Consider the following 70,149-nt stretch of genomic DNA (forward strand, 5'->3'; position numbering starts at 1 on the left):
CCCAGACCTTGTTTCCAGGGAAACCAATGAAGATGGCTTCTGGAGTCACCTTGAAAGGCAAAGAAGAGGGAGACTCTGAGGTCTCCAAGGTCCTTTTAAAACTCACCTCTGTGTCACTTGGCTTTGCTTAAAACCCTTTCATGGCTGGTTCCCCAGAATAATGTCCAAAATTCCCTATCTGCTTATGTGGCCCTCCTGATCTTGGGTCCTGCTGACCTCTTGAGCTTCAGATCCTGCCCCTCTCTCATCTGCTCTCAACCAAGTGCTGCCTGAAACTTCCCACACGCCTTCTAATCTAATTCCTCTGCTTGGGAAGTCTTTGCACCCTGGTTGGATTGTTAAACTCCTATTCTACCTTCAAAACCCATCTCTGGGAACACTTCCGGATTATCCCTCTTTCTTAGGACAGTTATTTTATCCCTTATAGTCTGTGACATAGTCCCTTTTGCATAGAATACTAGGTTCCCTTTGATCTGGCTTGAGGGTTGGGGCTAGATCTTCCACTGTTTTCTTCTGAGTTCCTAGGCTGAACCCTGATATTCAGTAGGCACTCAATATGTATTTATTCAATGGAGAAGAGACCCCCAAAGATAGCTGGCATCAAAAATAGAGAGAGGGAGGGGGGATGCTGTTGCTTAGCAACAGGCAGCCCATGGTTACATGGAGGTCTCATCCCTTCCAACCTCTAGCCAGCTACTGCATCCTGTATCCCGGCCATAGCCGCACCTTCCCCAAAGACTTCAGTCCTGGGTGCTCCTTGAACAGAAGGTGGGCCTGCACTCCCTTGACACCAGCACAGTTGGGGATGGGAGAGTTTGATGTGAGTACCTAAGAGAGTCATCCTTTTTCTCACAGACGGGCTGTGGAGGCAAAACTGATTTGTCAAATAAACCCAGTTTCTCTGGCATCCTGGTACTGCTTTCTACCTCCCTGCATCCAAACACAGAAGAAATGATAATGTTACTAATGGTAATAAGAGGCTACCTTCTAATGAATGCCCGCCATCTGCCACCCTCTGTACCACTTTTAAAACATTGTCTCCAATCCTTATGCTCCATATGTACTGGCGATGAGTCCCCCTCCCAACAGGGGAAACTGAGGCTCAGAGGAGAAAAGTACTTTGTCCAAGGTCACACAGATCAGCAGCAGTGAAGCCAAGATCTGAATTTGGGTGTGCAATGCCAAGGCCCACATACATTCTGCCACTAACTCAGGAGAGAGAGGTGACCGCAGAAGCAGGTTGCCCTCCAGGCGTCCTGGGGGACTTTGCCTGCAAGAGAGACCAGGTCCACTCTGATGCTTGTGAGTTTCCAGCTCTAAAGGGCATGGAGGTTAGTGAGGAGAGGGCTGAGGATAAAATAATGTGTGTGTGCACACACACACACTAATTTGAGAATGGTACTAATCATAATCACAATAATATTAATGATGATCACAATGGCAATAGTGATAAAAGTAGTCAATATTTCTTGGCACTTACTGCGTTTTCTGCGCTGTGCTGATCACTTTACCTGAACAAGTACAGACAGATAGAGCAGGTAGTGGTTAAGAGCCAGGCCTCAGGGTAGGGCAGATGGATTTGGAATCCCAGCTCTGCCACTCTTTTGACTTTGGGAAAGCCATTTGATTAGTCTCAGGCTCCATGGCCTCATCTGTAAAATGGGTTCAGAATCCTAACTTCGAGGAGTTGCTACAAAGGATGAAATGGGACCCTGGATGAAAAAGCCCCGGGCCCCACACACACGGAGCCACCAGTAGCCTGCAGCCAGTGTGCAGACGTGTCCCCTGTGGAGGTGTGTGTGTCTGTGACTGTGAGTGTGTGTGTCTGTATTGGTTTGGGGGCCTGTTTGGTTTTGGCGAGGGTGACGGTTGTGTGTCTACTGCAGAAAGGGTGTTGAGGGTCGATTGCTTTGTGTTCTCGTGGAGTGGGGGTGCTCACTAGTTTAGGACTGGAGTTCCTGGGAGCCATTCCGAGCAGCTCCCTACTTGTCAGCAGCAGAGAGCATTCGCCTTCAGATCTGGGGCCCGCCGTCCAGCTGTCTGTCCTCCTTTCCTTGCCCCGGAGGCTCCCTCTGACCCAGTGCCCCTCCTCCAGGGAAAGACTGAAAGAAGAGGAAGAGGAGGGAAAGAGCCCGAGGAGGCTGGATCCTGCCGCTCCTGTTGCTTGGGGCTGTGTGCCGCCAGCGGGCGGGGACTTGGAATTCGTCTGGGCGCTAGGGGGCAGTGTGTCTGTTCCAAAGAAGCCGCCGGGCCGGTGCAGGCGGAGCGTACACACAGACCCGCGCAGGGGCGCCCACACCGCGGAGGCGTACCCACCAGCACATCCATGGGCACAGATGGGCACAGAAAGGGGCACAGGCTCTCACACTAGTGGGGAAAACAAGACCTACATGAGCAGAGATACAGGCACACAGGTGCAAGGCCCACAGCCATGGGCACACACACACACAGGTATACAAACACAGAAGCGTCCACAGAGAGAAGCAAACGGCTGGCGGACAGACAGGGCCACTCACAGAGCCACAGCAACGCGGGCACACACAGAGGTGGGCACAGACACGCTCGGAAGCCGGGCATCCGCACCTGGGCGGAGACACGAACGCAGGCACATGCCTGCACACCCGCACAACATTCTTCAGTGTTAGGGAAAGGTGACCCAGACACACATCCTGAACAGAAACACAGCCGGGCCCAAACACACCCTGCTTTCAGACACTCACACACCTTGTAGACTTAACTCTTGGAAACAGCCCCAGAAAAATACTCCCACACCACCGCCCCCTCCTCCCTGGAACGCACAGAATTATTCCACAGGAAACCTGCCCAGGTGTTCAGGGGACCCCCGCCCAGCCCCGTGTGAAGTCATGCCTCAGCAGAGAGCACAGTCCAAGCAGGGTCTCCCCAGAGTGCAGGTCTGCGGGCCATTCTTCCCACTGCCCGCCCTGCCCACCCAGGGCTCCAGACAGGCCCCGACTGTCTATATTCCCTCCAGACACCCTGAGACGCAAGGGTCCTCACAAGGGGGCCCAGGAGCCACCGCTCTGGACCAAGTATGTGGCCAGGTGTCATGGGTTTTGCACAGGTCTTTACCGATGCAGGGTCCTCTTTCTGGCAGCCATTCCTTCTTCCGGTCCCCTTCCTTGCTCAGGAGGCCCTTCCCCTGATCTGGCCTGGGGCCCCAGGGTGAGGATTGCGGGGGTGGTCCCTGGAGGCCCACCCAGGCCCTCTATTTCTTTGTGCCGAAATCAGCCAAGCCTCAGTCTTTTCTCCGGCCCTCACTTTCCTGTCACTTTGCTAAGTAATAATTTCCATGTCCAATTCCATTTCTTTTCTAGTTCTGAAACCTCTAAGCTATCAGCAAGAGGATAGTTCACATGAAAACTAATTACACAAAATCAATATTTAATCACAGACCAACAACCTGATCCTGCAGAAAAATCCTTTTAAAACTCCACCGCCCTGTACAAATACTTCTTCCTGGATGCTTATTTATGGACCCCATTTTTTGGTGGGGGTAATTTTCATTTTTAATTTCAAAAAGAAAAAAATATATATCTGTAGACATACACCACAAGGAAGTCCCACGAAGGGCCTGGGATCTGAGCTGGCTTATGCTCTCCGACTTCTAAGTTGCACGTTTTTATCATTTGCTTTTATTTTTTATTCTTATTGGGTGGTGGGGGGAGGGTGTTATTTTCTTCCAGAGTCTCTGAAGACCCTGCTTCCTGACTCCCCTTGCCCTAAATTGAGCCCATTTTCTTGGCATTTTCAGTTCTGGAACACCCAGACTTCCCACCAGTAACTCCGGGGAGCAATGAATCTGCTCAGCTCCTCCTGGTAACTTTTTAACTCCCTGCCTGCGACGGTGGAGTGCTTAATCTGAGGTTTTTAAATAAAAAGGGCTCAGGGGTTGGTTTTATTATAACGTTTATTTCATTTCAAATTTCATGCGCAATTTAGCAAACGCTAGACAGACTTGGGCGATAAACACTTTCTTTTGTGGGGGGAAAAGGCATTTTTATACACCATGCTTAATTTTATTTAGATTTAATAGCGATATCAGGGGCACTTCAAAGAAGTTCCTTTTCCCCCCACTTCTCCTAAGAATGCTGGCCTGCTAGCAAAATCACCTCGTGCTATTTTATGGCAAGGAAAATTGAAGGCCTTCTCCCCTTTCCTCCCTTACAAACGCTTTAGGGAGGAAAATACACACACACACACACACACACACACACACACACACACACGCAGAATAAACACTTCCTCTACCCTCCATCGCCTCTAACTCCCAACTTCTAATTGCAAGATAGATTGCAGCCTCAGTGGGGATCAGGAAGATCTAAACATTTTAACTAAGATTATTGGGATAAATATTTCATAAAGAGCAGGGCAGATATTAAATTACTCCCATTGATTTTAGTATCACAACCCAATTCCGTTCCTTGGCCTCTTCAGTTTAATTGATCTCTTAAGGAGGCCAACCTCGCGCCGGAAGAGGGCCTGGGCCTTGACCAGAGTGCCTGAACTAGGGTGCGCTGGCTGGCCAGGGTGGCCCTCGGCGCGTTGGTCTTCTCGGGGGCTCCTAGCTGCTTCGCCGCTCTGGCGCTGAGCTCATCCGAAACGCGCCCCCATAAAGTGGCAGAGTGGTTATGGAAGCCGGTCACTGAGAACCGGGAACCCTGGACAGCGAGGATAGGGAACAATTGTGCGCGCCCTATGAGGGAGGAGCGAGTCAAGCACCCCTATCTCTCAAGGAGATCTCTAACTTCGGGGTTCCCTGTCTGTTTTCACCTCCAGGAACTTCCAAGGGCCGGTTAACTTGGGTGCCACAAGTAATCAGACAGCGGTGGAGAGCCGAAGGTTCGCTCCAGTGCTGAAGTGCAGTCGACACCAAGCGACTTTCCGCGGTGAGTCCAGGATCTTTGCCTGGCGACCCCATTGTCTGAGCGCCCCGCACCGCTAACCGCCGGCCTCCCCGCCCCCTAGCCACCCCGCAGGTCTCGCTTCAGTTGGGGGTGGGGAGTTGGGAACTGTGGTGAATGGGAAGCGGGGTGAACAAAGCCAAGCTCCCGCCATTCTCCGCCTGCGCCCTTTCTAGCCGGGTGCGCGGGGAGGCCAGGGCGCGCCCGCAGCGCGCTGGCACCGGACCCCGAGGTTAACCGGTGCGGGGGACCCCAGAGCAGGCGAAGTGAGGGTTCGTGGCGGGGGCCTCAGCAGTCAGCACCCAGGACCACCTTAAGAGCGAGCCCCGCCCCGGGCCCGGAGCTCGGGCTGCGCTGATTGGTGCAAATGTAATGGCTGAAATTGATTGCTGAAATGCAAAACTTGTTGCTGCTTCTCCCGGCTCTAGGCGAGAGGCAGACACAGAGAGGGGAGCCGAGACCCTCGGAACGCCCCAAGCAGGGCCCCCCCGCCAGCCGGGAGAGGGGTGCGCGGACCCCCCAGAGCTGCCCCCGCCCCCTCCCATTCCAGGCTCCGAAAGCGCACCCGGAACGCCTTAGCCTGCTAGCCCAGCGTGGCCCCCCAACCCGCATACGCCCCCCTCCCCGGGTCCGAGGGCGACTTGCGAAGCACCTCGGCGCGGAGGCAGGGAACCCTAGCCTTGGAGCGCCCCAACTCCTCGTCTGCTGCCCGCCCGCGCCTGGAACGGGGCTCGGAGATCCCCGCGAACTCAGAGACCGAACAGCAGAGGACAGAAGCGGCAGGCAGCGGACGTGGCCGCGAAGCGGCGCGCCGGGGTGCAGCGCACCCGCCGCGGAATAGGGGAGCCGTGCCTTCCACCAACCCTCGGTTTCAACCTCGGGCGCCCGCCGCTCCTCCTCAGCCCCGCTGAGCTCCCGGCTCGGGGGCGGGCACCAGTGATGCCGAGCGGAGCTTCCAGTCCTCCGACCCGCTGAAGAAGCAGTAGCCGCTTGCTGGGGCCGACGGGGACTGTGCGAGCCGATCGTGCTTGGCTGAGGCTCCGGCTGCGGAGCGCGGGGACTTCGGGGGGAGGGGGGGAGGGACCGATCGGTCTGTGCCCCGGCGCCAGCCACGGCTTTGAAGGGTCTCCCTGCCTGGCCCCTTAGCAGCTCCGCCACGGACTCCGGGAGGCTTCAGGCAGCGTCCAGGGGCTCCCCATCCAACCCGATCGGACTTAAGAAGGTGATTGCTCTGCTTTCCCTCCCTCCTTCCCGCCTCCTTCCCCCCACTTAACTTTTTGTCTTCAGTCACCCGCAGCTCCGTCCCCTCCCCGCAAACCCACCCGCGGCTGTGCCAACCGCCCGGGGCATGGGCCCCCCAACACGGCTCCTGGAGGCCCCACGGCGCCGCAAGATGTGAGAGGCCCGCGTCGGGCAGAACGAGAGATTCGGGAGAGGAGCTGATAGCCCCAAGCCTTCACAAGCCAGGCGAGGTGGCGGTGCGCGCTGCGCCCCGGCGGTGCTGAGCGTCCGGGAGCGCCCAAGCCAGGGCCGGAACGAGTAGCTGGCCGGAGGCGCGCCGCGGAGAGCAGGCTGTCATGCCCTATTGATCCCCCCGCCCCCCGCCAAGTATGTTTGGGCTGGACCAATTCGAGCCCCAGATCAACAGCAGGAACGCTGGCCAGGGCGAGAGGAACTTTAACGAGGCCGGACTAAGCATGAACGCCCACTTTAAGGCCCCGGCTTTCCACGCGGGGGGACCCCCTGGCCCCGTGGACCCTGCCATGAGCGGGCTGGGCGAACCCCCGATCTTGGGCATGAACATGGAGCCTTACGGCTTTCACGCGCGCAGCCACTCGGAGTTGCACGCGGGGGGGCTGCAGGCGCAGCCGGTGCACGGATTCTTTGGAGGCCAACAGCCGCACCACGGCCACCCGGGAGGCCACCACCCCCACCAGCATCACCCCCACTTTGGGGGCAACTTTGGCGGGCCGGATCCAGGGGCCTCGTGCCTGCACGGGGGTCGCCTGCTCGGCTACGGCGGCGCGGCCGGCGGCTTGGGCAGCCAGCCGCCCTTCACCGAGGGTTACGATCATATGGCTGAGAGCCAGGGGCCGGAGAGCTTCGGCCCGCAGCGACCCGGGAACCTGCCGGACTTCCACAGTTCGGGCGCCTCGGGCCATGCCGTGCCTGCCCCATGCTTGCCGCTGGACCAGAGCCCTAACCGAGCCGCCTCTTTCCATGGCCTGCCCGCCTCCGGTGGCTCCGATTCCCATAGTCTGGAGCCCCGGAGGGTGGCGAATCAAGGAGCCGTCGACTCGCTGGAATACAATTACCCGGGCGAGCCGCCCTCGGGACATTTCGACATGTTTTCCCCCTCTGATTCCGAGGGGCAGCTGCCTCATTATGCAGCGGGTCGTCAGGTTCCCGGGGGCTCTTTCCCGGGTGCCTCGGCCATGCCCAGAGCTGCAGGCATGGTGGGCTTGTCGAAAATGCACGCCCAGCAACAGCAACAACAACAGCAGCAGCAGCAGCAGCAACAGCAACAGCAGCAGCACGGCGTGTTCTTCGAGAGGTTCGGCGGGACCCGCAAGATGCCCGTGGGGCTGGAGCCTGGAGTCGGCTCCAGGCACCCGTTGATGCAGCCTCCCCAGCAGGCCCCGCCGCCCCCGCAGCAGCCGCCCCCGCAGCAGGCCCCGCCGCCCCCGCAGCAGCCGCCCCCGCAGCAGCCGCCGCCACCGCCTGGGCTTCTAGTCCGACAAAATTCGTGTCCGCCCGCGCTCCCGCGTCCCCAGCAGGGCGAGGCGGGCACGCCCAGCGGCGGCCTGCAGGACGGGGGGCCCATGCTGCCCAACCAACACGCGCAATTCGAGTACCCCATCCACCGGCTGGAGAACCGCAGCATGCACCCTTATTCCGAGCCTGTATTCAACATGCAGCAGGCGCCCAACCAGCGGCTGCAGCATTTCGACGCACCCCCCTACATGAACGTGGCCAAGAGGCCGCGCTTTGACTTCCCGGGCAGCGCGGGAGTGGATCGCTGCGCTTCGTGGAACGGCAGCATGCACAATGGCGCTCTGGACAACCACCTCTCGCCCTCTGCCTATTCCGGCCTGCCCGGCGAGTTCACGCCGCCTGTGCCCGACAGCTTCCCCTCGGGGCCACCTCTGCAGCATCCGGCCCCGGACCACCCGTCCCTACAGCAGCAGCAGCAGCAGCAGCAGCAGCAACAGCAGCAACGCCAAAACGCGGCCCTCATGATCAAGCAGATGGCGTCGCGGAATCAGCAGCAGCGGCTGCGCCAGCCCAACCTGGCTCAGCTAGGCCACCCCGGGGACGTGGGCCAGGGTGGCCTGGTACACAGCGGCCCAGTGGGCGGCTTGGGCCAGCCGAACTTTGAGCGCGATAGCGGCGGCGCGGGCGCCGGGCGCCTGGGCACGTTCGAGCCGCAGGCGCAGCACTTGGCGCAGGAGAGCGCGTGGTTCCCAGGTCCGCATCCGCCGCCCGGAGACCTGCTGCCCCGCAGGATGGGAGGTTCAGGCTTGCCCTCCGACTGCGGCCCGCACGACCCAGGACTGGCACCGCCCCCTCCGCCCGGTGGCTCGGGGGTGCTGTTCCGGGGCTCTCTGCAGGAGCCGCTGAGGATGCCCGGAGAGGGCCACGTGCCCGGGCTGCCCTCCCCTGGCCTGCAGTTCGGGGGCAGCCTGGCCAGCCTGGGCCAGCTGCAGTCGCCCGGGGCTGGGGTGGGGCTGCCCAGCGCTCCCTCCGAGCGCCGGCCCCAGCCACCTGATTTCACGGCGCCCGCGCTCGGGGGCCAGCCTGGCTTCCCGTTCGGCGCAGCAAACCGGCAGGCCACGCCGCACAGCGGCCCAGGCGTGAACTCGCCCCCGAGCGCGGGCGGGGGCGGTGGCAGCACTGGCGGTGGCGGCGGCGCCGGCGGCGGGGGCGCATACCCGCCGCAGCCTGACTTCCAGCCCAGCCAGCGCACCTCGGCCAGTAAGCTGGGCGCACTCTCGCTGGGCTCCTTCAACAAGCCCAGCTCCAAGGACAACCTGTTCGGCCAGAGCTGCCTGGCTGCGCTCTCCACAGCCTGCCAGAACATGATCGCCAGCCTCGGGGCCCCCAACCTCAACGTGACCTTCAACAAGAAGAACCCGCCCGAGGGCAAGAGGAAACTGAGCCAGAACGAGACCGACGGCGCGGCCGTGGCGGGCAACCCGGGCTCGGATTACTTTCCAGGAGGGACTGCTCCTGGGGCTCCAGGGCCCGGAGGCCCGTCGGGGACCAGTAGCAGCGGCTCTAAAGCCTCTGGGCCGCCCAATCCGCCCGCCCAGGGGGATGGCACTAGCCTCTCCCCCAACTACACCCTGGAATCGACGTCGGGGAACGACGGCAAGCCGGTCCCCGGGGGCGGTGGCCGGGGACGGGGGCGCAGAAAAAGGGACAGTGGTCACGTGAGCCCCGGGACCTTCTTCGACAAGTACTCAGCGGCTTCGGCGCCGGACAGCGGGGGCGCGCCTGGTGTGAGCCCAGGGCAACAGCAGGCGCCGGGCGCAGCCGTCGGGGGAAACTCGGGAGAGGTGCGCGGGGCGCCTACGCCTCACGAGAAAGCGCTCACGTCGCCGTCGTGGGGGAAGGGGGCCGAGCTGCTCCTGGGGGACCAGCCAGACCTCATGGCGTCCCTGGACGGTGGGGCCAAGTCGGACAGTAGTTCCCCGCACGTGGGCGAGTTCGCCTCCGACGAGGTGAGCACGAGTTACGCCAACGAGGACGAGGTGTCTTCCAGCTCCGACAACCCCCCAGCCCTGGCCAAAGCGAGTAGGAGCCCTCTGGTGACAGGCTCGCCCAAACTCCCTCCCCGTGGGGTGGGCACCGGGGAACACGGACCGAAGGCACCCCCGCCCCCGCTTGGCCTGGGCATCTTGTCTACCTCTACCTCGACCCCTGACAGCTACGGCGGAGGGGGCACGGGCCATCCCGGCACGCCGGGCCTGGAGCAGGTTCGGACCCCGACGAGCAGCGGCGGTGCTCCGCCACCTGACGAGATCCACCCCCTGGAGATCCTCCAGGCACAGATCCAGCTGCAGAGGCAGCAGTTCAGCATCTCTGAGGACCAGCCCCTGGGGCTCAAGGGTGGCAAGAAGGGTGAGTGTGCCGTCGGGGCCTCGGGCGCGCAGAATGGCGACAGCGAGCTGGGCAGCTGCTGCTCCGAGGCGGTCAAGAGCGCCATGAGCACCATTGATCTGGACTCGCTGATGGCAGAGCACAGCGCCACCTGGTACATGCCGGCTGACAAGGCTTTGGTGGACGGCACAGAGGAGGACAAGACGCTGGCGCCCTGGGAGAAGGCCAAACCCCAGAATCCCAACAGCAAGGAAGGTATATGCGCTCGTTCCCGGTTCCTTTCTCACCTGGCGGATGCGCGCCCCACCCCCATCGCTGGCCTTCGCGTCTGCCTTGAAGGCTCCAGGAAAGGGGAGGGTCCCTCGAGGTCGGCAGGGCACAGGGCCTTCCTGACGCCCAGCTCAGAGCTGGTACCCTTCCTTTGGTCACCCCAGGGGCTCCGTGGGCAGACCCCCTACCCTCCCCCTAGGTGCTGCCAGGTAGATCCTAGTTTCACAGCTGTAGTAGTAACAACTTAAAAGTGGCACCCATTGGGGGATTATTGTAGAGCATCCCCTGTCAAGTTGTAGCTGAGTTTCTGGGTGCCCTGAGGACTAGGCCTCTTCCCTTTCACACTCAGACCCCTCCTCACCCCTCAGCGTTCAGGCCTGTTTCACTTTTCAGGAGTTTCCGAGCGTCCTCCCGCCCCGCTCCAGCCTCCACTTCCTGGCAGGACACCTGGGAAGCTGTGTTAAGGCCTCCCCATCTTTTCCTAGTCAGCCAGCCTGCAACTTGAGCTCCCTCGCGTGTGCCAGCATCTTTGGGGGAAAAAGTTACCAGTTCTGGTGTCCGCAGCATCATTCAGAGGCAACGCCTAATTTGACATTCGTTCCTAATGAATAGCTGTTTTGTCTCTTCTTAACGATTAGAGTTTCATTGAAAAACTGGAGACCTGTCAGGGTTGTAGGAGGCAGGCAGCCTTTTCAGAGTGCACCTCCTTGACATTTGGTTGGGGCGGGGGAGTGGTGGGCGGGAGTCAGGGTGGGGTCTACTTGGCAGAGACCAGACCAGTCGACCAGGGCATCATTTGTGCATGGGGATATGGATATATATTCGTAAGACACAAAGGACCCGAGTTTGTCAATATCTCGCCTGGCTTTGGTGACAGATGTCGGCTCCCAGTTCTCCTTTGCATTCTAAGCACTCCCTCCCTGTTGGGCCTGGAGGCCTTTAAGGTGGGTGGGGTGGGGGTTAGTAAAATGGACCACCATTGCCATTAAAGTAATAATAGTTTTTTTTTTAAACCTAAAGGTGACCTGGGCTGTAGTAGATATCTGTTTTATTTTTTTATGGGGCCTTTTTAGATAGCATCATTTTCTACCCACCCCATTCCTACCTTTTGCTTTTAAACCTCCCTGAATCCTCTTGGTCTCACCAGGCTATTACCTTGGAGTCTGTAGCTGGCGATTTAATTGTGTCTTTAAAAAAAATATGTCCACTGATCCTTGCGTTCTCTTAGGGTGGTTCTCCTCTGCCTTCAGTTTCTACCTTCAGTTTCAGCCCACATCCTGCATCCTGCCGTCTTTTGACCCAGGGTTTAAGGTGCCGGTTGGTTTTAGGACCAGGGGATGGGGACAGAGGGAGAGGGGGAGGGGACGTGCGGCAGGAGTTGGGTGGCTCAGAACTCCGGGCTTTCACCGCCCGTCCCCGGGTAGCTTTCCCGCTTGGGTTTTCTAATTCATGAATGCGGCCTTGCTGCTTTTCTCTTTGTTCGCCTACTGCCCAGCCTGGGACGCCGCTCTCTCATTTGAAGCTGGGTGTTTAGCATGCACAGCAGACGCTGCGACCAGCATCAGCATTCTCCAAGCTTCTCCCAGGCAAGGCCATAAATTGGTTAGTTTGGGACCCTCCGCTGCTTCTCCCTGGCCCCCGCCTTTTTAAAAATGGAGTTGGACTCAGCAGCCTGGTCGCTTTGCCTCCCTTCTCTTTTATTTTCTTGTACACAACATCTTGGTCCTGCCGATCGATAGCTGGTTAGCACAAATGCCAGCCCCTGTCACTTCTACCTGGCTTGGCCTGGCTGCCCCTCCCCCTCCCCCTTCTCCCTTCCCTCCCCCGCACCCATAATTAAGACCACATTGGCCAAAATGGTGTGAGAAGAGTCAAAAAGAAAAAAAAAAAACCCGATTTAGAGAATTAATAAAGAAAAACCAATAGCCCTTGGCCTGAAAGTCTTTTGAAGGGCCTTAGGTGCAGAAGAATTGGGTGGTTGTAATGAGATTTTTTTTTTTCAAGGTGTTGCACTGTTCTCTTCTCAGCCCGACTAATCTTCCTTTGCAGAAAAAAAAAATGCAGACTGAGAATGAAGAAATGTCATTAAAGAAATGTTTTGTTTTGTTTGTTTCATTATCACCGTCAGGCGAAGGAAAATATTTTTTTGGAAACAGATGCTAGTCAGTTTCGGGGTTGATTTCCCCCTGTGCGCTAAACACAACCCTCCCCTGCACACAGGAGATGGGAAACTTCCTCCAGGGACCCGCTGCGGGGCTGGCTGCCTTAGAAGCCTCGGCAGGGACACCCACTTGACCTCCTTTGTCTTCCACTCTGTGATGTAGGAAGGACAGTTTCCTAGATAAAGCCCCGAATTGAGGTCAGTCACAGCTTCTGCAGCCTTGGGACTGCTAGTTAAGGCTTTGTAAGATGTCTGCATCTGATTCCTGCTCCCTTACTGGTAGTAAATAAGGACGATTAAACTTTTCATTATGATAACACCCCACAGCTCCATCTGCACGTTGTATAAATAGGTACACAGAGCCTTCAACGGGCCCCCCGGTGCCCTGGTTGAAAATCAGAATGAAGTGTACCCCTTCAAAACAGAGTAGAAAGAGAGGGAAAAAAAAAAAAAAGAATTGAAAGGAAAGCATCCTGCTTTTCTGTAAACACAAGCCCAGGGTCCCACCAGCCATGAAGCAGCTTTGAATGTACCTTCTCTAAGTTCCAACCCCAGCAAAGCACTGTCTTTCACCACCCGCCCCCATCCCCCCCAACCTCAGGCAAAGCCCATTCTTTGTAATGATATTTTATTTTGTCACGCCATAAAACACGCCAGTACTAATGTGATTAAATATTAACACCGTTTCTGAAATTTCTTCCCTCCGATGACAAAATACTAGTCGGTCTTTAACAAAAATGATCCTGCTCAGATTGGAGAGGACGTGCCCACATTGTCTTGTGGGGTTTAGATGTCCTTCGGAGGGGAGGGAACTTGACTGGCAAGTTACACTTCTCACAAAGTCTAGGCCAGAATCACATGTGGTGATGATCTTTTTTTAAAAAAAAAAAACAAACAGGCAAGTGAGCCTCTGCAAATTATGCTTCCTCTGACTTCTTAATCAACCCGCCAAACAACTTTTATATCATGAGACTGTAGGTTTCCTTGTGAGATTCTGTTTGCACAGAGTTGGGGTGGCGGAAGGGTGAGGTTGTGCAAAGAGGGGGAAAAAGAAAAACCAGCCTGAGTTTGGGCCTATTCAGACATCTATTAAATCAGTGAGGATTACCTGAATTTGAAATTAGTTTGCAAAATCATCCACCCATCTTTGTAATAGGTGTCTGGCTATGGAGGAATTTCAAAACCCAGAGAGAAAGAGAAATCTTAATAGATTGTAGATAAAGGATATTAAGCTTAAAAAAGTATGTCCCCCCGCCCCTGCCCACGGGTCCCTCATAGGCTTCAAAACTTGAATTAACTCTATTCCCTAATAAGTTTACCCTTGCCAAACTTCCATTCTGTTGGCTGTTCTCTATCATGAAATCCAGAGATGTCTAGAAACACTCTTTCACACACGTGGAAACGGGAGGGGTCTCTGTCTATGCTCTGCATGCAATCCGGCCCTTTTTGGAAGTACGATATTTTTACAGTGATGCGGGAGAAATTTTTGGAATTTCATGCTTCTCTCAGTGTTCAGTCAGAGCTCAGTAAGGCGGTGCTAAGTAGTACTAGGCAGGCAGGATTTGAACGCTGAATTTCCTTAGTCGTGGGGGCAGGCAAGGGGGAAGACTCCTAGTGCTGTTTTTTTTTTTTTTTCCCTAAGTCATTTTCCCCACTCCTCACACTATGGAGAGAATTTTTAAGGCTCCTTCCAACTGGTTTTGGGATGGCAAAGCCTTGCAGTCCTATTTCCCCAAGAAATCACCCAGCACGGGTTGCATGCCTTCGAGTGACTTTTGCAGCCTCCGGAAGATGTAACCCAAAACTTCGCAGGTGTTAATCAGGGGTAATGTAAACAGATAGGAGCCCCCTTTGTGCAGCTGACGGTCTGGGCCTGCCTGCTCCCTGGCTAGTCCGGGACACACAGCTACTCTTCTTTGGTGCCTGTTTAATATTTCATGGTTGTAATAAACCTGTCTTCTCTGCCCGCCTCCCGACATAAAACCCCAACCTAACGCACATCTGCAATTATACATTTCTACTAAATATTAATAAAGGACAAGGATTTCCAAGGGGCTGAAGCTTATCGGCATTGAACTTGTCGTGGTTTCTGCCACTGGGTTTTTTTCTGTTTTGATTTTAAATAGGTTCTGCCTTCTAATATGGAATATACACTTATATGTTATCATCTGTATTGATGTATACAGTATTTGTAGATGGAAGACCTTTTCTCAGGATAGCTTTCTTTAGCTTTCTTAGTTTAAACCTAAATTCATTTAGATTTCTGGTGAGGCCCCTCAGACCGGAAGAGACTGTTGAAATGTACTTCTATTTTATTGAGATTTCTAGGAAAGGAGTGAGGGTTAGTTAATCTAATTTCTCTTTCTAGCAATGAAATTCTATGATTCCTGATATGATTTTGTTTGCCTGACAGAGGTATTTAAATTTCCACAAAGAATCTTAATGGGTCCTGAAAATACAGCTGCCCTTGCCAAGAAGTTACTTGAGATTCTCTGGCTGATATAAAATATACATCTTTAATAAACAGTCCGAGAGGACCAGGTGAAATTAGAGGAGGGGCATTCTTCCCACTCTGGAAGGACAAACTTGAGCCTATCTTTGGGATTTCACAGAATCTCCTGAACCCACCATATGCTGGAAAATTTAGCAAAAATCACCTTTCTCTCCACTTGAGTGACAGTAACGTCGAGTCTTGTTCTTTGCCCAGGGAATGATCTGCTTTACCGAAAGCTGTTAAGAGATAAATACTCCAAGTAAGAAATACTGTATTTACCTACGTTTGGTTAATTTTAGAGATTGAAAAACTATAGCTTTATGTAATAGGATCAAATGTCCAGGCAGTGTGTGAGGGCAAGAAGGCCGCCCAAGCACATTGCAACACGAAAGCACCAAGCCTCTTATATCAGAGGGGACCTGAATCTATGAGGGGGCCCCCGAATCTATGGGGGGAATTCCCTGTAACTAGTGGGGTCACCTCATATCCTTCCCTCAATGCCCCCCTGCTTGTTCCACCCATGTCTTCGGTCTGGAGGGGCTGGAAGAACCCCAGCTTCCTCGTTTTGACTCAAGTCAGGATTTTGACTTGCCCAGGCAACATGTTTGTTTTAGGACGATGTCTATTTTTAGGCGCGTCTTGGGTGGACAGATTCTAGTGTGGGTTTTGATTGCTAGTGGCAGAGATGTTGATATGTACACGAGTGCATGATTGAGAAAAGAGACATTTGGGGGATATTTTTCAAGTTTCCTCGCCTTCTGGTACACCTTGGAGCCCGGCAAAGTGGTCTGGGGGCTGGCTTGAAAGAGCGTGGCCGACGTGCAGTGTCTGGTCGGTGTCTGTCTGCAGCCCATGGGAGGGGAGCAGGGCCCATGGCCTTCTCGTGGGAAGGAACCCCTCCCCAGCATAAGCACATATACATATGCATGGCCAAGTATATTTCCATCAAATCATCCAGTTACTCCTTTAGTTTCTCCTTAATCTGCTTTCTGAAAGCAGAGTAGGGTTTGGGCGGGGGGTGGGAATGGGGGAAGCAGGGAGAGAAACCAAACCTTCAGTCTCTTTGGCCTTAGCTGACAGGTTCTGATTCTCTAAAGGACTGAATGAGCGCACGTCCTAAAAATAGAGGAGGATTTTGAAGATCCTAATTACGAAATCTCGGCCTCCCGGGCCTCCCAGACTGTGGGTGACTTTGATCTGGAGTATTTCGGTAGCAGACGCACGTCGTCCCTCTCTGGGTTCTGCGCGTGGAGGTGTCTCTGGCTGAGTTCAGCTAACTGAACTCTCTCCAGCCGGGGAGAGGAATCTTTTGAATCAGGGCCCACCACCACCCCCTCCCCCATGCCCCCTCCCAGTGGTGGGAAGCGGACGCTGCTTCTTATTTATGGAAATTCCTCTCCTTTATTGTAATCTTTTGGTACCAACGCCTTGGCGGAGAGGACGCTGGGCTTTTGAATTAGTCACAGCTTTGCCTTCAGTGTCCTGGTGTACAGCAGCTCAGCCAATGGTCCCCCCAACTCACAAACTGGACCGGAAGGGAGAGATGGTTCTGGAACCCTGGCCCACCACGTTTTGCAGGATGGGGTCGCCCAGGGCCGCGGCAGCCTTGATCATTTTTTGCCATCTTCCAGTGACATGACAGCACGCATCCTCACGCAGCCTCGTGGGCCTATTGGTGACTCTAGGGTGTGGGTTGGAAGCTACTGATGGGTGTGCACATCTGGGGCCCCGAACTCCTAACTTCACTTTGTGACCAGGATCGAAAAGCAGAATTCAGTTTCTTATACTTGCACAGAGAAGGGACGTTTGCGAGCCATCATTCTCACGGGGTGTAATTATTGCAGGACGCCGAGGCTTGCTTTGTTTGCTGGCTTGCATTTTAATCAGCGGCCTCTGAGGTTTGGGAAGCAAGAGGAGGGTCTGCTCCCAACATGGTATTTGTCCAGGAAGGACAGGGGTTGGGGGGGCTATGGAGAGGCTGCCCAGACTCGAGAAATCCAACAGGCTCTTTTGCTGGGTCCCGGTGGCTTTCCGGTTTGGTCCCACAAGTCCCCTTTGGACTGCCATCCTGGGTACCTCCTCCTGGGGGTGGGGGTGTCCATCGTAGTCCCAACATCCCACATTCTCGTTTTTCCTTCTTGGCTGAGAAAGTCGGCAGGGTTTCATCACCTCCACTTCCTGCAAAGCGGGATCAGAGGGAGTACTTTACAGCGGTCGTGCGTGGAACTTTTCACGATTTATGTACATCACCGTAAGGACCCAAATGCCCTTTAAACATAACGGCAGTTGAATTTAACAGTTCGGAGGCCTTAGCGCATTCACGATAATAAATTGGCTCTCTGAGTATCCCAGAAGGAACATCATACGTGGGATAGACTTTTCCCCAAAGAGGGGGAAAACCTCCAATAAACATCCCCACGCAAACTCACACGCTAGAGGGAAAACAGGGTTTTCTGTTCTGATCATTAAAGCCCAGGGGTCCAGCAGACTCAGCCCGCCCCGCCTCCCCTGTAGCTGGTAGGATGGACCGTGTGACCCCAAGGCTCTGTCTACTTCCCATCTTTGATGTCTCTGGAAAACCTTGGACCCTTCGGTGATTGGCCCTGGGGTTCCCATTCTTAGGGGGAGAATCTCTGGTTTTCTGGGCCTCAGTCTGACTTACCTGTGCTGGTGTTCAGTTTAGGTGAGTCAGGTATGTTGGAAGATGGATTAGGGACCCAAAGAGACCATTCTGTGGAGGCATCTTTGGGGCCCACTGACTCGGATGTCCTTTGGAAAGTTGGAGGGAACCTTCTCTTGTTTTTATCCTGCATGTCTCAAAAACCCTGTCCACGGCAACTCAGAAATAGACAACATTGTCATGCCTTTGCAGGAGATGTGGGCTAACTTGGGTGCTGAGACCCTTCTGGGCCTTCCCCCTCCCTCCTCCAGAAGCCCTGTCTCTCTTGTGAGACCTGAGTGGCCCGCAGATGCGATCTGAGGATTTAAAATGAGTTTCCCCTTCTCAATGCTGATGATAATTTAAAGAGGGTGTGGGCATGGAGGTTTCCTTTGCTCTTAGAGCTCAGGTCAGCGCTTTGACTGGAGTTGGGCAAGCTGGGGCCTTTTTGGCCTAGGTGGCTTGATGTGGTGCGTGACTGGGGAAAGAAATCTCTCTGCCCCAGAGGTGAGGGCCCCAGTGATGGTGTTCCTGGTTGTATTTGGGAGCTCCTGCAATGAGAGGGAATGCGCACACATGTACATGCACTTGTACACACACACACACACACACCCGGCCCCCGTTCATCCAGTCCAGGGCAGGGTGTGATGTGAAAAAGATGGGACCGTTTAAAGTTACCGTGAAGCAATGTTTTCAGGCACGCTTGGATCTGGGAACACAAGCATTGTCGAGTGATTGGCAACGACCACCAGGAATAAAATACTTCTGAGGGACCATCGTACGATCAGAGAGGGGCCAGGGGAGTCGGCAGAAAACATAGCCTGCTTTGAAATTCCCAGAGCTCAGCCTTCCAGAGAAAGCCTGGCTTGGTTGAGAATTCACAGGGAAGTGAGCAGGTTCTACCCGGATCGCGTGGGCTGTTGGAAAAGTCCTTGAAATTCAAGGGCCTGAGTCCTGATGTGGACACTATGTTCTTTCCTATGAGCCGGAAGGCAGAGAGAGAAACGCCAGCCGTAGTTAGGAACACTGGGTGCAGACTGGGATGTAGCTTATTTTCTTTGCGGGGGACAGTGATTGAGGGATGGATGGAGAAGGGAAACGTGTGCCCCTCAGAGTTAAAATGTTGTTTACCAACACGGGGTTTAGGAATGGAAAATCATTTATAAGTGTCGAAGTCATTTATAATACCATCTCCTGGGCGAGGCTGGGGGTTGAGGGCATGGCTTGGGGGCTGGTGTCAGCCCTCACAGAGGACAGAAAGTTCTTGGCTCAGCTCCCCCCTGCTGGGCCTGGGGCTTCACATGACCGCAGCTGTATGGGGGAAATAGATGTAGGGGACCCAGCTTGGGGCTGATGACCGCATCGTGGGTCTATTGGTAATGAGACCCCCTTTCTGTGCAGTTAGAGGCCAGGCTAGACGCGTGGGGCAGGGAGAGAGTGGGGATGGTGACCTGGACAGGCCCTGGGCTGGTTGAGCCCTCGTATCGTGGCTGTGGCCAACTTGTCCTACAGAGGAGCCGGTCCCTGGTCCCACGGGGCCTGTTGCGAAGCATCAAGTTTCACAGATGCCCCCAGGTCTTTCCATAAAAGAAGGACGATGGGGGTGGGAAAAAGGAGTGACCTTTTCCCTGGTGACCTCATAAAGTGACCACTGATGCGTCTCTTCCAGCACTGAACCTCTTTAGGGATATTCTTGTCTGTGACAGACCTCGCAGGCAGGTTCCACCGTCTTAAAATGCACACAGGGCCCCCCACACAATATGTATATATATGTATTTTTTTTTTTTCCCTTTTTTTCTGAATAGTAGGCAAAAAGGGAAATGCAAGTAAGTGACAAATTCAGCAAGAGAAAGATTTCCCTGACTTGAGATAAGCTTAGTGTGGAAAGGAGCTGGACACAGTAGAGGTTCATCTTCTTCCCATTTGGTGGGGGCGGGGACCCACAGTCCAGCCATCAGCAGCCCTTAAAACTTCTGTAGCAAGTGAGACCTAATTGGCTGAAAACAAATTGATCACTTTCATCCCCTGTGATGTAACTTTTAGTGGTTGTTTGATATTTGAGGGAAAAGAAAGGGAGGCTGTGGACCAAAATTTGTTTTTTGTTTTTTTTAAACCGGAGCAATTTCACGATCTTTATGCCGTGACTATTTCTAAATTGTCTGGGCATAAAGCTCTGGTTGCCTTTTGCTGGTTTCTGCTTGCTGTGCAGGCATGCAAGCCCGTACCGCCGCTCCCCCCGCTCGAGTACACACACAGGCACACACACATACACCCACATGCACACGTACAGGCCTTAGGAGTCTTAATAAGAGATGAAAAAATACATTTATTTTTTTCTCCAAGAAGCAGCTCCTACGAAGTTTTGGCCCCTTTGAGTTTTAAGTAGAAGCTCATTGATCTCCGTGTGGTCAATTTTTGCCGAATTTGTAATCCTGTTAGGCCTCCGGGAGAGGCATGATTAATTTACTTGTACATTTCACTATTTTGGGTCAGTTTAGTTAATAAGCATTTATTTTGTGCTCAGTGTGTGTGAAGCATTTTGCTGGGATTAGAAGTATGTGTGCGTGTATGTGTGTGTGTGTGTGTATGAGAGTGTGTGTGTATGCACTAATGGGCCTGCTCGCCCGTCACGGAATAAAGGCCCCCAGTCGAGGTTCCCACCACCTTCCCAGGGCAGAAAGGGAGGGTGAGGCCCCTCCAAGCATCCCTCGTCTGGAAGGAGGGAGAAAAAGCCCAACCCAGCAAACTCAGCCTCCCAGCGCTTCGGAGACGGCCAGAGAACATCCGCTTCCTACTGGTGTCTTGGTCCCCGGAAAGTTTCTGAGCATTAATTCTTAATTGACTGGGAGCTGAGCACAGACATGGAGGAGAGTGAGGGATCGTAAACCTCTTTGGGGGCTCCTTACATGCTGCCCCTGGACAGACAGTAGTGCTGGAGTGAGTGTGTGTAACTTTTAGAGGAACGCCTGGCTTGACTTCCAAAGAAGGAAGAAAAAGTATGCGTAAGTCTCGAAAGCTGGGAAAAAGAAAAACAGAGCAAAACAGCCCACAGCTTTCTGAACACTGAGTCTCAGAGGGGAGCGTGTGTCATTCTGGATGGTGCTGGGCTCTTCAGCCGGGCATCTCTGGGTACCAGCCACCCACAATTCTTTCTCCCCGGCCTCCCTGTAGCCTCCCTGTCTCTCTGCTTCTAGACGAGAGGTTACAATTCCACTTTTATTATTATTTTTTAAAAGAGAGGTTTTGGTGGTAACAATTATAGAGCAAAGGGGTTTCCTGAGCCCCCTCCCCAGTTGCTTAATGCCTGGCACATCAGTTTCTACCGAGTCCTTGCTTTTGCAGAACGAGGGCCGGACAGGAGTATTTTGGGCGCTGAGCCAGCCTGAAATGAACTCGAGGCGCTAGGGAAGCAGGCATTCGGAGAGATGAGGATACAATTTCTTTTTTATGTGGGCCCGTTAAAGTCTAATGGACATTGGTGTCTGGCCTTAAATTTGGAGAGGGTCTTTATCTAACCCTTAAAACCAGAGTCGTTTCCGATAATTACGACACCCCTGGCCAGACCACTAAATCTTCCAGCAGCTTGTCTGGAAGGCGGGTGGCGGGGGGGTGGGAGGGACAGAGGGGCACACCTGTTACCTGTATCAGCTACAATTATGACATTTCTGGGCTCCCGGTTTGAAAGGAGGAATTTATGGACTGAGTTTTTCCGGAAGAGAGCGGCCCGAGGCGTTCTGGCTCACGGCAGCAAAATCATGGGGGCCCCCGCGCTTGGTGTCCATCACCTCCCTTGCGTTTCCTTAATGAATTAATTTAGCTCCCCGACATTTGGTATTAAGTAAGTAGTTATTTTGGGAATGCAAGAGAGAAAGAGCTGGAAGACTTTAAAAAAAAAAAAAAAACTTTTTTTGGAAAAAAGAAAAAGTATTGCTTTCTGGAGTTGGAGACGACTGGGCACCCAGGCGTGCTGCTGTCGGGGGGGACCCGCTGGGTGGGATGTGGCAGGCCGTTGGCGAAGCCGGCTGGCCCCATCCCCGCCTGTGTTTTGCTTCTCTACAGAGGCGATTTTTCCGTTGTTAAAGCTGGTGGAGGCCATAACACCCAAGCTCTATGCAGTTTGTTTGGAAGTATTGTTTAGATTTTTCTCACTTTTCAAATGGAGAGAAACTTAGTTTAATGGGAAAATAACAGTATTGCTATCTTGGTGTGTTTGCTTTAGTGTTTAAAAATAGTTTGTTTTCATATCCTGAATTTCATCCCTAGCTTGTTTGCTTGTTTGATGGAAACCCATGAGTGTGTGTGTGTTTGTATGTGTGGGGGGTGAATACCAGCACACACAACTGCACACACACACAGGCAGTCAAATGGTTGCAATCATGCAGCCAAAATCAGTTGCAATTTTAATGCTGCTAAAGGGACCCAGAGCGCTTGCTTTTAACTTAAACCATCTTGTCCCTTCCTCCCCCATCAGCACACCACTCCCAACCCCCCTCAGCAATATTTATTTCTTCCTTAAAAAAGGAATGCTGGGCCTGTTTGCTGAGGTCCCTGTTGGAATAGATTTTCAGGGGTTATGTATTAAATGTGTTTGAGGGCGATTTCAGCCCTCAGCCCGGTCGTCCCACTACTAATGGTAGCAGGGCCTATTATAGAGAGGCAAAGAATATTGTAAATGGCTTATGCAGAAAAACCATTTAGATAAAAATGCAATTTTCCCTTCTGCATAGAGTGCTAAGAATTAATAGCACATTCTTTCTAAATGGGTATTTTTATATTATATTTTCCTCCTAATGAAATTCTTTTCCCAAACAGGAGCATGTTTCATTTTAAACTTTAGAGTAAAATTGATCTGTTTTTAAGCCTGCAAAAACTGGTGTCCCAGTTTTTGGTTGGCCCCTTCTTTCTCTGCTCTGCGCCCAAGATTTTTGAAGTTAGATACTGCAGAGGATGGAATGGTAATTCTCCTCTCTGCCCTCGTTAAGGCTGAAAACAGGGAGAGAGGATGGGTTTACCCACGTTTTTTTTTTTTTTTTCTTCTTCCTGGGGTGGGCTTGGAGGTATTGGACAGTTTCCACGAACAGAGAAACTGGTCTTGAGATTTGAACTGTTTGTGCTTGGTGCCCCTCACCCCTTGCCTTCCCTGGGTAGGAAGCTTAACCTCTCTTGCCCCAGGGAATTTCCCATCATCCTCTTGGTGTGTCCCTTGATCCCTGACTTTTTCATTACTTCCTAGGAGTCCTAGGTGCCCACTGCCTGCTCCCCTTTTGGTGACAGCTGTGAAAAAGGATGCTTTTAGCTCCGGGGTGCCTACTGAGGGGCGGTTCTGTGGGTCAGCTTTCTGCCTTTCTGCCAGGGCCTCTGTGGCCATTTTGGGAGGAGTGGAAATTCAGAACTTCTTAGAAGGCCTACTTTGAGCATTCCAGCAGAACTTTGCGGCGGCATCATTGTGGAAAGTCTTTGAGAGTTTATTTTGCTGGCTGCTATGGGCCACTGTCTGCTGACCCAATTTTTCCTGCCAGGGTGTGCGTATGTGGAGATATTGGGTAGACTTGTATTGGCAACTCAGATGTCCAGACGTGACGGAGATTGACGCTGTAGTGCCATGGTAGATGGGTATCCTGGAAAACATGCTTGTAATTTTCGCTATTGAAACATCACAAAGGTGAGAGCATAGATAAAATTAAAGACTGAGAAAAAGGCTTCTCTCTTTTTGTGCCTCTTCTCCACAACATTTTCCAACCGAGAGATCTAAGGCCCAGAGAGGGCAAGCAACTCAGCCAAAGTCACACAGCATAGCTGCACAGCAAGCTGAATTTCGGCTTCCATCTTCCCTTACTACCTCTTGACGCCTCACTTGGATGCTTAGGATCTGATTTTGCTGAGCCTGTGCAAACCAGGCTCCAAGTCTGAAATTTCCAAACCTTTTGTAGGAAGCACCGTGACACATATTGTCAGCAACACTGTCCCCCTTCCTCTTTCAGAGCTGTAGGACGTATAGGTTGTAATGGGAGACAATTATTGATCTTGGAGAAGCCACAGTGGCTCTGAATCCTACCAGATGGGTGGTCTAGATTTCAGGCCTGGCTCTTTGACTCTTATGAGCTTTGTGACCATCACCTCTTCAGGGCTCCCAGCTTGATTTCTTCATAAAGTTGAAAAAAGGAAAAAAAAATAATGCTTATCATGGAAATATTGTGAAGATTAAATAGGACAATTTTAGCTAAATGGGACTATGATTGTATAATAATGTGGTTAAGAGCACAGGGTCTACAACCAGACCACTTGCAACTCCACTTCCTACCTGTGTGCCCCTGGGTAGGTCTCTTAACCTCTCTGTGCTTCCATCTCCTTATCAGGGAAAGAGATACACATGTTATTGTGTACCTCGTGGGGCAGGGAGGATTCGCTGAGTTAACACACACATGAGTAGATGCTTAGAAGCCTGCCCAACACTGAGGAACCACTATACCAGTCCCAGCTTTTACGGAACCCCCTCCTCTGTGCCTGGGGTTTCCATTATCCTGTCGTATAACCCTTCGGAGTGCAGGATGGTATAGCTGCTAGTGTTTGTCCCATCAGGGGGTGAGGAAATGAGTCATGGAGAGCCTACGTGACTTGTCATGGGCTATGGAGTCAGGCCGACTGGAGGGCAGCCTCGCCAGGCTGTACGTCGGGCCCTGAGCACGGGGCCTGGCACCCAGGCACATCTTAGTATCTGTTACGTGGCCAAGAGCAGGGCAGGGCTGGAACCCGCTGCTCCTGCAGCAGCCATCTCAGGCCTCACTGTCAGACCCTGTCCTTGCCGGGGCGGGGGCAGTCAGACCGCGTGCACCCCTTGGTGGGCTGGCCCCGGCCTGGTGCGGGCAGCTGCGGTTTCGGGCCCGGGTCCCTGGCGTTGGGATGCCAACGCTCCGCTATTTTCCTTTCACCTGACAGCCCTCCTGGGCTCCAAAGGAACAGCTTTCTGATGAACATGAAGAATGGTCAGCCTTCTCGCGGAAGGAATCTGTGAAATGAGCCGGCCCCTGGCCCCTAAGCACCTTGCCCGTGCCAGCCATAAACAGTCTGGGTGCTGGCAGTGAAGAAGTTAGACCCCTTCCCACCTACCCCCCGCTGTCTGGCACCTCAGGTGGGGCCCTGGGAACCTGATAGGCTCAGGCTGAATAGAGAGACAGCGTGCCTGGGAGTGAGTGGGCGACCCCCTGCCCCTGGTGAGGGTGGGAGGGCTTAGCTGTTACACAGGCCTGGGTTCGAATCCCAGTGCTGCCTCTTGTGTGCTGCGTGACCCTGGGCCAGTGAATCACAGGTTCCAGGGCCTGTAACACAGGTGGGATCCCTGGACCTCTCTCAGAGGATCGCTGAGCCCTGAGAGGGCCGTGGCGGCAGTGAGCAGCTGTGGGGGGAAGGTTGTGAAAGCAAGGACTTTGGGATCCACTGGAGGAGACTCATCCTCTGTTCCCCCCTGGGGCCCTGGGCCATGTCCCAGCCCCTCTCCGAGCCTCAGCGCTCTCAGCAGCAAACTGAGGCAAGTGACACAGTCCCCTGAGGGGCCCTGGCTGTGGTCCTTACCCTGGGTGATGGAACCCCTCCCCTCCCCCAGGGATGCCTGCCCGTGTCCCTTGTCACAGCTTCAGGAAGGGAGGCCACTTCTGGCATCTGCAGGGTAGAGTCCAGTTGCTGTTCAGTCACTGAGTCGTGTCTGACTCTTTGTGACCCCGTGGACTGCAGCACGCCAGGCTTCCCCGTCCTTCACTATCTCCCAGAGTTTGCTCAAACTCATGTCCATTGAGTCAGTGTTGCCATCAGACCATCTCCTCTTCTGCCGCCCCTTTCTCCTCCTGCCCTCAATCTTTCCCAGCATCAGGGTCTTTTCCCATGACTTGGCTCTTTGCCTCAGGTGGCTAAAGTATTGGAGCTTCAGCTTCAGCGTCAGTCCTTCCAATGAATATTCAGGGTTGGTTTCCTTTAGGATGCTGCTCAACAACCGACAACACTCAGGGACCGTCCTCACCCCATTTCCTCCCTGACAGAGAATTAACCAGCCCCAGATGCCCAAAATGCCGAGCTTGAGACCCCCTGAACTACACTGAAGGATTGAGGTGAGCTTCAAAACTGGAAACATGTAGTAAGGTCTGAACTCACAGCACTTGGCATATTTATTCATTCCACAAACATGTATCAAATGCTTAGCCCATGGCAATGCTGTGCTAGGTGCTGAGATTCGGTGGGGAAGCGGATAGACAGAAGCTCCTGCCCTCGAGGAGTTTATATCCTAAGGGACGGGACAGACCAACAGACAAACAACAAAGAAGAAGAAGGTCACAGAGTGAGCAGGGCCAGGAACAGAGAATCAGAAGGCGACAGGCATGAGAGGTTCTAGACGGGGCTACTGGGGAGGCCTCTGTGAGCTGGTGATGGTTAAGGCGGGCCCTGAGTGATGAGAAGGAGTCAGCCCGTGGTGTGCGGGTAACTGTTTAACAGCCTGCGCTCCAGGAAGGGGAAAGTTCTGCTTAGAGCACTTGCCGATTCCCTTGGTGTAAATACTTCCACCTTGACCCATGTCAAGCTGTAACGTCAGCTGTCAGCCAGCTTGCAGAATTCCTGAGTATTTAACAATAGGTTCCCACACCCCGGAGCCAGCCCGGTCCAGCTCTGCAGGAAGTGTGTTCCAGGCGGCGGGACAGCAGGAACCCCGAGGCAGGCCTGAGCCAGCAAGTTCCAGGAACAGGGAGGGGCTGTGTGTGTGTGTGTGTGTGTGTGTGTGTGTGTGAAGCCTGTCCAGGCAAGAGGGGCCGGACTGCTGAGGGCTGTCATCACACTCAAGTCAGGAGGATGGGTTTGATTCTGAGAACGAAGGAGTGAGGGGCCAGGGAAGGGCCTTGGGCACGAGAGGATGGACGCTCAGGGCACATGGTAGATGAGTGATTAATGCTGGTTGCATCTGAGCCTAGAGTAGCTGAGAAATATGTTTCCCTTCTCTTTCTTCCTTGTCTGGTCCCTTCCGAGGAGGTAGAAACTCTCTTCCAGTAGCGTGGTAGCACCCAGGCCATAGGTTAGGACAGGGGTGTCCCCACCCTCCCCCAGGACTTGGCCCTCAGGCCCCGGGGAGCACTCAGCCTGCCGCAGGTGGGGGACCGTGAGGGGAATGACTGTCCTCTCCCCGATCTGGGCGGGGCATGGCTCCCGTCCTAGCCCAGGGAGACTGTTTCCTTCTTCTCCTAGGCATTGTTCTCCAGGCCCTTCAGAGGTCACGGGACAGGAAGGCGTAGGACCAGCCGGACTGAGCCTCCGGGTGACCCGGGCCTGGCGTCCACCTTCTGGAAGCCTTTCTTTTGCTTTCCTCCCTGACTCTCTGAGTTGCAAAAGAGTCGTAACAGGCCGTGGTCACTGAGCACCAATCACACCAAACCCCGTTTTATCATTGAGAAAACTGAGGCTCAGAGAGGGAAAGAGACCTGCCTGAGGTCACCCAGCTCGGAAGTGGGGAGCAGAGAGTGGATTCACACCTGGGCCTATCTGACTTGGGAGTCTGCGCTCAGAACCGTTAAGGATGAACCAGGAAGCTGATTACTCACTGACAGGTGCTTGAAATAATCATTTTGCTGTGCATCGGAAACTAACAATACCATAAATCAACTATACTTCAATTAAAAAAAAAAAGTAAAAATAGAGATTAGCAAAAAAAGAGGACCCAAAACAAAAATCAGCTTCCAGTCTTGCACCACCCCTCCTGACAGTTGTCAGTCATGTGACTGACTGTCCAGATCTTCACCATCTGTTCCCTATGGATCAAGGGGCAGCAGGCAGAGCCCCAGGCTTGGGGGCCAGGAAGTGGCTTGGTATGACTTGGGTGAGGCTCGGCACCCTTGCTGAGCCTCAGTCTGCCTGTCTGTCAAGTGGGTCAATTCTGGTATCTCCTAGGAGCCCTGTGAGTGGGGAGCTGTGGCCTGTGTATCTGTCACCTTTCTCTGTGTCCCGCACGGTGCCAGAAGCGGTGCTGTGAGTGAAACAGACAGCGTGCTTGTTAAAAGAGGGAATTACCCAGTAAATATATAGAAAAAAGGGACAACTGCATTAATAATTCACAGGACATTGGCCAGTGTGAGGAGGGGAGATGTGGAGTGTGCCCGCTGGCCGGGACAGCAGGGGCTCCGCTGTGTAAATGGAGAATGAAGATGGAGAGGCAGTTTTTCCCCAGCACCTGGCATTGGTCCATGGCCAGTAGGTGCCCAGAGATTGGATGAATGAAAGCAGGGGCTTTGTCAGCTGTTGGGGTGCATCCTTGTCTGGTCCAAGTACCACCCCAGAACTCCTGACGCCTAGCAGGAGTGATGGTGGTGTCCTGCAGAGGAGCCGGGTGGGGCTGCTCCAGGCTCAGGAGTCCCAGCCCCATCTCTGCAGGGCTGAGCGGGAAAGGGAGGGAGCCTTGGGCATCGAAATTCCTTGTCCCAACTTCAGTCGCCCCCCACTCCCACCCGGACACTGGTCCTTACCAGCCCTTCTCTTCCGTGGGCTGTGCTTGCCTGAGACCCAGGGGCCCAGGACACAGCCTCTGTCCCACCCAAGGTTTGGGACAGACATCAGGGTTCGCCTGACCCTGGAGAGGAGGCTGGAGCTTCCTCTGTTAGTGCCCTGACCGCGGACCATTGGCGTTTGCATCCCAGGCTCAGGAAGGAGGACAGCGCAGGAGGCAGCAGCCATAGCGGCCCTGACCCCCGCCCCCACCCCCCGGTCCATCCCTTCACACCCCGGGCCTCAGTCTCCTCGTCTGCTTTTGGGTTAAACAAGGGCCTTGGTGAGGATCAGGGGAGATAAAGGGAAGCTCTCAGCCCCGTGTCTGGCACATCATAGTGGTCACAAAACCCTGACGTAAATACAGTGCTTTCCACCTTCTGGGCAGGAGGAGTCGGGGGCCTACAAGGGGAAGAAGTGGCATGCCACAGAAAAGTGGGGAGCGGGTTGCCCCTCGACAGCATCACTTCTTCCCTGTGGGCCCTGACAAATCCACCTGCAGAGTTTTGGAGGTGATCTGGGTGCTGTGGATGGTAGCCATGGTGGCAGCTGGCAGAAACTCCCCAGACAGCCGGCTAGATGTTTTGGAAGGCAAGTCAGTGAGAAACAGCTCAGAGGCAAAAACTGTGCCTTTTCCGAAGCCCCTTAGCGTTTTCAATATCCCCGCCCCGCATACCCACGTCTGAGCGTCTCTGTGTATGTGGGGTTTGCAAAATCAGTTGCTTGCTAATGTTAGGGAACTTTCTGAAAAAAAAAAAAAAAAGCAGCGATGCTAATAATGTGTAAAGCATATTAATCGAACTGTATATGGATGGCGGCAATGTGTTCTACATGGGCGGTTGTGAAACAAACCGTGAGTCGCCCTTCAGAACTGTGCCTGGGAACTTCCTGGTGGTCCAGGAGTTAAGACTGTTCGCCTTCATTGTCGGGAGCGCAGGTTCGATCCCTGGTGGGGGAGCTAAGGTTTCAAAAGCTCCATGGAGCAGCTGAAAAAAAATTTTTTTTAAATAAATAGTTGAGTGGAATGTTAAAAAACAAAACTAAATAACTGTGCCTGGCTGGAAGGAAGCACCCTTAGCTGTGACTTGCTACATTGTCATTGCTGCTGCTGCTAAGTCGCTTCAGTCGCGTCCGACTCTGTGCGACCCCATAGACGGCAGCCCACCAGGCTCCGCCATTCCTGGGATTCTCCAGGCAAGAACACTGGAGTGGGTTGCCATTTCCTTATCCAGTGTATGAAAGTGAAAAGTGAAAGTGAAGTCGCTCAGTCGTGTCCGACTCTAGCGACCCCATGGACTGCAGCCTACCAGGCTCCTCCATCCATGGGATTTTTTAGGCAAGAGTACTGGGGTGGGGTGCCATTGCCTTCTCCACATTGTCATTGGCCTGGGTCAACTACGTGGAGCAGAAAAGACGGACACCTTCCAGGATTCTGCATCTTGCTTGTGTTTCTCCCCTGATCCATGTGACAGCAAGCAAGCCCGTTTGCTGGAGACTTTTTTCCTAGATTTTCCTTTTGGAAGGAAATCTTTTCTGATTTTCCACTTCATGTATTAATTTATGGTTTAATCAAACAAAGCTGGGGGTGGGGCGGTGAACAGGGTACATATAGAGAGCGAAGTTCTATCTGCCCAGAGCTGGGGTACATCCATGTCCCCCCTTGTATTTTAAAACCTTTGCATGTCACCCCCTGGGGGGACAGAAAACCACCTCTGGCTGTGGTTCCCCAGGTGTTTGCCCATCTCCCTCTCCCCGCCGCCCCCATCTTTCCTTCTCTGTCTTTCGTTCCTGGAACAATCGTCCAGGCCAGTTCCTTTGGGCTCCTTCGCCTTCCCTGCCAAAAACAAAAACCCTTCTTAACCCCAGATGACCAGGCCTGTGGTCGTTTTGTCTGGTGTGTGGTGTGTGCCTGGGTTTGGTGGGGCCGGAAATGCATGCTTCCAGTTTATATTTGGTGTGCCAGCTTCCAGGGAAGCAAGGGTTAGGGGAGAAGAGACTTCAAGGAGCTGGGGAGGGGGCGCCCAAACCATCAGGCTTCCAGAGAGGAGAGAGAAGGACCACAAGCTCGGGGTCTGAGGCCTGCCCAGGAGCCGGAAGGAGGTGGGGGCGCCAGCTAGCGGATTCTGGGTCAGGCTGATCCCGGCCCTTCATACCCCTTGCCCCCCTCTACTTGCTACCCACATTGTAGACTTCGGATTTTCCTCTGTATTCTATTTGGTTATTATTATTTTTTAATGAGGTCAGACTGAAAATCCATCTGCCTGGGCCCGCCTGCCTAGGTTTGAAGGCAATTAAACTGGAGACCAACCTCTTAATTAGGGTTTCCCTGTGTAAATCTCATTTGATAAATTCCTTATCATCCTTGGCTTTAGCTGCAATGCGGCCGCAAGAGGGAATTGAGCACCCACCCCCCTGCCCCGGGGACCTCTAAGTGAATCCCCCCCAGAGAGGGGCTCCGCCAGCCAGAGCCTCCCCCAGGAAGGGCTGGGAGAGAGAGGCCCTTTCAGGGTTAATTAATCAGAAAATGTAGTGGTGCCCGGTGATTCCGGAGAACTTGTCTGCCACCTTTTCATTCTTCTGTTTCCCCCCTTCTGCCTCCCTTCTAGGTCTTTCTTTAAAAAAAAATGGTTTTTTTTGGGTGAACTGAACTCTGTTAAAGGAAGTCTGCAGCAGTCTCCCTCCTTCCCTGCCCACACCCCAATACCCGCCCTCCCGCCCCCCACATTTCTACCCAAACTGTTTGTCTGTGTGGATGGTTAAATTTTTTTCCTTCCCTTTTTTAAATGCAAGTGCGGCTGGGAGTGGAAATGTCAGGGGTCAGGCTTCAGGCAGCGGGAGCAGGGGGCAGCCTGTGGCTGTCTCTGCCATCCGGAGAAATCAGAGCTCAGCTTAACCCTTTGGAGCCCAGCCCCTGCCTGCGGGTTCCGGGCGCCTCTTCTTACTCTTTTCACTGGAGTCAGGGGAGTTTTGTCACCAGGACTTCTTTTTTAGGGTTTCAAGCTGAAAACGGGGGTTTTCTCGGTGGCTCAGCAGTAAAGAATCCACCTGCAATGCAGGAGACGTGGGTTCGATCCCCGGGTTGGGAAGATTCCCTGGGAGGAGGAAATGGCAACCCACTCCACTATTTTTCTGGGAAATCCCATGGACAGAGGAGCCTGTCCAGCGGGCTAGAGTCCGTGGGATCGCAAAAAGGTGGATATGACTGAGCATTCAGGCACCTAGCATGCTGAAAACTACCCCTGCCCCCCACCGCTGACCATGGTGTTGGTGGGGGGCAGGGGAGCAGGATGAGGGCTGGGGCAGTCACATCAGCAGCCCTTGGAAGAATGCAAGTTGGGTCTGGGGTCCCCGGAGTACGTAATGAGCCCCTGTGTTGTGCTGGAAATTGGACTCAAGATGGTGCCCATTTGGAAACGGGGTTGGTGGGGCAGGTCTGGTCACGTTCGTCGCTCTGACTCCATCAGTGTGACTCTGATGGAAAAGACTCTGATGCTGGGAAAGTTTGAAGGCAGGAGGAAAAGGGGGCAAGAGGGGATGAGATGGTTGGATGGCATCGTCAAACTCAAAGGACGTGAGTTTGAGCAAGCTCTGGTAGATGGTGAAGGATAGGGAAGCCTGGTGTGCTGCAGTCCATAGGGTCGCAAAGAGTCGGACACGACTGAGTGAACAACAGCAACCCACTCAGCATCCCAGAAGGCTTCCTACTTCACAGATGGGAAGCCTGAGGCTCAGAAGGCCTGGTGATAGCAGGTAGGGATGAGATGGAGGCTCAGCTCTTCTTGTTCTGAACCTTTGATTCCTATTTACTGGAGATTGCCCAGCCCCGCCAATCCCTGCCTCCGTCTCTATGGCCCAGTAAGAGAAAAGTCCTGGCTCTGGGATGGTGTCTGGACTCCGTAACCATCTACAGCCATGGAAAGGGCAGGGGGGCCAGTTTGAGAGCTGAGCTTGTGCCAGTTTCTGAGTCACCCTCGCCCGACTATGAAGTAGCTGCTTCTGTTGACCCATTTTACAGACGAGAAGGGTGAGGTGCAGAGCAGTGAAGGACCTGCTTGTGGATGTGGCTGGTGGGTGGTGTAGCCAGATCTGCTCCCGCCCTGTAACTCTCATCTTTCTGCCCACTGGGCCAGGCTGCCCCTAAGCACGGGGACACTGCCAGTGCATGGGAACAGGAAAAACAGTACCGAGCTCATGCCTTGTGACCACCTGGTCTCCATCACCCGTGGAGTTGCCCAGCGGCAACTGGGAGACCATATGGTGTTGATCCCCAAGGCTCGCTTCCTCACCTCTGAAGTGAGGATGATGGCAGTGTCCACCTCGTGGGGGTCCAGTGTAGCTGGGGGCTACACCGGTTCATATACATTAAGCTTTATGATCAGTGATTCGTACCTGGTAAGCTTCAATACACATTGTGTGTTAGTTGCTCAGTCATGTCTGACTCTTTACAGCCCCATGGACTGTAGCCCGCCAGGCTCCTCTGTCCCGGGGACTTTCCAGGCAAGAATACTGGAGTGGGTTGCCAATCCCTTCTCCAAGGAGCTGTCATTATTTATTCCTAATCACAGAGGGGGAAAAATGTAGGCACTGATGAAGTCTCAAAGGGAAGAAGCTTCATATTATGACCAGTACCTCTGCGGAGAGCTGGGAGCCAGCGAGAGCTGGGACCGAGGGGCTCCGCCCCAGCCTGGCTCTGGGGGTTGACCTCTGAACCCGGCTATGTGGCTCTGGGCAAGCCTGCTCCGCTCTCTGTGCTCTGGCGGTGGGGAGAGAATGCCAGCCTTCTCAATGGGCAGTGGGATGAGTCTGGGCCTTGACACTGCAGGGGGAGCAGGGGAGGGTGGGCTCCATCCTGTTGCCTTTAATTGGGCAGCGGCTTTGTGTTTCGCCCTTCTGGCTGGGCCTCAGTTTCCCCATCTGGAATGGGGAAGCTGCTAGGAAGCTCGGAGGAAGTGATCCTCCCAGACGTGTTTGGCAGCCTCCGAGAGAGCTGCTCAGATGTGGGAAATTATTGTTAAGATGATAGGAAGTGGAAGGAAATCTGAGTACAGGGGTGCGTGGCACCCAGCACCTCCACGTCTGTCCAGGGGTCCGTTTCCTTGGTATCTGCCCTCAGGCGGGTACCATGGGGCAGTGAGTGACAGTGATGTAGCTAAAAGGACCAAGGGGATGTCCGGGGGCCTGAGTTCCAGTCTCGGTGCCGTCTTGTGTTGCATGGTCTTGAGTGCATCATGCTGCCGCCCTGTGCCTCAGTTTTCTCGTCTGTGAAATGGGCATAGTAGAGCTCCCGCTTCCTTGGGTGGCTGTGAGACCTGAGTGAGGCATTCAAGGTGCCAGTCTGCACCGCCCCCCCCGCCCCCGCCCCGCATGATGCCATGCACTCGGTCCCCAGGCCCCAGTCACCGTGACAACGACTCAGGCTGAGCTGAGCCTGAAAACATCCTTGGAGCCACCTGAAGCGGAACTTGAATTCTCCCCTCGCCGGCCCATGGCCTCCCTTCCTCCCTCCCTCTGAAACCAAAGCCCAGCATCTGTTTCCCCAGGAGCTGTTTAATATTCTGCCGTGGTAAAATGAACTCATTGGAGCCACCCGAAAACAGCTGAATGAACCCCCGGCGCCCGGCGGCCTTTGAGAGCCGCTCCGAACCCCCCTCAGGCCTCGGGGAGGCTGGCGAGGGTAGCAGCTGTGGGAGAGGGGCCCCCTTTTCTTCCTGGTGCCCCGGGGGAACCTGTGCCCCTAAATGGGGCTCCTGGAGGGCTGGCTTGGGGGGCTAGAGCCTGGGGAGGGGCTGCCTGGGTTTCTCAGTCTGTTCGGGGGCCCATTTGTACTTCTTGGCTCAGAGGTTCTGTGTGTGAGGCCACCTCGGGGAGGCCGAAAAAGCCAGACCTTCCTTCTTCAAATTCTTCTCCTGATCCTCCCCCAACCCAGCCTCAAATGGGGGCCAGTGGGGGCGGAAGGCCCAGCCTGAAAGCAGTGATGCCAGATGAAGGTGATGGTGAGTGTGCCAGCAGTGTCCTTGGAGCCCTCACCAAGCGCCCGCTTGTGCCAAGTGTCTTGTCTGCACTCTCTTATGGACTCTTCAAAGCCACTGGGGCAGTTTACTCTCCTTATTCCCATTTGACAGATGAGGAAACTGAGGCCCAGGCTTGTCCAAGATCACACGGCTAGGAGGTGGCCGGGCAGGGCTTCAGCCAGAGTCCGGCTCTCTCTCTGACAGCTCATAGGTATCTGCTCCTATTCCATTTGGGATCCTGTGCCTCTTCTGTAAATGGGGGACCTGGGGAGGGTGTGGTCTAACATGCCCACCTCCAGGATTGTGGGGAGCTCAGTGATACCATCCAAGGAACGTTTCACACAGGCATACAGTAGGCGCTCACTTTAGCGCTAGCCGTTATCTCTGCTTGATGGCTTGGTGGTACCCACTGCCTGTTCCCAGTGCCCTCTTCCTTCTCTCCTCCCCCGGTTGCTCGTGGGAGGTGGGGCTCAGTGTTCGCCCCAGCTGCCTGGGTAAGCCAGTGGTAACAGAATGCTTCCAGGTAGAAGCTGAGTTAATTTCAGGTAATTATCCCTGATAAAATTAAATATTACTTAAAATTAGTCTTGGGCAATTTCTGTACCGAGAGGTGGTGAAGCACAGGGGTGAGAGCAGGCTGAGTTGGTGCTCGCTAGGCCGGGCAGTGGCTTGTCGGTGGCTAGATGTGAACTGCGCCCAAGTGTCCCCATCACCAGGACTTAAACCCGCAGTGGTGATTTCTCCCCAAGGCAGTGAGCCCTGCGGAGGTCCAAGCGGTTGGACACGCACAGCCCCTTCTGCATACTTCATGTTTGAGCAGCTTCAGCAAGCAGTACCAGGCTTGATTTTTCCAGCAGGTGGCCCTGCACCCATCCTGTCCTGTAATCTGCCCGGAAGATCCCAACAGTGGACCTCCAGAAACGGAACCCGAGGAGGTTTAGTGTTCTCTCCCCAGGGTTCAGGTCCCAGCAATGCCACTTCCCAACTGTGGGACTTTGGCCCAGAACACCTCCTTTTTCTGAACCTCAGTTTTCCCCATCTGTAAAATGGGGGCAATTTTGATCATTCCATGAATTAAGGCAGGGGATTGTGGGATCCATCTGCTGTGCTGGCCAGAGAGGACTAGGGGGAGAGTCTTGTGAAAGGAGATCAGGGCTTGTCTTGGGTTGGAGTGAGGACTGTGGGACTGCACACGATCCGCGCTAGGTGCTCTGAATGCCAGTTACCAATATCAGAGTGTGATTGTCACTTAGTGATGGTGAGTCCTGGGGCGCGTCCCCGAGGTCTCCAGTCTCCTTTTGCTCATTGTTCTGGACAACAGGAAGAGTGATTGTGTTCCTTACAGGTTGTCATGAGAATAATGGAAGGTCCTGGTGAAAAGTGAGGCTTGGGGTCAGCCACAGAGCAGGTGATCAATAGCTTGGCATCGTTATTATTATTATTGCTAATATTCCCATCACTCTGCTTAGTCTTTAGTCGCTGCATTTCCTGGCCTCTTCTTTTGAAGATTTTGAACTTGTACTATCCAGAGCTTTCACGGGGTTGTGGGGGGGATGTGGTGGGGAGAACAGGAAGCCGGAGATGTGAGTTTTAATCCTAACGTGGCCTTGACCCATCGTCTGACCCCAGGGAAGTCACTTTATTTCACGGAGCCTCAGTGCCTTCGTGTCTGTGATTGGACTAGGTCAGACTTACTGATTCAGTGTCAAGTGCTGCTCTGGATGGATTAGTTCTGGCTGCCTAGAGCACTGTGTTGAGAAAGACTCTGAGGCTGTGTCTGGCTTCCACAGGACGGAGTGCCAAGGCTGACGAGCGATGTCTGCCGTGAGCTCAAGAGGAAATATGTTTCCGTGTGAGTCCCAGGTGGTTGATAATCCTGGAAAAGATGACCCCTGTGGCTCCTTCCGGCTCAGAATTTGCCTCCATCTATGGGAACTTCCTGTGTGAGAGGCCATAGGACTTTCCTTTTGTAAGAAAGCTAGTGGTCACAGCGGCCACTGGTACAGATCGGGAGAGACTTGGTAGATTATACTTCTGGACCCGCTCTGTCCAATAGAACCTTCTGCAGTGATGGGGATTCCTGGGGATTCCTGTGTCTGTACTGTCCAGACGGCTGTGGTTAGTTGTGAATGAGGAATTGATGTTTATCTTCTATTTAAATTTAAAACATCACATGTGTCGTGGCTACCATATAGGCCAGCCTGCTTCTAGACTCCTAGAGAGGCCCCCAAGGTCATCAATTTGTTATACCCCAAGCATGCTGCGAACTTTGGCTAGGTCGTTGGGTGAAAGACTGTTGCTTAGCAACAGTACCTGCCCCCAGGCAGCTGGAAACCACCTCTGCAAGAGCTTTGCTCAGGTGGGTGAGCTCTGTACAGGATGATAAATGCTCTTCCCTTCTGCTCCACTTTGCCTTCCCCAGGGCGCCTGGTTCCCCAGGGCTCAGACTTTGCAGTGGGCAAGGCCTGGCCTGGATCAGATGCCCCCCTCAGGCCATGATGTGAAGGCCACCTTCTTCTCATCCCGTGGCACCCCAGGAAACAGGCAGGCGTTCCCAGACACAGAGTGGGTTGTTGTTGCTCAGTTGTGTCTGACTCTTTGCGACCCCACAGACTGCAGCGCTCCAGGCTTTCCTGTCCTTCACTGTCTCCCGACTGTCTCCCGGAGTTTGCTCAAACTGAGTCCACTGAGTCTTTGAGGTCATCCAATCATCTCATCCTTTGTCGCCCCCTTCTCCTCCTGCCCTCAGTTTTTCCCAGCATCAGGGTCTTTTCCAGTGAGTCAGCTCTTCGCATCAGGTGCCCAGAGTATTGGAGCTTCCACTTCAGCATCAGTCCTTCTAATGAACAGAGTGGATGGGCCAAGACCAAAGGCCAGGCGACAGCCTTTAGGAGACTGAGAATCATTCTTTATTCTTTCCTTCCCTTCTTCTCTCTTCCTTCCTTCCTCTCCCTCTCTTTCCGGTGTGGGACAAAACTAGCGAGCCTTTGGAAAACAACTTCATCCTACCTTGGTCACTCCCTAGCTGTGTGATGTTGGGCAAGTCTCCCTACCTCTCTGAACCTGTTCCTAACGTCCATTAAAAGAATAACATGTGCACACAATGAGCCAAACCCAAGGGCAAACACTGAAAGAAAAGAAAAGAAAAGAAAAAGAATAACAGCCCTGCCCTCCAAAGGTTAACAAGAGGACCCAATACAGAGACGTCAAGAAATGCATAGAATGGTGTCTGGGATGTGTGGTTCCTTTCCCTGGAAAAGGAAAAAAAAAGAAATGGTGTTAAAATGTTGGCGGCTGCTGCTGCTGCTTCTAAGTCACTTCAGTCGTGTCCGACTCTGTGTGACCCCATAGACGGCAGCCCACCAGACTCCCCTGTCCCTGGGATTCTCCAGGCAAGAACACTGGTGTGGGTTGCCATTTCCTTCTCCAGTGCATGAAAGTGAAAAGTGAAAGTGAAGTCGCTCAGTTGCGTCCGACTCGTAGCGACCCCATGGACTGCAGCCTACCAGGCTCCTCCGTCCATGGGATTTTCCAGGCAAGAGTACTGGAGTGGGGTGTCATTGCCTTCTCCAAAAGTGTTGGCAGTAACCTAATTGATTCCCATGTCCGGTGTGAACTTAAAGCACATCTCAGAGGTTATTCCAACGGGTCCAGGCTCAGGATCCATAGGCAGGAAGGGTGTCTGGTGGGCGCGTGGGTCAGGAGAGGGGGCCTCCCTGGGCCATCGTCCTCCGGCAGAAGGAGATTGCTGGCATTTGTCCACTGACCCTTGAGTATTTCTCTCTGTTAAAGCTGCCTGCATCTTGTGCCTTTCTTATACACCAGTGAGGCCTAAAATAAATGGTGAGATTTCTAACTTCCTCTTTGAAGGAAGTCTGTTGACTGGGTTGGGAGTCTGGAGAGTTAAATGGATGCCACCCCTCCATTTCTGGATAGTCTGGAGGGAGTGGTCCTTCTCAGTAGATTTTTGGGGAGGGGCGGTGGGGAGACCTCCTAATGAAGCCTCGCTTCTCTGTCGTCAAGGAAACCTTGAAAAGCCCTTATTCAGGTCTGTCTGGAGGCCCAGGTGATGTGATTCGAGTCTTCCTTATTTTAATGATTTGTCTTTTAGAGTTTGTTGCAGTCAGCACATATGGTTTGAGAGTCAACCATGTACCCGGTGCCAGGGCCACAGGGGTAAATCGGAGAGTCAGGACTTCTGATTTCATGGAACTCCCCTTCTGAGGCAGTAGCCCAGAACAGGACAGTTCTGAGAAGTCATGGTTAGCCCCAGATGCTACAGCCTGGTGGGTATTGGAGCCCCCTGAGGGGCTGGGAGAGACCTTCGTGAGTAGGGAGAATGTGGAATTGCTACTTAGGTGAAGGAAGCAGGAGTCCAGCAGGAGGGGAGAGCTGGCACGATAGCGTTGCCACACTTGGTGACCGCGTGCTGCAGACGTGACTGACATCTTCTGCGTGGAGGAGGACCGCGTGGCGGCTTAGGCAGGCAGGCCTGGACCCTCTGACTGGGCCACGCTGCTGCCCTGGACCCGCCCTCTCTGGCCTCGGTTTCTCCAGTGCACGGCGCCAGTCAGTCCGGTCTTCCTAGAATCCCGTTCTGCTTTCCCCAGAAGGTCACAGGGACAAGGGTCTGTGACCTCTGCCACAGGAGTTGAGGCACTGAGTCTTAATCCTGCTTCTCCATACCTGAGACATAAACCAGATCCGGAAAAGGCTTCCAAGAGGTGGAGTGTGAGTGTTGTGAAATGCGTCCAGACCAGGGAAAATGTGACAGAAGGCGAGACTGGGGTCGGCTTAGTCACCTAGCCCCCGCCCTTGTGCCTGCCGCGTCCCATGCTCCCTGCCTGGAAGGAATGCGGTGGCCCCCACCTGGCAGGTCAACCCCAGAGGCAGGCCCTGTGAGAATGCTCAGGGCCAAGCCAGTCCCCTCCATCACTCCGAGGCAGAGATTGGCTAAAATTTCCCATCTGCCTGTAGCACAATGTGAAGTGGGGAACACACACTTGGGTTGCTTCTTTAAGAAGCCAGGGTCACCGGGTCACGGGTCACAGGGTCGCAGGCCTGGCAGCGGGGACTCCTGATACGTACCATGGGGAAGGCAGCCCAGAGAGGGCCAGTGATGCCGCTGAAGTCACACAGCCGGCTTCCTGGAGTAGGGGAGGAGAGCCCAGCAAGCAGGGAAAAGCAGGTCGGGGTTTGTTTTTAGTAGACACACCTCTTCCCAGGAAGCCAAGACTGGATCTGCTGGAACCCCTGGGAGGTGGGCCTGCCAGACAGGCACCCCAGGAGCTTTGGTCCCTGTTGTTTGGATGGGAGTGAAGAACGACCAGCCAGCTTCTCCCAGGCCCTGACCAGCTTCCACCGCTCTACCCGCCTCCCTCCCCGGGCCGAGCAGATGCCCCGGGGTGGCTGAAGGGTTACAGATGCGGGTTCAGGTTCTAGCTCTCCACTGTCTAGCGGTGTGACCTCGGTCCTCATGGGGCTGTCATGGAGACCAAAGGGATCGGCCAGAGAGAAGGTCCCGGCCCAGCCCCGGGGTGGAAGCTCTGCCGACCAGAGCCCGCCCAGCCTGTCACTGACCTCTTTGCCCATCTCTCAGTCCTTCCCCGAGTCAAGGCTGAGCTGAGAAGGGTCCTCGGGGGGCCGTGAGTGCTGGGTGGCTGCCCGTCGCCTCCGGTGCCTGCCTTTCTCCTCTCTGATTGCATTCGTGGATGCTCTTGAGAATGTCTTTCTCAGAAAAAGAAAGAAATCTCTTTTTCTCTGGTCTAGATTTTTTTTTTTAATTAGAGGATAATTGCTTTACAGTATTGTGTTGGTTTCTGCCATACAACAGCCATGAATGGACCATGTATGAACCATGTGTGAATCAGCCGTGAAAATACACATGTCCCCTCCCTCTTGAACCTCCCTCCCACCCCCCACCGCATTCCATCTTTCTAAGTTGCCACAGAGCACTGGGTTGAGCTCCCTGTGCTATACAGCAACTTCCCACAAGAATTTTTTTTAAACAACAACCCCTGTCCCCTACAAGCAGCATTTTTACTGTCTCTTTAATTTTTAAATCAGTTTCTTCCATGGCCAGAGAAGGTAAACCAGGACCACATGAATGGGGAGGACATTTCTGATTCCCTACGGGTCACCATATGCGTTTTCACAGATCAGCAGTGTTATTGGCACACAAATACCTTTCTTGGGAGCACGTATTGAGCACCTACTGGCTGTTCCTTCCCACTTGTGTGAACCTGGACAAGTGATATCACCCCTCTAAGCCTTCAAGGATTGGCAAACTTTCTCTGTAAAGGGCCTGATGGTAAATATTTTAGGTTTGTGGGTTGTACAACCTCTGTCACAATGACTCAGCTCTGACACTATAGCATGAACGCATCTATGGACAAAATGTAGACATTTGCGCATTATTATGTGCACATAAAACTTTATTTATAAAAACGGACAGTGGGCCGGACTCACCCCAGGGGTTGTAATATGCTAATGCTGGCTGGTTCTTCATCTGTGCAATGGGCTAAGAGAATAGAAGCTGCCCTCCAGGGTTCCGCTGAGGAAGGAGTCAGTTTAAAAGAACAAACACACGATAGGTGCCAACTAGCTCTTGTCTGTGAGTTGATTCTATCAAAGGTCAGTCACCCAGCAGCACTGCCCTGTTGGTATAGGCTCTCATTTCACAGATGGGGAAACTGCGAAGCAGAGGGATCAGGTAGCTTGCCCTCAACCCTTCTGTTCGTCAGTGGATAACCCGGGGTGCAGTTCTGCCGCTTTGTGCCTCAGTTTCCCCACCTGTATCCTCAGAGAGGACTCAGTGATGTAAAAGCACAGGCACAATGGCCACGTCCATTGTGCCGAGGGGATGTGAGAGGTGGAGTCTCGTGGAGCCCACCAGCTGAGGCATGGCAGGGCTGGGAGTAGGACCGGAGCTGGGTTCCTTGGGGACTTGGGTTACAGGTGTCTGACTCAGAAGACGCCGGGGAGGAATGGCAGGTCCAATTGGAGCGGCGCTCTCTCAGAGTATCGTTCTCATGGGGCTGCCATCCGATCCCCATGCTTGCTTAAAGTTGGGGAGCAAGGGACCTCGTCTCCAACGAGGGGAAGAGTTTCTTAGTCGGGTGTCCTGTGTCAGGGCTGGGATGGAGAAGGTGCAAGCCTCTTATTAATTCTGACAGATTCCCAAAGTTCCTCCCCTGTGTGGAAACCTTCCTCGGGTCTCCTTTGCAGGAACAAAGCCAGGCTCCTCTCTCGGAGTCTCCAGTCCTCCACAACTGAGTCCAGTTGAGCTTTGCAGCCTCCTCTTCCTCTGTGTCCCCCAGGCCCTAAACTGGGGTCCCCAGGCTGACCTCTTACTCTTCTGAACCCATCACAGTGGGGTTGGGGCTCCCCTCTTGCTTCCCTTCAGGCAGAACTTTATGCTCATCCTCAAGCCCCCCTAGCGTGTCCCTGCTCTGCAAAGTCTTGCCGGGTCCCTACCCGTTCCCCAGGGATTGTCTCTGTTCTGCAGTTACGTGTTTTCCAGCACATCTCCGGGGGCTCTCTGAGCCCAGCACCCAGCACACAGCCAGGAACATGCATTTGCTTGTGATGTTTTAGCTTGTCATCATGTCGTTATCACCGTCTCAAGGACTCCCTCTTACTGGCTGCCCCCGGCCCGGTTTGGGGAAATGATCGTGGTAACCAGATATGGAGCATATCCTGGGTACCAGGAATTTCATCCCCTCTCTGCAAGGCAGCAACAACCAGACTCAGTTTTTAGGTGAGGAAGACTGTTTTTAGGAGACTTGGGGAGTCAAGGCAGCTGATCATGGGCCACACAGCCCGGCACTGACAGGTTTGGTGTTTGAACCAACCTATCTCCAAAGGGCATGACTGTCCCTTGACTGACCCCCAAGCAGAGCCCTCTTGCGGGACACAGCAGTGCTATGGGAAGTTTCCTGACCATGCAGGCCGCTTGCTGCCCCGCTGACCCAAAGCGGGAAGATCTCAGAGCTTCTCCAGTGGGTGGATGACCAGGGCAGAGGCCCCCAAGATCCTCCACCCAAAGCATCCACGTTTTAAAAGCTTATTTTTAAAATTGAGACCTGTCACTGGATCTGGTTTCTCTTCCCATTGGCTGACAGCGTTTTGGTTCTAATTCTTTAGAAACATGGGTGTAGATTTGTCTTGTTTTCTAAAGATAATGGTTGAATGGCTCACCACACACCGGACAGAGTGGGGGAGCCCAGCGAGGTGTCGGCCCTGGTGTTATGCTGCCCCCAGTGTACGGGTGGAACACTGGGGCTCAGAGACGGACAGTGTCCTGCCCCAGGGGCACACAGCACTGGGCCCGGTGTCATGGGGAGGGGGGTGAATTGTGGGTGAGAAGGTAAGAAAACAGTGGGAAGGGCTGTGTTGGAGACAGGGCTGGAGTGAATCTCCAGTGTGATGATCACAGTGAAGAAGTGAAGTGAAAGTCGCTCAGGCGTATCCGACTCTTTGCGACCCCACGGACTTTACAGTCTGTGGAATTCTCCAGGCCAGAATACTGGAGTGGGTTGCCTTTCCCTTCTCCAGGGGATCTTCCCAACCCAGGGACTGAACCCAGGTCTCCCGCATTGCAGGAGGATTCTTTATCAGCTGAGCCACAAGGGGAATAATCATAGAAATACTAACAGCAGCTACTATTCCTTGGGCACCCTTGGTGTGTGGCAGTGTTTGAAGTACTTTGGTCGTTATTATCACTGGGCTCTCCCAACAGCCCTATGAGAAGAATACCGTCTCCCGCCCCATTCCACGGATGATGAAACTGAGGCAGGGAGATGTGAACATTTCCGAAGACAGCCCTGGAGCCCAGCACTCTGCATGGGCTATGCACAAGCAGCCTTGGTGTGCCCCTCGTGGATGCTGTCGGAAGGAAGGTGCAGGCTGAGGGGTGGGCTCAGCGCCCCCTCGCCTGTCATGTCTCGGCAGCTGGCAGGCTGGGAGAGGCCCAGGGGTGCACAGGGCTACATCCGTCACAGGTCACTGGCCACATGGCCGCAGGCGCCAGGAGGAGGAACCCGGAGGAGATGCCCAGGCTGGGGAGAGGGCTCTGGGGCTCACACACCGTCCTGGTGCCCCCTCCTTTGGGGCTGGGGAGGGTCCCCAGAATCCAGCCCCCCACCCCAGTCCCAGCCCCCGCCCCCTGCCAGCTCTCAGCAGCCTGGTCCCAGCGATGGCCTCTCTGCTTCGCCTCAGTGGAGCCCTCGGCCAGTTCTCAATCTAAATGACAGCTGCCCTCAGCCAAGTCAACTCCAATTAATTTCCGAAGGCTTCCAGGGGCCTGGCTGAGCCTCTCCCCAGACAGAGCTGCCCCAGTGGCTGGAGCAAGGCCCCTTCCTCACACTCGTGGGGCCTCCTGATTGTTGGTAGGGGGCCCTTCCTTCCTCTTCAGGAGCCCCCCGTGCGGGGCCGTGTTCTGCCTGTTCCCCAGTCCAAAGGGGCTGATGTGGAAACGCATGGTCAGCGTCCATGGAGAAGTCACTGAATGGGGTCTCGGGTTTTGTCCTGGGCTGCTGTATCACCGGGGGTTGTTCTTAGTCCGTCTGCGTGCTTTCAGGGTCCTCTCCTTGGAAGGGGGAGCGTTGATCCAGAGAGAGAGAATGGGAGGGAGGGAGGGGGCAGAGGAGATGAGGACGAGGGAGGAAGGCGTGGACGAGAGAAAGGGACTGAGAAGGAGCGGGGTGGGAACGAGAATGATGGAGACGGAGAGGCTGTCCCCGCCCTTTGGCTGGGACATCTTGCTTTCTCCTGTGACTCTGGCATCAGACAGGCCTGAGAGTGGCCTTGGCTCTGCCGCAGGCCAGCTGTGTGATTGTGAGCCAGTGACGTTCCCTCTCTGAACCTCAGCTTCCTCCCCCATAAAATGCCTCCTCTCCCTGGGTGTTGGGTTGGTCCAGTGAGATTGGCCCGAGGCCCAGTCCCATACAGAGCCCGAGGTCAGCGTATGTCAGGGTGTCCCTTGCTTTCAGAGGGCACCTATCTCACCTTCTTGCCTTCACCGAATGTAAAATCTGACCACCCCAAAGGGATAGAAAAGATCTGGGGGCTTGTACATCTACTCAGTTCAGTTCAGTCGCTCACTCTTTGCGACCCCATGGACTGTAGCATGCCAGGCTTCCCTGTCCATCACCAACTCCCAGGGTTTGCTCAAACTCATGTCCATTGAGTCAGTGATGCCATCCAACCATCTCATCCTCTGTCGTCCCCTTCTCCTCCTGCCTTCAGTCTTTCCCAGCATCAGGGGTTTTTGCAATGAGTCCGTTCTTCACATCAGGTGGCCAAAGTATTGGAGCTTCACCTTTAGCATCAGTCCTGCCAATGAATATTCAGGACTGATTTCCTTTATGATTGATTGGTTGGATCTCCTTGCAGTCCAAGGGACTCTCAAGAGTCTTCTTCGACACCACAGTTCAAAAGCATCAATTCTTCAGTGCTCAGCTTTCTTTATAGTCCAACTCTCACATCCATGCACGACTACTGGAAAAACCATAGCTTTGACTAGATGGACCTTTGTTGGCAAAGTAACGTCTCTGCTTTTAAATATGCTGTCTAGTACGTCTACTCACCACTATCCATTTCTGAGTGTACCAGATAGGCCCAGAGAGTTGCCCAGGATCACACAGCACGCAGGGTGTCCCTTGCTTTTGGAGGGCACCTAGCTCACCCTCCTGCCTTCATTGAATGTGAGTAATTCATTTAAATATTTCACGAATCTTTATCAGGTGCTTACTGCGTGCCAGCCCCCAGGGAGACCATGGGGAGCCTGTTGGGTGTGTTGGCTCTGGGGGGTCTCTGTCCAGGCCAGGCTTCTCTGAACTTTACTGGTGGGAATGTTACCCCTTCTACAAATGGGAAAGCGGAGGCTGGGGAAAGTGCCAGGGGCTGAGATGCAGACATCAGGTCCTCTGATTCCCAAATCTCCCCATGATGTTTTCCATCTTTGGTGACCTATTGATAAGGGGCCGGGAATTCAGGATTCCCTCTCTGCCAGGGGAGGTGTGTCGCCAGTTCACTGTAGCTGGTGGGGCGGTCGCTGGTGGCGTCATTCCTGTTATTGTGGCTGGTGGCAGGGGTGCCATTTGCAAGCGGGGGGAGTTGGGGACACATCACCATGAGGCTGACAAGCCAGGTCGATGGTAGGAGTCAGCAGAGGTGAGGAGCGCGGTGGGGGAGAGGGGGTGTTCAAGGCAAAAGAAACATCAGGAGCAGAGGGGTGGAGGTGGGAAGGATCAGGCTTCTCTGAGAGGCTTTATAGCTGAGATGAGGCTAGAGGCCCAAGAAAGCAGCAGGCGAGGTCATGGGACGCTGGAGATTTTATCTTGGGGGCACTGGGGAGGCATGGAAGGTTTCAGCAGGAGGGGAGGGGCTGTTCTGTTTGGTGTTCTAGAGTTTCTCACCTGACTCTCAGGGAAGAGGGGTGTGTGTGCCAGTGTGGAAGCAGATAGAGTGGCAAGGTGGTCCCTGCAGGCAGGTGTGGGGGGCCTGGACCGGGGTGGGAGCAGCAGGGCGGGAGAGAAGTGGGTGGTGAAGTTTGAAGGCAGCCCTTCCTTCCCTGATGCTGGACTTTAAGCTTGGGGAAGACTGATGCCCAGCAGTAGCCTGGGTGCAATGGCCTGGCCTTTAGGACTAGAAGCTAGGAGCGTCTTTGGGGGGACATGGATGTGTCTAGGGGCCCTAAGGGACTCCCAGGCTTCAGGACAGAGATGCTGAGAACAGGTGGCTCAGCGGCTCAGCCCTGTGCCTTCCTGGCCTGCCGGCTCTGCTTCAAGGCCCAGTGGCCCAGTCCCTAGCTGAGTGGCAGCTGTCACAGACACCAGCGTCTCCCCCTCACCCACCCGCCCCCCGTCCCTTCCAGGTCCAAATAAAGGAAAAACCAAAATACATTTCCCTTTGTCGGAATCCGGCGAGGGTGAGCTGGTGAGCCGGGCGAGAGTCATTCGCTATTGTGTTCTGGGGCCCACACTGCTCCTTACATAAGCTTCGAGTTAAAAATACGCATGGAATTCTAATTCGCCTCTCTGCCTGGGATTGTACCCTGGAGGGGGACCCCCAACCCCCAGCCTCTGGCGGGCAGGGGGCAGGGCAGGCCCCTGGCCCCCAAGGAGACAGAGAAACTGCCCCACGGCACAGGGCCGGCGCCTGGCCACACTAGCTCTTCCTGCCTCCAAAGCCCCGGGCTGTTGAAGTGTCGTGAGTATTATAAAAATCCTAAATGGCAACCCACTCCAGTAGTCTTGCCTGGAGAATCCCAGGGACGGGGGAGCCTGGTGGGCTGCAGTCCATGGGGTCGCACAGAGTCGGACACGACTGAAGCGACTTAGCAGTAGCAGCAGCAGCAAGAGCAGCTAACCTTTTCTGAGGGTGGATCACGTGCTAAAGCCTTCACCTGTGGGATTGCACTTTATCCTCCTCCAAGCCCCTGAATAGTTTCCCATTTTACAGCCCAGGTTAACACCTTGCTTAGGCCACACTCTGAATTAGCATCCGGGGGGGCCCTGACCCGGGTGCTATCTGGAGCCCACCCTTGACCCCCATAATCTGGCCTTCCTTCTGGGGACGGGGTGCTGAAGAACAGAAGATGACCAGTCAAAAGCCCCCTCTTTGAGGGTTCAAGAACAAAGTGGTGGCCGTGGGTACCGCCGAGGCAGCACTTAAGCTGCTATGGGAGGGGTTGGGGGGTGGCGGTGGGAGGTGGGTGGTAACTACCACCCCACAGAGTTCTGGATGCTTGAGCACATGGCTGACCCAGACTGGAACCCATTCCTGAGGATAGTGAGTGCAGAGCAAAGCAGTGACAAGGCCTGCTTTGCTGACGTTAAAAAAAGAAACACCCATCCCCTTCCATGGGCGGCACCTCAGGAAGTGAAATTAACAACGAGACGTCCCCAGGTAAAGATAGGAGCGTCTTTTCCCTTCTCCCTTTCACCCCAGCTGCGGCTGGCCAGCCCAAGGGTCACCCAGCCGTCCCCGTTAGCGCTCTGACCAGCCGTCCCGGCCCTGCCGGTCCCTGCAGGGCTGGTCCACAGCCACACAGGGCAGTCCTCCCGGCGATGGCGGGAGCGCTGTGTGCTAAGCACTTTACATGGATCGTTTCACTTAATCCTCGTCCCTGCCTCCGTGACGGCCAGTCCTATTATTTCCCCCATTTCCTGGGACTGAGGTTCTGAGAGATGAAGGGGTGATGTGCCCGAAGGTCCCACGTTCCACAGTCGGCAGGCCGCGATGGTTGCGGAACCCACCGGAGGAATGGAATTCCATCCGTTATTCACACGGTCACTTTCTGGGCAACGGCTCAAGGTTCTCTCCTTCTTCCCTTTGTGGAATTTACGGGATAGGGAAGCGCTGAAGACAAAATCCGACGTGGCCTTGTGTCGGCATCAGGGCGAGCCCGAAGCAGCTGGTAGGGTGATACCAGGTCGGTGGCGTTTAGGGAGGGGTGGCTGAGAAGGGGCTGGATAGTTCAGCCAGGGCTTGTGCACAGGGGGAAGCGGCAGGGAGAGCCTTTAGGGAGAGGAGAAGCGAGGCGTCCCAGCTTCAGGTCCTGCCCTGTGCCTGCGGACTCAGGTGGTACCTTCCGGCCACTAGAGTGCCTGTGTGCTCGCTTAGTCATGTCTGACTTTGCGACCCCATGGGCTGTGTCTCACCAGGCTCCTCTGCCCATGGGATTTTCCAGGCAAGAATACTGGAGTGGGTTGCCGTTTCCTCCTCCAGTGGATCTTCCCTACCTGGGTATCTAACCCACGTCTCTTGTGTCTCTTGCGTTGGCTAGACAGATCCTTAACCACTGCACCACTTGGGAAGCCTGGCCGATTGGGGGATGACCTTAAAAACTGCCCCTCGGGCCTTCTTTGCTGGGCAGGCACGCCATCCTGTCCTGTGAGCAGGAAGCCCCTCATCTCAGCCCCTGTGGCTGCCTGGGTTGAGGCACCTTGTGGTTATAATTTTGAGTCGATGCCACCCTTGGCCTCAGGAACTGACCCCCATAGGCAGGGCGTCATCAGCTCTTTCTCTTTTATAAAAAAATTTTTTAGTCAGTTCCCCCCACACACATAATTTTATTTAGTCAGTTTTGTTTGTGCTGGGTCTTCGCTGCTGTGTGGGCTTTTCTCTGGCTGCAGCCAGCGGGGGGGTTTTCTGGTGGCGGCGCGCAGGCCTCTTGTGGTGGTGGCTTCTCTTGCGGAGCGCAGGTTCTGGGCTCTCAGGCTTCGGTGGTTGCAGCTCCTGAGCTCTAGGGCACAGGCTCAGGAGTGTGCGTGGAGTTAGTTGCTCCGCAGCATGTGGGACCTTCCTGGACCAAGAATCGAACCCATGTCTCCTGCATTGGCAGGTGGATTCCTTACCACTGAGCCACCAGGGAAGCCCAGCTCTTTGTCTTGCCTGGCCTCCTCCAGCAGCCTAGAGCCACGCCCATGGGAATTGCGGCCCCCTCCCCTAAGCTATATAGATGAGGAAACTGAGGCCATGCAGGAGGGGGCCAGTGGCCCAGGTTGGAGGATCTGGGGTTCCATCTCAGCCCGACCCTTCCAGGAAGCCCATTCTGAAAGGAGAGGGCAGGTCGAAGAGCTGGCGACCTGGCCTCGGGTGAGCCCTGGGCAGCTCCTTGTCCCTTGGGGCCTCAGTCTTCCCATCTGTCAAATAGGGCTGAAAGTCCCTTCACAGTCAGCATGCCGGGGGCCCAGCTGAGCTGAACAGGCCAGACCCGCCCCTCCCCCATGCCGCCACAGTCTGATGGGGGAGGCCGACAGCCAACAAGGGAGATCAGGACAACACCCAGCGGGTTCTGTGGTGTCTGCCAGTGCCGGGCGCTGAGTAACCCCAGGGTCTCTCCCAACCCTGGGAGCTGGGCGAGGGGGGCGGCTTTTATCTCTGGGTCCTAGCGTGGGGGCTGGCCCGTCTGCTGCTCCCGAGGAGGGTGGACGGAAGGCCCCTCCCCGCCCCGGGCCAGGGCAGGCCCTGACTTGAGGCGGCTCCTGCAGGGCTGATTTATCGGCAGCCCAGGGGAGCCGCGGTCCGAGGGCATGTTGGGTCCCCCCAGCTGGAATGGACCCAGCGGGAGGATGAGTTTGGTCATGCTTGGGTTGTTGAGAACCGAAGAGTCATATTCTCTGCTAGAAACGTTTCCCGTGGATGCCAGACTCGCTCGCTTGTCCCAGGCAGAGGGGCCAGGAGACCTCCTCCCATGCCCATGCCCTGTGATGCCAGGCAAGCCCCTCACCCTCTCTGAGCCCCAGGTGCCCCCTCTCAAGTGGGGAGAAGGGTCCCCCCACTGCTGGGTTTGCTGGGGGATGGCATTAGATAATACACGGACGTGTTCAGCTGTGTGCCTGCCACGCCCTCATTAAATCCACCCCAAGTAAGAAGAGCAGCTGTCTCTGGTTTTGGCGCATGGCGTGCATTTGAGTTGTCTGTTATCTTGGGAAGAGAGCATCTTTAGGAAACATGGCCATTTGGGGCAATCTGGAACCATCGCTGAGCAAACCCAGCTCCTGTGAGAGTCTTGGCCCTCCTGTGTCTGTCTTTCTGGCGAATCAGCCGCAGAGCCAGGAAGCCGGGTGTTCGGAGCTCACGTCTGGGTCTTGTCTGTCTTTAGCTGTTGAAAATTTTGGCAGGGATCTCTGTTTCCTACCTGTAAAATGGGCACAAGCTTTGCTGTGTTGGCTCCTTGAAATAATGTATAAAGTGAAATAAGGAACCCCTTTCAGAATTTCTCTTTCTCCACCCTCTGATAGATGCTACTTCTTCTCCCAAATCTAAATCTTGCAATGCTCAGAACAAAATACCCCCAACGGTGTTAAGCAGCAGGGTGTCACTGGAAGCAAGGCAAGCGTGGGCTCAGAGTGGAGATGTGAGGGCTGTGCATCAGCGTGGCTGGAATCCAGGGCCTGCTGGGGGCAAGGGGACCCCGAATCTGACGTCGCTAGCTTCCTGGGGTCACAGCATCACAGTTCTAACTGACGTTGAAACCTTAGGCTCAGCTTCCCTGCCCACGAAATGGGCAAAGACTCCCGTTTCATGGTCAGGGACACGCCCAGCTGGCTAGTCTGAAGGAGGGGACCAGGCTTGAAGGCTTCTAGATGCTCGCAAGGGCTGCCTCTCCAACCCCAGACATGAATGACAGTCTCAGCAGCCCTGCCTGGGAATATGTCTGCGTGCCAGGACACCTGTGACAAGACCCCAAGGGAGGCAGCATCACCCTCACTTTACCAGTGAACAGAACTGAGGGTCAGAGAGGGAAAAGTGTCAGACCCTGTGCACACAGCAGTGGGGCTGGGATTCAGGCTGCAGTCTCTGACTCCAAAGTGACTGGGCTCTGACGCTGTTTTCCCAGCCTCACTGTCAGATGCAGAAGGAGGAGGATGAACAAGAGAGTGCCTTGTTTCCTGCTGGAATTTGCAGGCTCACCACCATGCCTGGCACATAGTAGGGTGGCAGTGAAGTCTTCGTAGTTGAATGAAGGAAAGAAGAGGGAGAGAATCTTCCCTCCCAGCCCCAGCTCCTCCCAAGAACGCAGGTTCCCAAGCCGGATGTCTTTGGGGCTTCGGGGTGGGGACCCCAAACCCAGTTAGTCACGCCTGGCCTTGGCTGCCTGGGCCCGTCCCTTTGGGAGGATTGTTCTCTGCAGGCCATGGCTCAGCTCTCGGGGGAAGCCTGCCCCCCTCCACCCCCCCAGATCCCAGAGGGCGGGATGGGTGGGGTGACTCCTGCCTGGCGCAGGGCCCAGGCTGGGCCTGCGTAGTGTGCTGAGGAGGGCGGGCCGGTCATGGAGTTCAGTATCTGGGTGTGCTCCCTCGGCCGGAGCTGGGCCCCCACCCCCAAGGCCTGCTCTTCTCACTTTTGCTGAGTCAGAAGTTCACTATCCGTCTATCTTCAAACCCCACTCTGCTCCTGGCTGGCTGTGTGACCTTGGGCAGGTCACCTTGCCTCTCTGAGAGTCAGACTCTGAAAATGGAACAATGAGACTAATCATGATTTAATAGGCCTCAGAACAGAACTGTGGGTCACTGGGCAACAGTAAATTAGAAGTCCTCTGAACTGACTGTTCTCTTCCTTCCCTGTCCTAGGACTCCCAATTCCTGTTGTCTTCTAATATAGTTTATACTAGGTGTGAATGGTTGTCAAATTTCTTTCCCCTCAAAGATGTCTAATCAAAGCATGGCTATGGTCTATGCTGTTTCTGGTGCTGTATGACTGAATGAGAAGGAAATTGAGGGCATTTTCATTGCGGGTGTAGGAGAGGAGTGGACTCCCTTACCTCTATCACTGAAAGTTCTTTCATGCAGCAGCTGGGGATGGGCAAAGGCATTGATGTCGCTGGAGAGTCCACACTCTTAGTCTCTACTGCTCTGAGCAGTTTGGTACTTCATAAGGGGGTTCCCAGCACATAGCAGCCCCTTAGCAAATGTCTGTCTAGCGGATGACAAGAGAATGGGTTATATTCTAGACCTGAATGATCCTCCCCACTCTTATTTAATTCATTGCATCTGATGAACTCCTACATATCCCTCAATACTCAGTTGAGATATGCCTCCTCCAAGAAGCCTTCCTAACTTACTTCAGGAGCAGTTAATATTGTGGGAACTCTAGTCCATCAGAGATGGGCAAACTCTGAGTTTATCCTGCCTAACTCTTCTATTTTCCAAGGTGGTGGAGAAAAACAGACCCAAGAGGGAGGGGTCTTCCCTTGGCTAAAGTGTGACAGCCCAAGTCAAAGGCAACAGCATGAGGGTTCAAACCAAGCGACTTTAGATCTCCTTGGGCTGTCTTTAGGCACAAAAAAAGGGCCTGGACTTGTCCTGTCCTCCTGCCTCTGCCACTCTGTCCCCATCAGGGCCTCTTGCAGAGTCAAGCAAGCAGCTAACGTTCTGTCTTCCTTCTTTCTCTGCAGCCCACGACCTCCCTGCGAACAAGGCCTCGGCACCCCAGCCCGGCAGCCATTTGCAGTGCCTGTCTGTCCACTGCACAGACGACGTGGGTGATGCCAAGGCCCGAGCCTCTGTGCCCACCTGGCGGTCCCTGCACTCCGACATTTCCAACAGATTCGGGACATTCGTGGCCGCCCTGACTTGAAGTGACAAGAAATACCCCCTCCCCCAACCAGGCCCTCCCTTCCCCCTTTCTCTCTCCTCTCCCCCCTTCACCTGACCCCGCCCCTACCTGCCCCCACCACGTGAATTCGAAAGGGCCACTATTGCTGAGTGGGTGATTTCTTTTTTTCTAGGTTGGTACCTGCTTAGTGGCATATGGACCGGAAGGGGTTAATTTAAAGGGGGAAAAAAAAAAAAACCTCAAAAATTTTTTTTTAAAAAAGAAACTCTGTCTGCCACGGTATGTTACCAGTGTTAACCCTTCTGCAGTTAGCAAACTTTTGCTGAAGCATTTTCTTCCTGCTAGATAATTCCCATTTTTTTTTTCTGTAATCTTGGCATACGTTTTTTTAGATGACCTCTTTCCTTGTTTTATTTTCGTGCTGCTGTATGTCCAAGTATTGTTATTTCATAATAAGACAAGAGTTGCTTTCCTTTTTAATTCTCTTTTGGTCTTGTTCCTCCCTACCTTCTTTTTTTTTTTCTTTTTCCTTTTGCTTTGTTCACTGCTTATTAAAATGGAAATCCTGGAGAATAGTAGTTCTGGAATATTGCCGGGTGAGAGTCAAATTGTCATCACAATATTATATATTGACACCCAACTGTCATCAGTCAGGCAGGAGCCAAACAATTAATGCCCCCCTTAGGTATTCCGCCTGAGATTTTGTTTTGTCTGTTCCCTAAGAAAATAGACATATATATTTTCATTCCTACAAGCACACGCTCAGCCTTCAGCTCCGTTCTCTCTTTTGCTGGGAGCTGCCTTTCACTGCGATGGAGGTGATGACGTGTCCAGCCTGCTTCTGTGGGAAGCAGTTGGAATATTCGACTGTGGTGTTTTCTCTCCTTTTCTGGGCCTCTGCACCAACGCCCAGGCCCTGAATTTTCACGCTGTGCGGAGCATCCCTGGTCCACACGGGGATGGTGGCAGGCTCCCGCTCTGCTCTGGGCCAGGTCGGCTGGGTCTGGGGTGTTGGAGCTGAAGGGTCAGGTCTCAGCCTTGACTTTTCCCGACGTCTGTGGCCAACCAGGCATCGGGGCCAGAAGGAGTGGTTCCTGGGTCATCCCCCACTTCTCCCCGTTCTGGGCCGCCCCCGCATCCCTGGGAGGGCCCAGCACTTTTTGGAGGAGCTGGTTGAGTAAAGGAGCCCCCAGGCTCTCTTGGCCAAGCCCCCTTCCTGCCTCCCAGCCTGTGTGTCTTCTTTGGAGGAGTTTGCAGATTCCCGAGGGCTAGAGAGGAGAGAAAGGGACTGCAACAAGTGACTTTGATTCTTGGCCTTTTTCTTTTTTTAAAACCCCAGAATCCCCTCTCCCGCTTTTGGTGTAATCTTAGCCTGCTGCAAAACCAGAGCCATGTCCTGAGCATCTCCTGAAGGAATGACTTCTTTGAGCAGAGGTGAAGGAGTGGCTGGGTGAGCAGGGACCCAGCTGAGGCCTCTTACCTGGTGCTCCCAGAGCAGCCGTCAGTGGAGGCCCGGCGCGGGCAGGGGAGGCTGTCTTTGGGTGCTGCTGATGACCGCAAAGGGCTTGTGTGATTCACGGGGGTGGTGGGGGTGGCCCAGATTCCAGGGTGGGCCAGCCAAGGAGTGACTGACACCACGTCACCCAAATCTGTAACTCTTCTGCTCAATTTCAATTTCTGAGCATCTTACTAAATGCTCCATTTTGAGCTTCACGCCCCCTCCATCCTTCCCCCTACCCCTGCCCCATGTCCCCAGAGTTTTCAGACCCGGCTTTTTTTTTTTTTAAGCAAGTGACCTGAAGGCTTTGCGCTCACCATACAACACCCACATTGTTTATTTCAAAGAACTTTTTAGCAAAGGGAGAAGAGCATCCAGAAAAATCTGGCTCTTTCCACTTCCCCCTCCTCGTCTTTCCTCCTGCTGGCCCTTTTGGCTCGGGGTCTGAGTCTGGACCGTCTGAAGTTCCTGCATGGGCAGTTTGACCTGGGTTGGCCCCGGCCCCTGCAGAAGGCAGGCGGGAGCAGCTGGTGTGGACTGATCAAAGAGAAGAAGGTGGGAGCTCACCCAGTGAAGGAGAGAAAGGGGCAGGGAACCTCCCCTCCTGCAGTGGGCTGCGGGAGGGCCAGCCATGGTCCGAGCGAAACTCCACGCCCCCTCTGATTCCGCAATGTACAGCTGTTTGAGAGCTTCATCCTTTTATTTCTTAAACAGGAATGATTTCTCCTTAATTGCTTAAGGCCGGGGAGCCAAGTGTCTTGACTTCTGTCTTTGACTTTCCCTGCGTTGAGGCCATCAGCTCATGGTCCTGGCAACCTCGGAAACCCCTGAAGTTTTCAACTTTCTCGCTCCCCACGACCCCAGAATGGAACAGCTTTAAAAATAGCCTTAAGCAAAAGGATGTTATTTCACTAGATTTGGTTTAATGGAAAGAATAAAAGTAAATTAAAAACACACCCAACCCACGAGACTCCACAAACACTGGTAATCGGTACTGCATAGCAAAACTCTTCGGGAAAGAATATGAAAACGTTATTGCACATGTAAAATATGGAAACTTAACTCTGCTGTGTGTTAGGCAATCCTGTAATCTTTTTTGACTCTTAAAAGAAATTCATTTCTGAAATGCTTGGTTGGAAGACTGTGACAATAGCTCATGAAATTGAGTGTTATTTTTTTCTTTCTTTTTTTAAAAAAATATGTAAAGTGCAGTCTTCTGTATTCATGCATATTGTATATACCTGTATATGTTTTCCTGAGCAGCTAAATAACAATAAATATGACGTTAATGGTGACTGTGGTACATTTGTGGGCGGGGCTTGCCTTATTTTTCCCCATCCCCTCCCCTTTTACCTGGTCATTGTTTTACTCAGTTGTGTCCCACTCTTTTTTTGGGGGGGGGACCCCATGGATTGTAGCCTGCCAGGCTCCTCTGTCCAGGCATGGAATTCTCCAGGCAAGAATTCTGGAATGGGTTGCTATTCTCTTCTCCAGGGGAACTTCCTGACCCAGGGATCAAACCCAGGTTTCCTGCACTGCAGGCAGATTCTTTACCATCTGAGTCACCAGGGAAGCCCATGGAGGATGGGAATGTGGGTCTGGATGCTGTAGTGTGTGTGTGTGTGTGTGTGTGTGTGCGCGCCCGCGTGCCCACGTGTGCATTGATGCTGTTCTAAGTTGGGTCAACTCAGACCCTCTCTCTGTGGCAGAGGAGGCCCACGTGTGCATTGATGCTGTTCTAAGTTGGGTCATCTCAGACCCTCTCTCTGTGGCAGAGGAGGGGCAGCTGTCCTGTGCACTCTGGTGTATTTAGCGTTGTTCCTGGGCTCTGCCCACCAACTGCCAGCAGCATCTCTTCTCCCCCCGCTTCCCTTGCAACAACTCCAAATGTCTCCAAGCATGGCTCAGTGTCTGTGCAGGACGTGAGCCCCTGGAGCTGGGAACCACTGGTGCAGGAGGGAGGCAGGGGCAAGGGGCTGCGCTGGGTGGTGGTTATTCTTTTGGGCCCCAGTGTTCAGGTCCCAGGAAGCTTCATTAACCTCTGGCAGGTTTCACAGGTGCTCGGCGCCTCTGTTTCCTCATCCACCATGTGAGCGCTCGTGGAGTCGTTCTCGGAGACAGTGCGTGTGGACGCAGCACATGGGCGGGCTCCAGATACGGAAACTGTTAGCGTCATGTCGATCAGCTCATGGTGCAGCTGATGGTGTTTTGGAGGTGGGCGGTTCTGCATCGGGGGCTGCTTCCTTGGCAGCCCTGGGCCATGGACAAGTGGTTTACCCCACCTCCATTTTCTCATCTGTGTGTATGTGTGGGTGTTAGCTGCTCAGTTGTGCCCAACTCTTGGCCAACCCGTGGACTGCAGCTCGCCAGGCTCCTCTGTCCGTGGGATTTTCCAGGCAAGATACTGAAGAGGGTTGCCATTCTCTTCTCCAGGGGATCTTCCCAACCCAAGAATTGAACCCGGGTCTCCCACTTTACAGGAAGATTCTCTACCGTTTGAACCACCAGGGAAGCCCTTTCTTATGTCTAAACTGGAGCAAATGAAGGAATTCCCTGGTGGCCTAGTGGTTAGGATTCTGCACTTTCACTGCCATTGCCTGGGTTCAATCTCTGGTCTGGGAACAAAGATCTTGAAAGCTGCAAGGCACGGCCAAAATAAATAAATAAAAATTTAAATAATAAATAAAATGGAGTAAATCACATCTAGCTTGAAGTTTACCATGAGCACTAGCTCACAGGCCCTGTAACACTCTGGCTGTCCCAAGGGAAGAAAGATGAGAGAATGATGAGCACTGAAGGATGGGCATTTGAGAGCCTTCAGATTGATGTGAAACGAATGGATGATAAAGTGAAGGGGTTCACATCTCCGAGGATTCATTAACCAAAAGGATCACTGACTGGCATATTGAGGGGAAGGCATGGGATCCTGTGATACCGATGGGGCTTCACACTGAGGTGTGTGTTGGCCCCGAGGAGGGCAGGGTGGGACTCAAGCTTCAGGCTGGTGCATCTGGCAGGTTGGTTTTTCCATATTAACAGAAACACTGTCTTGCCATCGACTGGATAATGAATGGGTAAACAAAATGTGATATATTCATACAATGGAATATTATTTAGCCATAGAAACGTGAACTTTGAAAATATTGGACTAAGTAGTCTGACACAAAAAGTCCACAGATTATATGATTCCATTTATATGAAATGTCTAGAAAAGGCAAAGCCATAGAGACAGAAAGTTGTTGTTCAGTCACTCAATCGTGTCCGACTCTGCGGCACCATGGACTGCAGCACGCCAGGCCTCCCTGTCCGTCAGCAACTCCCGGAGCTTACTCAAACTCATGTCCGTTGATTCGGTGATGCCATCCAACCATCTCATTCTCTGTCGCCCCCTTCTCCTCCTGCCCTCAATCTTTCCCAGCATCAGGGTCTTTTAGAAACATCAATGTATGTTGTTCTAAGGGAGAAAACTCATAAAATGTGTCTGTTTAATTAATTGTAAATACTAGTGAGAGTATAAAGTAAGCAAAGGCTTAGAACACACTCTGCACATTAAATAGTCGCTAGTCACACAGGGACTGTGGGAATGCCCGTGGAAGAGTCCTAGCAACATCCCCGGACAATCACCACGAATCAGTGCTACCAGCAGAGGACCCTCAGGGTCCCCAGCTCCCTGCTGGAGGGGCGTCTCAGCTCAGAGCAGGCAGTGAAACAACACTGATTGCTGAGTAGTATTTCATCCTATGGATATACCACTGTCTGCCCTTGCATTTACTGAGGAGCAAAACTAGTGTAAAGATCTGTGTACAGGTTTTTTTTGTGCTTGTATTCTTGGTCGCTCATCCCCATGTCCGACTCTTTGCGACCCCATGGACTGTAGCCCGCCAGGCTCCTCTGTCTGTGGGATTTTCCAGGCAAGAATGCTGGAGTGGGTTGCTATTTCCTTCTCCAGGGGATCTCCCCGACCCAGGGATCGAACCCGGGTCTCCTGCACTGCAGGTGGATTCTTTATCGTTGGAGCCACCAAGTTTTTGGGTGGGTCATATAAGAGGTGTAGGTTTTCCTTCTTAAGAAACTGTCAAACCATTTTTCAAAAGTGGTTGTGCCACTTTGCATTCTCATTGGTGACATCTGAAAGCTCTGTCACCAGGAAGTGACGGAGGATGTTAGAAGGATAGCTTGCCTTCTAACATCCTTGGCAACACTTTTTACTATCTGTCTTTTTAACTTGGCCATTCTAGTGTGTGTGTGGTGATATCTTACTGAGGTTGTAACTTGTATTTCCCTAATGATGCTCTGTGTATTTTCATGTGTTTATTTGCTTCCAGAATATCTTTTTTTGGTGAAATGTCTGTTCAAATCCTTTGCCCAATTATTTGTCCAATTGCTTGTCTTTTTGTTATTGAATTCTAAAAATTCTTTATATATTCTGGACACCAGTCCCTGCTCCGTGTGTTGCAAATATTTTCTTCCAGTCTGTGGTTTTTCTTGTGGTGTTCTCTGAAGTGCAAGCGTTTAAATATTCCACAAGTTCCACGAAGTACATTTCATCAAGTTTCTCTTTAGGGCAAAAGCCACCTGTGTCTTCCCTGGGATTCTGCTTTCTTCTAGTAGCTTTATGGTTTCATGTTTGGCTTCCACGTTGAGCTTTCCATAACACATTTGGATTGAGGTTTGCATATGGCCTGAGGCAAAGGTGAGGGTTCTTTCTCCATGCTTCCAATGCAAGAGGTGCAGTTTCAATCCCTGGTCAGGGAACTAAGATCCCACATGCAGCACAGGGCAGAAAAATAAAAACAATAAAAAAGAGTTCTTTATTTCTAGAATATTCCATTGTCCCAGCACCATTGGTTGAAGAGATTTTTCCATTCCTCCATTAGGCTGTTTTGGTACCACTGTTGAAAATCATTTGACCGTATTTATAGGGGTTATTTTTGAACCCTCTATTCTACTGATTTTGTTCCCCTCTTCTGCTACATGTATAAATATTAAGCTGGGGTGGAAATTTTGGTAAGTTCTTTCTGAAGAATGGACAAGAGAGGGAGTCTAGAAGAGATTATAGTGTGTCCTCCATAATTCTAAAATAAATTAGAATTTGTTTGCCTTGAGGGACTTCTCTGGAGGTCCAGTGGTTAAGACTTTGCCTGTCCATACAGGGGGTGTGGGTTGGATCCCTGGTCGGGGAGCTAAGATCCTGCATGTCTCGGGGCCAAAAAGCCAAAACATAAAACAGAAACAATATTGTAACAAATTCAGAAAAGACTTTAAAAATGGTCCACATAAAAAAATCTTAAAAAAAAAAAACGCGGCTGCAGTTTAGTCACTAAGTTCTGTCCGACTCTTTGGGGCCCCATGGACAACACGGCAGTGTCACTGTTTCCTGCTGAAGGCCCCCCCGGCCTGAGAACGTCTGTCTTTTTTGAAAATGAGGTCAACTTGCCCTAGAGAGAGATGTTAGAGACGGAGTAGCAGTGAGCGGAGACATCCTCCTTGCAGCAATGGAAAGGGCTTGGAGAGAGTTGAAACAGGAGTGACTTCATCACTAGGAGGCTGGGGATTGCTCAAGGCTCATTTGGGCACCTCATGTGCCATCCTGCCCCAGACTTCCCAGAAATGTTGCTCAATCTCTCTATTTTACACGCGAAGACTCGAAGGCTCAGAATGTCCAGTTCAAGGTCAGGCATCCAGGCAGCCACAGAGCCAGAACCAAATACCCTGCCTCCTGTCACTAACTGTTCCTTGTCTTCAGACGGAGTCCCAGGCTAACTGGAGGACAGGGCAGCGCCACGCAGAAGTTTGTTTTGTTCAGTTCAGTATCTGCAGCGATTGGCACAAGGCCTGGCACACAGTAGGACTGCACTAGATACAGGCTGAATAAAAGGGGCCCTTGGTGGCTCCCACTTTCTTGCTCTAAGCCCCTCTTGTTGGGTTAATGGATGGAGAACAGGGCTCATGTCTGGGGGATGAGAGCTGATTGCTAAGACTCAGACTCTGGCTGATGTATAAATACACTTCCAGTGCCACTCATGGCTGTGGTGACAAAACCCACAGCAGGTCTTGAGTGAATTCTATTAGGAGACTAATACAGCTGGGAAAGGAATTAGGGATGGCTTAAGAATGCCTTGCTGAAGAAGGCCGGGGGAAGAGACTGAGAAAGTTGGGGAGCAAGCCAAGCAGATATCTGGACAGAGTGACAGCATGTGCAAGGGCCCCGTGGTGGTCAGGACGACCACATTTCAATGGGCCCAGAGTTTGTAGAGAGGCAGAGCAGCAAGGGGCTTTCAGAAACTGGTCCCTGTCCTCCAAACCTCTTCCTCTGGTGCATCTGAAGACAATAACTGAAAAAGCACCCTCTCTGTCTCCCTGTTCTCTCCTGGGCTCCCAGAGTTTGCATTCTGACTCCACTTGCTACCTGATTCCCTGGGCCTGATGCATGTCCCAGGGTCTCTGAGTCTCTGGCTCTCCTCAAAGTTCACTGGTTATCAGCCATTCCCCTCACTTAATTTTACTGAAGGAAGTGATACAAAGATCTGTGTGATATCTGTGTGTGTGCAGGAGGCTGCCAGGCCCAAAGGGACAGCACCAAGGTCTGAGGATGTGGGGAAGGGAAGCCTCCTGGAGGCTCCAGGGAAACAGCTGCGATGCTCCCTGATGTGAGCTGGGGAGCTCTACTTTTTCGATCAATGGTTTGGGGTGCTCAGTTGCTCAGTCGTGTCCAACTCTGCAACCCCAAGGACCATAGCCTGCCAGGCTCCTCTGTCCTTGGGATTTTTCAGGCAAGAATACTGGAGTAGGTTGCCATGCCCTCCTCCAGGAGATCTTCCCAACCCAGGGATCAAACCTGGGTCTCCTGCGTCTCCTTCATTGGTAGACTGATTCTTTATCACCGAGCCACCTGGGAAGCCCTTGCAAAACAGACCAAGTGATAATAAACAATAATAGGAAACACTCACATGATGCAACGTGCAGGGGCTTGAGCCAAGCATTTTACTCCCACAGGTGAGTTATATTGACAGCACTGAAGGCTGGCTCTGTTATGAGCCCCATTTTCTGGAGAAGGAAGTTGAGGTGAAGCCACTTGGCTGAGGTCACCTGGGCAGCATGTGGCTGCTCCCCTTCCTGGGACCATGAGGATTCAGTCATGCTCAGCATAGGGCCAGGATTGGCTAGCCCCTAATGGGTGATACAGATGAAGCTCAGAGAGGCATAGCCACTTACCTGAGGACACACAGCCTGCCAGTGGCAGAGCACAGGTGCAATTTGGGTGTTTCGGGTTAAGGTCTTGTTCTCCCTGCCCTGCTCTGTGCCCTGCATTGAGTGATCACTAGATAAATGCTCTATCCTCTACCCAGGACAGGGCGTGGTCAGATCTCCCATCCTTTGGGCTGCTGTTGGCTAAGGAGGCTGGGAGAAGAGGCTGGGGAGGAGGAGTCTCCTGATTTTAGTGCCTCCCCTCTCTCGGCCTGGGCCAGGTGGGTGTTCCCAGCAGCCCCCCTCCTGCCCACTGTTGGGAGGTAGGGATCGCTCCTCCTGGGGCTGGAGCCCTGCAGATCCGGCTGGTGGGTTGGGGGCTGGAGTAGGGGCTGGACGGCTGTGGGGATGGGGGTCAGTGTCGCCGGGCACCGAGGCCACCACCTTCATCTCACCATGACAGCCCATCGCACTATGTTAGGGGAGCCAGACCCATGGGAATTTCACCTGTGGGAGCACGTTCTTCCTGGTTGTGCCTCTGGAGCCCTGCCAGCCACCCCAAGCAGCCTTTGTCCCAACGACGAACCCTCAGGAGTTCTGAGCCCCTTGGAGGACAAAGGGCTCACTCAGGCTCCAAGGCCATGTGGGGGAGGAGCAGAGTGGAGTCCCTGACAAGAGCTGACAAGGCTGCTTGTGCCCTACCAACCCCCCACAACACTGAGGACCTTGCTTCTGGGAGTCTTGACTTACCCATCTGTGAGATGGGGTGATTGGGAGGTGCTGAGAGTCCACAGTGGCTGGTGATCACCTGTAACTGTCATATTGAATTTATAATGTACTGGGTTGAATATTTTTCATATAGTTTCTGTTACCATCTTGCATCCAACCCTTGGGGCCAGCTGTGTTTCCAAATCCAGAATTTGGGAGAACTTAGAAATTGGGTGAGGTAGGACTTATACCGGACACAACTGAGCATGCACACACACACACGGGACCTATACCACATGCTCAGTGACCCACCCCAGCCCGCTCCTGGGTGGTGGTGGGGCTACCATCAAATGTTAGAAACCATCAGAATGCTCTCATTCGCAGGCTGAAGACCTCCAGGCATGCGGATCTGACAGCTTTCTCTTTTTAGAGCCCTTTTGGATCTCAGGATTGCATGTAACGGGATATGGTCCTTTATTGCTGTAATTCATTCTTTCGCTGGCTCATTCGCAAATAGTTCATTCATGCTCAAATAGTTACTGAGCATGCCAGACGCTGCTTCAGGTCTCAGGGACCCAACAGGGAACAGAGCAAACCCCTGCCCCATGGACCTCACACTGAGACGTGTGGGGTGATTGGCTGTACCGGTGTCTACAGGTACTTGGAGGTTTGTGGGGTCATCACACCTTGTTTATGGGGCTTCCCAGGCGGCGCTCATCGTAAAGAACCTGCCTGCCAATGCAGGAGACACAAGAGACACAGGTTTGATCCCTGGGTCAGGAAGATCTCCTGGAGAAGGGATGGCAACCCACTCCAGTATTCTTGCCTGGAGAATCCCATGGACAGGGTAGCCTGGCGGGCTACAGTCCATGGGGTTGCAAAGAGTTGGACACGACTGAGTGACCTAGCATGCACACCTTGTTTGTGGGTGAGGAAGCCCGTGTCACACACACTGAACACTCAGGTTTTCTTAGAATTCCTTCCCTGTGTCATGTTAAAGGTGAACGTGGCGATGGAATAGTGATGGTGTGGAATGGACACCACGGTCATGGTCCGCTTGAAGATGAGGAGACAAGTCTGGCTGTGAAATGACTTCATGGCAGGCAGGGCAGGGCCTGGACGGTTGGTGGCCCCAGGGTCTGGCCCCGTTTGGGGCTGGACGAGCACTGTGTGGATGCTGGGGTGTTGCGTGGGATTTGAGTCCTGTGGGACCTTCTGCTGGTCGTGTGACCTTGGGTGGGCCAGACTCTTGCCTCCAGGGCCTCCATTTTCTCAGCTGTAAAGTGGGCTCAGGGATTCCTTGGGAGGCCCTCCAGCAGGACTGGAGTTAATGAGCTGGATGCAGAAAGCCTGTAGCAGCCCAGGCTCCGAAATCAAGTGGCTTTTCTTCCTGGGGTCTGGAGAGCAGGGTTTGCTGAGCAGCTGGACTGCTCGGAGCGAGGACAGGGGGACATGTAAAAGGCCTCAGAGGCCCCGGTCCCCGTCCGGATGCTCTGACTCTCTGGATGTGGAGTCTGACACTCCGGCTTCTGGGCCAGGTGGTGAAACTTGGGTTGAGAGCCCCATCCGCCAGCACCCTGTCCTGATGGCAGCTGACCCGGAGTAGCAAGGAGGGCAGGGTGGCCAGGCCAGCTTCCGACAGAGATGGAGGGCTAAGGGCTGTGGGCAGTGAGCTCAGACACAGCTGGGCTGGCTTCTTGGCCACTCAGGACAGGCTGGCTACACAGCTTTGGGGGCCCAGTGCAGAATAAGAACATGGGCCCCTTGTTCAAAGAGCAGGAAGCAAAACCCACAAAAAAGGCACTGACATACAGAGCTTCTCCCTTTCTGCTGTGGTGACTCCTCCGACCGCTGGTTTTTTCTTTGCTATTTAATGTGGGTCTAAGTGAAGAAAAATCAAACTTTTAAGTTATTAGCATGAATTTCACCACTCAGTTTCATGTTGTGCAACACCACTTCAAAGCAAAAATACAAGAGTGTTTACATGCGGAACCATCGAAGTTACACAAGTTGCTTTTGTAGTTGGTATAAACGCATCGTAACCAGAACTGTGGAAATGCTGCTCAAAAAAACGAACCTGGATGCTTTCCTTTCACTTCTCGATACACGCACATTCTTCCAAGACCCTGCCTTTGGAGAGAGGCTCACCGAAAGAAGGAGTAGTAGTGGGCTCCTCTCCCCTTCCTTTGCCACCGTTTGTGGCATCAGTAAACACAAGTCAGGGAGGTTGCCGAGACCCCTCGGCTGTCTGTGTTTCTTAGAGCCTTCCTGCTGCATGCGGAGTAAGTTCGGGTGAAAAAGGGGGCTGCTCCCGGCTGGCAACCTCCTCTGCTTACTCAATCTTAGATGCAAACTCCTCACCTTGCACTTGGTTTGCTGCTTGTTGAATCCCCATGCCTAGGAGACGTCCACTTGAACTCTGCTCATGGGGCATCCTGAAAGCTGCACGGCACCGCACAGCAACAGACAGCAGTGGACACCCATGTGATATGTACCTCGTCTGCCTGCATGCGTGCTCCTTTGTCCCAAGGGACTTTGCTTGACGAAACACGTTTTCGGATAAAACTATGAGGAACTTAAGACAGGAACAGCAAAACAATAAACCAACTGTGGGCCCTGGAAAGCATGAGGTGTGTAGACTGGACACGTCACAAGCTTGAGAGGTTGCTCCTATTCCGGAGGATGCTGTTTCCCTTTCAGAGGGGGAAACTGAGGCCCACGGAGGCGCAGGGGCCCAGGTGAGGTCATGGATGGCCAGACTGGGACCTTCCTGCACCTCAGCGCCCCCCAAATTGGATTGGGGGTCATCAGATTTGCCTCACGGGGATGGGGTGCTGGTGAGGAGCAGATGCGGGATTGAGTTCATCACTGTTTAGTCACTCAGTCATGTCTGACTCTTTGCAACCCCAAGGACTATAGCCTGCCAGGCTTCTCTGTCCATGGAATTTCCCAGGCAGGAATACTGGAGTGGGTTGCCATGCCCTCTTCCAGGGGATCTTCCCGATCCAGGGATTGAACCCCTGTCTCCTGCATTGGTAGGTGGATTCTTTACCACTGAGCCACCAGGGAAGCTCTGGGATTGAGTTTACAGAGGCCAGTTACTATCCTGACTCCTACAGTTCAATAGGTTTGCTTACTTATTCCTTATGTTGGCTAACTGTTACTCTGTGCCAGGCAAGACTGACCTGATCCTAGTCCCGAGGAACTTCGGATCTGGGGGACTGGGCCCTTCTTCCCAGCCTAGGTTTGGGCCATGCCCTGTGTACATCCTGAAGCCAGAGGCCACAGCTCTCATCACCCCTTGGTAGGCGGCCAGAGGGTGGGACGTGACAGCCCCTGACCTACGTGTCATCAGAGATGGGCTGCGAATTTGCTGAGAGTTTCAATAGCTCAAGAAAGGGCATTCTAGGAAGAGGTCACAACCTGAGCGAAGGCTTTGGAGTTAGAGACGGTGTCAGAGGAAAGCCGCCAAAGCCTAGAACCTGGAGCAGGAACGGTGAAGGCAGAGGTGGAGGTTTGAGCCAGAGGCCTCAGAGGAGAGCCCCAAGGTCAGTTCAGTTCAGTTCAGACGCTCAGTCGTGTCCGACTCTTTGCGCCCCCATGAATTGCAGCACACCAGGCCTCCCTGTCCATCACCAACTCCCGGAGTTCACTCAGACTCATGTCCATTGAGTCGGTGATGCCATCCAGCCATCTCATCCTCTGTCGTCCCCTTCTCCTCCTGCCCTCAATCCCTCCCAGCATCAGAGTCTTTTCCAATGAGTCAACTCTTCACATGAGGTGGCCAAAGTACTGGAGTTTCAGCTTTAGCATCATTCCTTCCAAAGAACACCAGGACTGATCTTAGGTCACGTGACTCTAAATCCCACCCCACCCCCCACCAGGACGATTCCTGGGCCAGGCCCCTAGCCAAGATTTCTCCTTGGAACTTGGCTCTTTGTACGGAGCCAAAGGATCCCTGAGAGCCTGGCCTCATGGACGAGATGTGCCAGATTTTTCTCTTTCTTCCCTCTTTCCTCCGTTCCCTCTCGCCTCCCTTCCCTCCCTCCTCCCTTCCTTCCCTTCCCTCCTCTCTCCTTTCTTCTTCCTCCATCCCTCCCTTCCTTCCTTCCCAGGCCTGGGTCCTAGAAGTTCTTCAGCTGAGTCTCTACATGAAAACAATAGCAACTTTGCTTATCCAGCTGACTGTGTGTTAAGTATGGGGCCAAGACTGTGTGCCTTCTCTGCAGATCCCCCTTCCTCCACCCTGTTATCTTAGCGATGAAGAAATAGCTCAGAGAGCTGAGGTGACTCCCCCAAAGTCACTGTGAATGGGGTAACTGGGTTTAAGCCCAGGCCATTCGATGCTTCCCTGTGTGTCCAGAACCACCAGACCAGACTCCCGCAGGCCTGCCTGCTCACACCTCACTGCCCTTTCTGCCTCATCACCTCTTTTCCCTCCACCTGTTGAACTCACTGTTCAGAACCCTGCTCTGATGGCCTTTTCTTTGCTTCTTTAAGCACCCAAACACATCTCCATCCCATAAATACCTGAGTACCTCTATATTCCAGGGCATGGTGCCAGGTCCTAGAGAAACACTGATGAATAACTTCCCTGGTCTGCCGAGGAGGAAGTAAACACACGCCAATACCTTATTCCTAGCTGTGAAAACATGTGTGAAGGACATAAGTGGTGTGCTTTAATAAGGAACAAAAGGCTGGGATTACTCCAGGTGATGAGAGAAGTTCTTCTGAAGGGGTGCAATTTGAAAGCGCCACCCTGGCCCAGGAACTGGCAAGTGCAGAGGCCCTGGGGCAGGAAGCGCTTGCTGTGTGCAGCTAGAGAAGAAGGAGAGAGGAAAGGTGGTTGGAGATGAGCCTGTGAGCTGGGCCAGCCTCACGCAGTCGTCCCCTGAGGCACTGGGGTTTTGGGGTTCTCTGCCTCCCTCCTCGGAGAAGGCGATGGCACCCCACTCCAGTACTCCTGCCTGGAAAATCCCATGGACGGAGGAGCCTGGTAGGCTGCAGTTCATGGGGTCGTGAAGAGTCGGACACAAGTGAGAAACTTCACTTTCACTTTTCACTTTCATGCATTGGAGAAGGAAATGGCAACCCACTCCAGTGTTCTTGCCTGGAGAATCCCAGGGACGGCGGGGCCTGGTGGGTTGCCGTCTATGGGGTCGCACAGAGTCGGACACGACTGAAGTGACTTAGCAGCAGCAGCAGCCTCCCTCCTGAGCCAGGGGGATCAGATGAAGTCCCCATAGTGTCCCCAGGGCAGGGCCTGACACCCAGGAGGTGGTCAGCGGGTGGGTGACAGGCAGCTCCGCCCCCTCCCTCCTCTTGTCTGTGCAGGAACGCAGCTGGGCCTTGGCCACTTTGCTGCCCCTTCCCCAGGGCACCTCCAGCAGGCCACAGCGGGTCAGCGGGATGGGAGCGGGGCCTGAGGGGTGCTGACGTAGGGCCCGGGAGAGGGCCAGGGAGGCCCTCTTTTGGGCGGCAGGCACCATCTGCAGCTCATTTTCCTGTGTCGTTTGCATTCTCTCTGAAATCATTTATTTGTGAAGGTTCCAGCCAAATGCTCTGTCACGAAGCCTACAGCTCTAAAAGGAGCATCACAGGAGCTGGTGGGCACAAGGTCTGGCCCCTCCGGGCGTCCAGCCTGCCCGGGCTCCCTCTCCAAGCCCCCTCCTGCCCAAGGCAACTGCATTTTGGGAGAGGAGGGGGAGAGAGCATTGAGTCATACCCAGCCCGTGTTGGCACAGGTCCCCTGTGCCAGGCTCCGTGTTCAGAAAGCACAGCTCAGACTCTGGGCGCCGGGCACCGAGGTCCAAGCATGGCACTTCCAGCACACGGCAGGGGAGCCCCAGCGCTCACGGTCGGGGTGGGCAGCTCTGCCAGGTGGAAAACAGATCTGTCAGCTTCAAGCCCTGTGACTCCCTGCTCAGGATAGGAGGGCAAGGGTCCTCTGAGGTCCTTTGCTACAACCCAGCCTTGTATAGTTGAAGAAATGAGGTCCTTCAAACAGACGGGAAAGGGCGGAGTGAGGATTTACACTAGGAATGTCTGCTTCAGAGGACACGTGATGTAACTTCAGCTGTAAAAAAAAGGTGACCCTTCTAAACATATGGGACTGGCTCGGCTCAGAGAGGAGGCTGGGGAGACAGAGTCCTGCTCCAAGCACCCCATGGGGCACGTCATACCTGCCAGTGTGTCTTGAAGAGTGGGGTGCAGTCCCCTGGGTGGGTCATGAGATGAATCGGTTTGAATTCCCTAGTGAGATGGCTATTTCCTCCCAGTTCCATGACATCAGGGCAAGACTCCTGTGGGTGCTAATGTGACTTTAACATCTCTCTCCAGCTCTTACTCATCTCCCGTTTTAACTAAGAAGTCCAGAACCTTCTGCAGGCCGTGTTGTCTGGCTAGAATTCAGTGGCCGTTTCCTCGGTGACTCAACAGCAAAGAATCCGTGGGCCAATGCAGGAGATGCGGGGTCGATCCCTGGGTCAGGAAGATCCCCTGGAGAAGGAAATGGCCACCCACTCCAGTATTCTTGCCTGGAGATCCAACGAACAGAGGAGCCTGGCGGGCTACAGTCCATGGGGGTCACAGAGTGGGACACAGCTAAGCGACAAAGCAGGTGGTTAAGAAAAGAGTTGGACACGACTAAGAGACCAAACAACTGGTTAAGAAGGAACCATCTGAGCTGACCCCAGAAAGGCCACCAGGAGTTCATCAGGGAATAGGAAGAAGTGTTCCAAGTGGAGGGAACCCATGGGGTTTAGACCTGGGGGCCTGGGGAAGTGTGGCCTATTTGAGAGACAGGGGTACTACCTGATGTGACCAGGACTCTAGGGTTTGGGTGACAAAAGTGGGAAGGGTCCCCTGGGGAAAAGGCCCTAGTGCCACACAAAAGGACTTGGGATTTATTCTTTGGGGGATGGAAGTCAGGGAAGGGTTTTGAGCTGTAGCAGGGGTTTCGGAGAGGGTGAGACCAGAGGCAGGTAGGCAGTCTGAAGATGTTAGTGACTTGGAGGAGGATGGTGGCTTTGGGAAGGAAGATATGACGGCTGGCCTGACATTTGGTGGTGGTTTAGTCGCTAGGTCATGTCCAATTCTTACGACCCCATGGACTGTGTAGCCCACCAGGCTCCTCTGTCCGTGGGATTCTCCAGACAAGAACACTGAAGTGGGTTGCCATTTCCTTCTCAAGGGGATCTTCCTGACCCAGGAATCAAACCCAGGTCTCCTGCATTGCAGGCAGATTCTTTACTGACTGAGCTACGAGGGAAGCCCAGCCTGACAATTAGGCTGTGCCTAATGGTGATGGTGGTGAAGATGGCGTTGATGATGGTAATGACGTGGTGACAAGAGTGGTCATAATGGTGGCGGTGACGGTGTTGGTGGTGCTGGTGACGACAATTGTGATGTGATGATGCAATGATGTTGATGGCCGTGATACAGGTAATGGTGTTGGGGGTGGTGATGATGGTTACAATGATGGCGTTAGTGATGTGCGGTGGGAACAGCACAAATGTGTGCTTTGTCCCTCCGTCGTGTCCAACTCTTTGCAACCCTGTGAACTGTAGCTCACCAGGCTCTTCTGTCCATGGAATTTTCCACACAAGAACACTGGAGCGGATTGCCATTTCCTACTCCAGGGGATCTTCCTGACCCAGGGATAGAACCTGCATCTCTTGCACTGGCAGATGGATTCTTTACCACCGAGCCACCTAGGAAGCCCACAACAGCACAGATACTCCTATCGACCAATCTTGACTTGTATATTCCTCACTTCATTGTTATGATTAAACCACTATCCTGTGGGGTCGACTTCATTTTTATCCCCATTTTTCAGATGAGGAAACTGAGGCTTGCCCATGGCCACCTAGATGAAGAACAGCAGAGTGGGGTGGGGTGCCAGGATAGTCTAACCACTGAGCGCTGAGCTCATGCCTCCTGCTTCCAGGCAGCAGGTGGGAGAGGCTGTGTGTGCTCTGCCCCTCCCCCAGCCCAGGAGGCCAGGAGAGCAGCTTTCCCTCCTCTCCGGCCTTTGTCCTTCTCTGACCCTAGGAGTTCAGGCTTTGACAGAACTGACTGCACCTTCAGCGAGGGGCTTGTCATCCCCTTGGTGCTGGAGGCTGTGCTCTGGTCCCCAGGGAAGGAGAAGGCTCTCCACAGCCCTTATTGCTTTTGTGCCAAACCCTTGCCAGTGTGAGATGAGCGTAGAGGAATTTGGTCCATGTGGATCCAATTTCTCTTGAAATATACAGCAAGTGATGCTGGACAAAGGCAGGCGGCCTTGGCTAGACCTAAAATATGCGGGCTATTGCTTCTGAGATGTTTGACAACTCCAAGACTCAGCAGAATGGCCGGCAGTGCTGGGCAAGGGCAACTGAGCAACCAACCGCCACGGCTCCTCCTGTGAATGTGCCAGGGACACATGGATAGGGACCAAGATGCCGGGAGAATTCAGCCAGGCCGGGCGAGGTGCTGAGCAGGGCTGCCCAGGCACAAGAGACTCTTCCCTGTGAGAAATAGCATCACAAAGTGTCAGGACTGGGGTTTTATTTTC

The 70,149-nt window shown here is 53.6% G+C and overlaps 1 protein-coding gene across 1 annotated transcript; it reads left to right on the top strand.

Annotated features, from left to right (window-relative positions):
* The first annotated feature begins 5,320 nt into the window (after positions 1-5,320).
* On the top strand, positions 5,321-54,994 carry MN1 (MN1 proto-oncogene, transcriptional regulator). Its single transcript, XM_027566432.1, has 2 exons — positions 5,321-10,280; positions 52,041-54,994. Exons 1-2 carry the CDS (start codon positions 6,533-6,535, stop codon positions 52,220-52,222), a joined length of 3,930 nt encoding a protein of 1,309 aa, XP_027422233.1. The 5' UTR covers positions 5,321-6,532; the 3' UTR covers positions 52,223-54,994.
* Positions 54,995-70,149: the final 15,155 nt, after the last annotated feature.

The sequence above is a fragment of the Bos indicus x Bos taurus genome, chromosome 17, assembly GCF_003369695.1.
Source record: "Bos indicus x Bos taurus breed Angus x Brahman F1 hybrid chromosome 17, Bos_hybrid_MaternalHap_v2.0, whole genome shotgun sequence".
Lineage (NCBI taxonomy): Eukaryota > Metazoa > Chordata > Mammalia > Artiodactyla > Bovidae > Bos > Bos indicus x Bos taurus.

What these genes read in the sequence shown, in the direction of transcription:
- MN1 (XM_027566432.1), top strand. Translation starts at nt 6,533, where the DNA reads ATGTTTGGGCTGGACCAATTCGAGCCCCAGATCAACAGCAGGAACGCT. An exon ending in GAATCCCAACAGCAAGGAAG is followed by an intron (nt 10,281 to 52,040) that starts GTATATGCGCTC and finishes CTTTCTCTGCAG; the next exon opens with CCCACGACCTCCCTGCGAAC.